The sequence below is a fragment of the Marmota flaviventris genome, chromosome 10 (assembly GCF_047511675.1).
Source record: "Marmota flaviventris isolate mMarFla1 chromosome 10, mMarFla1.hap1, whole genome shotgun sequence".
NCBI classification, from domain to species: domain Eukaryota; kingdom Metazoa; phylum Chordata; class Mammalia; order Rodentia; family Sciuridae; genus Marmota; species Marmota flaviventris.
Window position 1 is genome coordinate 62679847 of NC_092507.1, and position 71967 is coordinate 62751813.

The 71967-nt window shown below is 35.4% G+C and overlaps 1 protein-coding gene and 1 non-coding gene across 3 annotated transcripts; both read left to right on the forward strand.

Moving 5' to 3' along the window:
- Window positions 1-22432: 22432 nt before the first annotated feature.
- On the forward strand, window positions 22433-58552 carry Acadm (acyl-CoA dehydrogenase medium chain). Of its 2 annotated transcripts, XM_027935156.2 has the most exons (12): window positions 22434-22543; window positions 26226-26316; window positions 28931-29028; window positions 29151-29220; window positions 30273-30373; window positions 31000-31080; window positions 36594-36724; window positions 40865-40973; window positions 46195-46335; window positions 47179-47274; window positions 55829-56077; window positions 57577-58552. In XM_027935156.2, exons 1-12 carry the CDS (start codon window positions 22514-22516, stop codon window positions 57646-57648), a joined length of 1269 nt encoding a protein of 422 aa, XP_027790957.1. In that variant the 5' UTR covers window positions 22434-22513; the 3' UTR covers window positions 57649-58552. The 2 variants fall into 2 exon arrangements, with proteins under 2 accessions (XP_071474048.1, XP_027790957.1); XM_071617947.1 differs by lacking the exons at window positions 28931-29028; window positions 29151-29220 and having other exon boundaries at window positions 22433-22543.
- Window positions 41570-41649, forward strand: LOC114092704 (small nucleolar RNA SNORD74). Its single transcript, XR_003582784.2, has one exon. It is a non-coding gene; the product is annotated as a small nucleolar RNA SNORD74 (small nucleolar RNA).
- Window positions 58553-71967: the final 13415 nt, after the last annotated feature.

Sequence of the window (71967 nt, forward strand, 5' to 3'; positions counted from 1 at the left end):
AAGAAAAGGGGTTATGTAAGATGCAACTAGCAAAAACATAGGAATAGAGCTACACAAACCCTTTGGAGAAAACATCACAATGTCATGTAGCCCAGGACTGTTCAGCTAATCTACTACAAACCATTGTGCTACTGTTTGATTAATACATTACCTATAGCTTAATAAGTAGAGTTTCTGTTTAGATGATGAAAATGTTTCAGAAATTGGCATGATCAATTGTTATGTCACTGAATTATATACTTGAAATGTTTAAAATAGCAAAATGTTTATTATATGTATTTCTTTATATTAAAAATTAGAAAAATATTTTTTCTGCTAAACATATCTATTGTATAGGTAGCTCTACATTTCATTTTTACTGTTATATCGCATAAGTAAAACTGGGGCTAAGGAATTGTGGTCATTAAAGATATTACAGCCATTATTGTATAATAGTATTGAATCAAGAATATTAATTTTAGTATTACATATATACATATTGCCAATTGTGATGGTGAATTTTATATTCAATTTGACTGGGTCATGGGGTGACCAGACATTTAGTCAAATGTCATTCTGAGCGTCTGTGAGGATTTTCTGGGTAAGATTAACATTGGTAGATGAATAAAGCAGATTGCCCTAATTATGTGTGTGGACCTCATCCAATCAATTAAGAGCTGGGTAGAACCTTTAAAAATACTGTCCTCCCATGTGTAAAAGAAAATTCTTCCAAACTGTTTAAGTTGAAATGTAAGCCTTTGAACTCATTCAGACTCAGACTGGAGCTATAACAGTAGCTTTCCTGGGTCTTAAACTTGGTAATTACAAACTTAAAGATTCTGCAGTCTCCATAATGTTGTAAGTCAATTCCTTATAACGAATCTCTTATAGATAGATTCAACAAAACTGCTTTTAAAAAGGAGGGAAGGAGAAGAGAAAAAGGTAGTGTGGATGAGAGAAACTATGAGAAAGTGAAAAAAAACTGGTATTTTTATGGATTTTTCCTCCACTAAGGTAAGAAAATTGGGAAAGAAAACTTCTTTTATGGAGAGAGGGGAGCAGAGAATTTGGAAGGAAATAAAAGATCAATTGAAAATAGGGAATAGGATTTAACAGTCCATTAATATGCATTATATATTGAATTCCTAACAATTTTCTTGCAGATAAGTGAAAGATTAAAATTCATCTTACTTAGTCATTTTATTATCATATTGTGTTTCCTAATATGTAACTCCAAGCAGAAATGAGGCTATATAGGCCCCTAACCCTCTATTAGAATTATATTGTAAAAGAGATTTGTTCAGGAATCACACAAGAAAAATTACTTGATTTGACAAGCAGATTTGGGAATTCCACCTAACATTACATTTGAGTAATAATATCATATGATAATAATCATGGAAATCCAAGACACTGGACATACATACAGAGAGATCAGATGACAGACAACCATGGTGATATGAAAGAGCATGATATAGAAGAGAAATATGAGAAAGATGAAATGGAGAAATCACCTGGGGTTAAGATACAAAGGTTCTTTTCTTTTATGCAACAAAGTTTTAACATTTTCCTACAAATATAAATAAGCCAAAATAGGTATTAAAATTAGAGATATGATCTTGACTTTTCATTTCAGAGAGAGAAACAAGTAAGTATATAAGAGGAAAGGCTTAGAATATGTATTTGGTACTGTGGTACTCCATCAGATTCCCTCTTTAAGGCCCATGCACCTGTACACTAGCTGTTAGGAATTCTGGCTTCTGATGGATCTCAGTTATGCCCCTCATGTGAAATTGCCTTGGCTGCAGAAAACAGCCTCACCCAGTTGTTGATCTGTGGCCAATTATTCGCTGATGCAGATAAACAAATACCATTCTCTTGCTTCAATTCCAGCTCCAGAGCTTTCTGTAAAGCTGGATGAGGTCTCAGTTCCAAATGTATTGAGGGTCAGCTGCTTCTTCCCAACATTGTCTTCCCTTTTTCTTAAAGGTGTGACTCCCGAGGACTTTCCTCAATAAACAATCTGCATACAATTCCTCATTTCTAGAGAGCCCAATGTAAAACATGGTGTACATTACAATTCACCAATATTTAAAAGGCAACATAGAAATGAAGAAATGAAGGAAGGAGACTTGGGAAACATTAGTGTAGGAGAAGGTGGAGAATGAGTAAAGAATAATAATGTGAGAGCTAATGAAAAGATCAATTTGAAAAGAAAAGAATGGTTAGCAGTACTGAGTGCCATGGAGAAACTAAGATAAAGCCTTTTCAATCTGTCTCTTTATTTTTTCAATAGCCTTTCTATTTTCTTAGATCAATGATTTCCTTTTGTAGAGGAGTGGCATAGAAACATTAGACTGGCAAAAAAAAATTTACTAGAGATGTGTTAAACAAACAAAGATTTATTTCTCACAGTTATGGAGACTAGAATGTATAAGATTAGGGTGCCAGCATGGTTGGTTTCTGGTGTAAGTCCTCTTCCAAGTTGTACAGCTGACTTCTCCTGTCGGCTCACATGGTAAAAAGAGAATGAGTTTCCTCTTCTTATAAGGACACTGATCCATTCATGAGGATTTGTATCCCAAAGTCCCCACCTCTTAATACTCTCATTTAGATTAGGGTTTCAAACATGAATTTTTTTGGAGACACAAACACTCCCTTGCAATAAGCCTTGATTATTTTCCTCCCATAATTAAAACATAAACAAAACTTGCTTGTGTATTTGTCTACTACAAATCAGAAATTAAAATATATCATGAAAACAATAAAGGACTGATTTAATAACTCGAAAACAGGAATAATATTCAGGAAGCATAAGGCAAATTAATGGGTCCTTAGAGCAGTCCTTGGCATAGAATAAACACTGTGTATGTTAGCTATATTTAGATTTGACAAAAATTTAATGTGTTCATCTGAAAGCTTTTTCTACTTGACAAAATCAGTTGATGTTTCAAAACTGGAAAAATATGAGTAGAGAGATAAGGATTATCTATGGAAAAATACAGTGAATCATTGATTGATTCACTTGACATATATAGTGATTTTGAGAAATTACTCTGAAGTCATACTGCCTGAAGCTGAAATGCACTACTGCTATTCAATAACTGTATGACCGTGAACAAATTTTGTAATTGCTTTGAGTTTGATGACATTTACTTTGCAGAATTGTTGTGAAGAATACCTTATTTAAATGTAACAGAAGTTTTGAACAGTGCTTGTCACACAGTAAGAGTTCAATAAATACCTATTAGAATTATCATCCATGGGGTTGGGGATATGGGTCAGTGGTAGAACATTTATCTGGTATGCATAAGACCCTAGGTTCGATCACCAGTACTGAAAAAAAAAAAAGAATTATCATTAATAAAACAACTAAGCTTCAATTACATGCTATTTTGATTTATGGTATTGTCTGAAACTCTTAAGAGCAAACATTTCAAAAGACGTTTGAAGCATCATTTTAAACATCTGATGTAAGCAAACATCAGTACAGGTGTTGCACATATTTTCAGGTTGTATGTCCTGAATCCTGTCACTCTAAACTAAAGGTTTCAAGGAATCTGCATAGAGTTCAGGGGATCCTGAATTTTAATAGGAAAAAAATACATGCTTATTTTCATCAACATCTAATTAAAGTTTAATTAGAGAATTATAAGCAAGCAAATCAATCAATAAATAATACTTTAATATATTAGTATTACTTGTGACTTTATCTCAAATAGAAATTACATAGATATTTTATAACACATTATAATTATTGCAGAGGTTGAAATATTTTTTAGGCTTATGCTATTTTGAAATTACAATCATTATTATACTCCAAGTTGTAGCAAATGTGATTGAAGTCTTCTTGTCAACAGATGCTCCTGCAATGTAGCTGGAAAACTCTTGGATAACTCTACTACTATCATTTGTTCAGCATCAAAAGGGAGATATTGCATGTTTTCACAATGGTGACCCAGAAATCTCAATCTATAATTCCTTGTTGATTAAATGACAACATCAACTCTGTTGAGAGCCACAGCCGAAGGGGCCCCAGCAAACTTTCAGACTGCCAGCTGATGATTGGCTCACAGTAGCCCCAGCAACTTCTAGCTGATTGGCTCCTCTGCAGTGATGCTCATTGAGCTGTTTCCCCGCCCTTTCAGACTGCCAGCTGATGATTGGCTCACAGTGGCCCCAGCAACATCTAGCTGATTGGCTCCTCTTCAGTGATGCTCATTGGGCTGTTTCCCTGCCCTTTCAGACCACGGAGCTGCTCATTGGGGGACTTTTTTGGCTCTGCCCACGCGACCCAGCCAATCGGCCTCAAGAGCAGGAGGATTGTGGGAGGTGGAGAGGCTTGGGGTTAAGGGAGAGGCTTGTGGGAAGCCGGTGGTGGCAGTTGGGCTCTGAAGGTTTTCCTGAGGAGCTTTTTTGTTTGGCGTGTGTGGTTCTAAAAATAAAGTTTGTTTCTTTTGACAAGTGGCTCCTGAATCGTGCCCAGCCAGACTGCGGCATTTGGTGGGCCGCACGGGGAACGACTGAGGGTAAGTGATAAGGTAAACTGCTCGCCTCTGAGGGCAGGGGGAGAGGATGGGTAGCCATTTTAAGATTCTTCTTTTGTTATTTTGTTTCACTTTTGTTTTAAGTTGCCTGTCCCTGGAGATGTGTAAGGTGGAAGAAAAACCACTCACATCTGAGGAACAGATAGGGAGAAAGGACGAATGGACATTTCAGGAGGCTATTATAATGATTTTGTGTTGTTCCAATTTTGTTTCACTCTGTTTCAGTTTTGTTAGGCGTTATCTTGTTGGGTTGTATTATAGTAGAAATATGGGATCAGAAATTAGTAAAAAACAAACTGAAAGAGTGTTAAGTAAATTGTTAGAGGAAGGAGGCATCTCAGTAAAATCAAGAACAGTCAGGGCATACATTGATACAATACAAAAATGTAGCCCATGGCTTTTTAAGGAGGAGTTGTTAAATATATCACAATGGAACCATCATGGTGAAGATTTAAAAAGAATAGAAAAGAAAAGCCCAGGGACTCTGCCAGTTGGCACATTGCCATTGTGGACGTTGGTATCTTGTTTGCTTAGTCCAAAGCCTTCAGTTCAGACAAAGGTAGAGGAAGGAGAAGACATATTGATTCAAGTAAAAGAGAAGGTCTCTCAAGTTAGTCAGAAAGAGGAAAAAATTCAAGTAAAAGAGAAGGTCTCTCAAGCTAGTCAGACAGAGAAAGAAAGTGTAAAGCAGAAAAAGCCATCAGGGGGAAAGTTACAACAGGAGATTGCTACTAACACCTTTCTATCACCAGAGGGTGTAAGTGTCCAACCAACAGCACCACCTCTACAGGAGACTGCTACTAACACCTTTCTATCACCAGAGGACGTAAGTGTCCAACCAACAAGGCCACCTCCATATGCTGGGAGACTCCCAACCCCCGCAGTTGATAGTTGGGATCCTGAGACAAGATCTCAAATATTAACATGCCCTGTATTTGAGGCAGGAGGGCAGCAAATTCACTATGCTTTAAATTTCAAAATAGTGAAGCAGCTAAAAGAGGCTGTAACAACCTATGGTCCTCAAGCACCCTTCACTGTAAGCTTGGTCAAATCCATTAACAACTTGAACATGACACCAGCAGATTGGGCTAATATGTGTAAAGTTGTGCTAAATGGAGGACAATACCTATTATGGAAGGTTGCCAATGAGGAATTTTGCAAGGAGACGGCTAGGCGAAATGCAGCAGCTGGTTATCCTCAGAGAAATCTAGATATGTTGTTAGGAAAGGGACCTTATGAGGATCAGCAGCAACAAATTGCATATGATCCTGGTGTATATGCACAAATTGCTGTAGATGCAATTAAGGCATGGAAGACTTTACAAGGACATGAAGGTTTACAAGGTCAATTATCTAAGGTAATACAAGGAGCTAAAGAATCTTATGCTGAATTTGTAGATAGGCTTATTCAAACAGCTACCAGAGTTTTGGGGAATACAGGACAAGCAATGCCATTAATAAAACAACTGGCTTATGACCAAGCGAATCGTTGGTGCAGAGATATCATTAGACCATGGAAACATGAAGATTTAAACACATATATTAAATTATGTAGAGACATTAATGAACAAGAGCAAGTCGTGGAAGCTGCAGTAAAACAGGCTTTAGATGCCAGAGACATTAATGAACAAGGGCAAATTGTGGCAGCTGCAGTAAAACAGGCTTTAGATGCCAGGCCAAGAACATGCTACAATTGTGAACAAACAGGACATTTTAAAAGGAATTGCCCCATAGGAGGAGGGTTTAACAAAACTAGGTATCAAAGGAGTAGAATACCAGGTATTTACCCACGATGCCATAGAGGGAGACATTGGGCTAATGAATGCCATTCTCAAACCACCATAGAGGGTACTCCATTATCAAAAAACGAACAAGGACCAGGTGTTTATCCACAATATCGTGGAGAAAGGCATCGGGCTCCGTTGCCAAAAAATGGACAGGGGGGCCCAATGCTCTGGGGCCCAAAACCACAAATATACGGAGCACTGGAGGAACCCAGCAACCCCATCAGGGTGGTGCCCAGGACACATTGTCCATCAGATCCCTCATCAGACAAACCAGAGGGAGTGCAGGGTTGGACATCTGCACCTCTGCCAGAGCAGTACTAACTCCAGAAATGGGAGTTCAAATCATTCCCTCAGGGGTAAAAGGACCTCTTCCCAAAGGAACAGTAGGCTTATTATTGGGACGCAGCTCTTCTACTCTAAAAGGACTTATGATAAGTCCTTGGGTAATTGATCCCGACTATGAAGGTGAAATAAAAATTATAGCCAGTTCTCCAAAGGGTATATCAGTAATTTCACCAGGAGATAGAATAGTACAGTTACTAATAATACCCAGCCTACATGATAAATTTTCCAGTCGTGCTGTAGAAAGAGGTTCCAAGGGATTAGGCTCCACAGGTGTAGATTTGGCTATGCTTTCTTTAAATTTAGATTCTCGCCCCATGCTAAAACTAAATATTCAAGGACATGAATTTAATGGGCTACTGGATACAGGCGCAGACCTTAGTATCATCTCTTGTCAAGAATGGCCAAAACATTGGCCATTACAACAAGCCACTCAAACGCTTCGAGGCCTAGGAGTGGCGACTAATCCCCATAGAAGTGCAATGGTATTAGATTGGAAGGATCCTGAAGGATGTGAAGGAACTATACAGCCATATGTATTGGATCATCTTCCCGTAAATTTATGGGGATGAGATGTCCTATATCAATTAGGTTTGACATTAACAAATAACATCAACCAAAATGCACCCACTATTATGACTAGACAAGGTTTTAGGAAAGGAAAAAGATTAGAAAAACAAGAACAAGGTATAGCAGCACCAATACAAATAGATCAAGGAATGGACAGACATGGGTTGGATTTTCAGAAAGGGCCACTGAGACAATCAAAATTACTTGGAAATCAGAAAGACCAGTATGGGTTCCTCAGTGGCCCCTGACTAAAGAAAAGATACAAGCAGCACATGACCTGGTCAAACAACAATTAGCGGAAGGACATATACAACCTTCTGTATCTCCCCAAAATACTCCCATTTTTGTCATCAAAAAGAAATCTGGTAAATGGAGATTACTGCAAGATTTAAGAGCCATTAATAATGAAATGGTTATTATGGGACCTGCTCAATTGGGGATTCCTCAATTGTCTGCTTTGCCAAAAACCTGGTATGTTTTAGTTATAGATATTAAAGATTGGGGTTTTTTTCAATTCCAATTCATCCTGAGGATAGATTCCACGTTTTGCATTTACTATCCCTGCACTGAATCATGAAGGTCCTGATCAGAGATATGAATGGAAAGTACTCCCTCAAGGGATGGCTAACAGCCCAACTATGTGTCAAATTTATATTAACAAAGTAATCCAGCCACTTAGAAATCAAAATCCTGAACTACAAATATTTCACTATATGGATGATGTATTATTAGCACACAAAGCTAAAAACACATTGCTAGAATGTTATGCCACACTTACAAACTTATTAAAAAATTATAATCTAGAGATAGCAATAGATAAAGTACAATTAAATTTTCCAATTAATTATTTAGGAGTTCTATTATCCTCAACCATGGTCCGTCCACCAAAAATTCAAATACGAGTAGATCAACTCAAATCACTTAATTATTTTCAAAAGTTATTAGGAGACATAAATTGGATAAGGCCTTATCTAGGTATACCAACAGGAGAGTTGGGACCTTTATTTGATATCCTAAAAGGTCCATCAGATCCAAATTCACCCCAAATGTTAACGCCTGAAGCAAGAAAGGCATTAAAAATCATTGAAACATATATGGAAAATATGCATTTGGATAGAATTGATATAAGTTTGCCTTTATTATTTATTGTACTACCAACAAAAAATATTCCTACAGGAGTATTTTGGCAAGAAGGTCCATTATTATGGATACATTTATCTTATTCTCCTAACACTATTCTTACTAGGTATCCTGAGGCTGTAGGACAATTAATACTCAAAGGAATAAAAGCAGCAAAGGGAGTGTTTGGAATTTCTCCCAATAAAATTATTACTCCATATACTATGAATCAAATTGATGAGTTAGCTAATGAGTTAAATACTTGGGAAATAATCATGTGCAAATCTAATGTTTCATTTGATAACCACTTACCATCTAATCCTTTATTGTCTTTTTGGTCATCGCATCCTGTAATTTTTCCAAAAACGACAAGAAAAACACCTATCATGAATGCTCCAAATATATTCACTGATGGGTCAAATAATGGTACAGCAGCAATAGTTACAACTGATCAAACTTTTACATTTTTAGTACCCAAACAATCAGCTCAAAAGGTAGAGCTTAATGCAGTATTACAAGCTTTTGTGATGTTTAAAGATTCTGTATTTAATTTATTTTCCGATAGTCAGTATATAGTTAATGCTATAGTATCCCTTGAAGATGCTGGTAGGATTTCCCCTTCCTCTACTGTTTTCTCTTTGCTTTCCACTATACAAAGTCTAATCTGGGACAGAAAAGATCCATTCTTTATAGGACATATCAGGGCACATACAGGATTGCCTGGAGCCCTTAGTTTGGGCAATGATTTAGCAGATAAAACTACACATGACATACATATTTCCTTTACACTAGAAGAAGCTATAAATTTTCATAAAAAGTTCCATGTCAATGCTAGTACTTTACAAAAGCATTTTAAAATAACTAAGGAACAAGCTAGACAAATAATAAAACAATGTCAAAATTGTGTGACCTTTTTACCACAAGTTAATCTTGGAGTCAATCCTAGAGGATTGATACCTAACCATATTTGGCAGATGGACGTCACACACTTGCCAGAATTTGTAAAATTAAAATATTTGCATGTTACAGTTGATACTTCTTCTGGACTTTTGATGTGCTCCCTTCATGCCGGAGAAAAAACTAAAGATGTTATAGCTCATTGCTTACAAAATTTTGCCACTGTGGGTGTTCCAAAACAGTTAAAAACAGATAATGCCCCTGGTTATACTTCTACCTCTTTTAAACAATTTTGCTCAACATTTGGCATTACTCATATAACAGGAATCCCATACAATCCACAGGGACAAGGAATAGTTGAAAGAGTTCATCAAACTATTAAAATGTACTTATTAAAGCAAAAAGAAGGAATTGGGAAGGGGTATATATTCCCCAAAGATAAACTTAAAATAACCCTTTTTACTCTAAACTTTTTAAATTTGGATTCATCAGGACTAGTACTGTGGAAAGGCATATGTGTCCAAAAAATGTGCATAAGCCCAAGGTACTTTGGAAGGATATTCTAACAGGACAATGGAAAGGTCCTGACCCAGTAATTGTCTGGAGTCGGGGATCTGTTTGTGTGTTTCCACAGGGAGAACAGCAGCCGATTTGGATTCCAGAAAGATTAACTAAAGCGATTTCTACAGAGCAAAAAGAAGATGATTTGCCTCAAATCCATAACAACTGATATCCAAAACTCCAGTTTGGCTATTCTTACATCTGCGACAGAACCAGGATGCTTTTTTCAATATCTATTTTATTATTGCCCTTTGCCATATCATGAAGTTCTATTTTGTTTTTTGAGCTCATACAGACCTAGGTTAATGTTTTGCTGATCAGTTCTATTTTTTTGACTATAGAATTTTTAAACATTGAAATGGAGATTTCACCTGTAAAAAGTTATAAGGCCTTTACTATTATGTTATGTGTTGTATGTATTATATTATGTGTGCACACTTGTGTTTTGTGTTATATGTTTGAATGTACGTATGTCCATATATCATATATGATGAGCGCTCATGAAAAAATTGATCCAAATATTTTTTTTTCACGTGATTTAAATGGTTTAATTTAAATTGGGTAAACAGCTGTTGAGGATTGTTTTAATATATGAACAAAAAAGGAGGTTAACAGATCTGTTTGTTTACTTTCACCTTTCTTTTTCATTATATTTAATAATTCTGTTGAAGATAAGGTACATTGTTAAGAAAATTGTTTTTTTTAAAAAAAAAGGAAAAGAAAATTGTTTTCTTGCATTGTGAACTCACTTGTATGCATTGTGAACTATCTGTTGGTGCAGTGACTTGTGGTAGTGTTGGGGTATTTATGCTGATGGTGTCATCGGTGGTACAATTTTTCCAAAAGGAGCCATCACTGAATTGCTTGCAGAACTTGCCTGGACTATGTATCACTTGTATGCATTGTGAACTCACCTGTATGAATTGTGAACTATCTGTTGGTGCAGCGACTTGTGGTAGTGTTGGGGTATTTTTACTGATGATGTCATCGGTGGTGCAATTTTTCCAAAAGGAGCCGTCAATTGGCTTGGTGTATCTTCCTCCCTTCTGCTTGTCATGGTCGTTCAGCTAAAATTTGGGGGCGAACAGAGGTGAGGCAAAGAACCCCACCCCCCACCCCCCCCCCGCTGATACAAAGACCTATCCACAGGTGTGGCTGTATACTGGACCGGTAAGATCCAATTGCAATGGTACCAACCTAAGACAGGAGGCTGACGCCTTGAGGTCAGCTCATCCGTAACGGGTAAGGACCATATGTACTATTGGACAACCTAAGGCAGGCACGGTCCCTAAGCTACATGCTTGTTGTTTAAACAGAGAGGGGGAGATGTTGAGAGCCACAGCCGAAGGGGCCCCAGCAAACTTTCAGACTGCCAGCTGATGATTGGCTCACAGCGGCCCCAGCAACATCTAGCTGATTGGCTCCTCTTCAGTGATGCTCATTGGGCTGTTTCCCTGCCCTTTCAGACCACGGAGCTGCTCATTGGGGGACTTTTTTGGCTCTGCCCACGCGACCCAGCCAATCGGCCTCAAGAGCAGGAGGATTGTGGGAGGTGGAGAGGCTTGGGGTTAAGGGAGAGGCTTGTGGGAAGCCGGTGGTGGCAGTTGGGCTCTGAAGGTTTTCCTGAGGAGCTTTTTTGTTTGGCGTGTGTGGTTCTAAAAATAAAGTTTGTTTCTTTTGACAAGTGGCTCCTGAATCGTGCCCAGCCAGACTGCGGCAAACTCCACCATCCATTTTTTAACATTGGCAAGTCTGGACAGTTCAAATGAGAAATCTCATCTTACTCCATAAGGCAGCAGGACCTCTTAAAACACAAGTAGGTGTTCAGGCTACATGAATATGCCAGAAAAGCTCAAACACATCAGATAATAGAGGTAATTCTTTAACTATTATTTATATTTGCTATTTAGAATAAAATTTTATTATGGATAGATTGCAAAATAATAAAAGTCATGTATCTTGTTGAATTTTACGATTAGTAGAAAGATATTAAGGCAGGCAGTCTGCCTTCCATTCACTTCCTTCAAAAAGGGGAGGTGGAGATTGGATCTCTGCAGTTTAAATAGAATCAGGCTGTGTCAGGCACTCCTTGTTGGAGAATATCACATAACCTGTACAGTTGTTTTACATGGTTACATTAAGGAGACAATCAAAGTATGATTTCACAAGTCATAGTGTATATTGCTTTATACCAAGCATGTTGTTTTTCTTAGGCTTTTGATGCTTAAAGATGAAGGAAATAACAAAAAAATCTCACAAGGAACATACCCAATAGACGATATACATTAACCACATGATGAGTTACAAAATTTTTAGTCTAGTTGCTCAGTTAGGATGGAAGTAGGCCTTCATGAAAAATAGTCTAATTATAAAGTCTGAGGTGTACTTTCTAGAACTAGTTCTCAGAAGAAATGGCATCCAACACAACCTAGACCCTCAATGACAGGTAAGGCACTTTGCTACTTATGGGCCATGCTTATATTGGTGAGCAAGGCTTCCAAAGAGTAGCTCCAAGGCTAACAGGGTATGACCCCTTGGAAACCTGAGTTGTCAAGTCTTTAGAGAAGCAATTGATAGCATAGCCTGCCATAATCTATGCCTGCAAAGTGTTTGTCAAACAATTAGGTTTGTAAGTACAGTCATGACGACATAGCAAGACTTCTGTCAATGAGGGACACATTTATAATGGTGATTCCATAAAATTATAATAAAGCTGGAAAAATCCTATCACCTAGTGACACTATAGCTATTGTAATGTTGTAGCATGACACATTACTCAGATGTTGCTGGCAATGCTGATATAAACAAATCTACTGTGCTGCCAGTCATATAAAAGTATCGCACATACAATTATGAATAGTACACAATACTTGATAACAACAACTAATGACTATGTTACTGATTTACAGGGCCTTCTGCATGTTAGGCAAGTGCTCTACCACTAAGCTAACTTCTAGCCCTTAATTGTTATTTAGAAGCATATTCTTACTTATAAAAAGTATCTACTGTGAAAGAGTTTACCATGTTATGTCTTCAAAGACTCAGATATGTCATATTTGCTGTGTCTCTTGATTGCATCAAGGAGTCACATCAAGTGAATGACCTACACTATCTGTGTTTCTGTGAGTACACTCTACAATGTTAATGTAATGATTAAATCATGTAAGGTATTTGATCTGATAGGGGCTAATGTCCCATTCTTCACAGGAAAGGTGATCACACTATAAATTATCACCCCAAATATGTCATTTGCATAAAAAACTACATAAATGTTTGGAATCTCTTCAAAGCTATGTAATGACAGGTATAAAAGGTGAAGTTGCATAATCCAAACACCTTCTTTGACAAACCCCACAGACCTCATCTATTGTGAGGCAGAGATGCATGTCAGGAGCTAGAAAGACCCAGTGAGCCATATCCAATGCCACAGAATCTCTCTGCTTCTTCTGAACGTCTGCAACCTTGAAATTATTTAATAAAGTTTGATATTGATGGTGTTAGCCAATTTTCTTTAACAGGGACAAAAACACCTGACAAATTACAACAACTTAAAGGAATATTTATTTTGGCTCACGGTTTCAGATATTTCAATCCAAGCTGCTCACCTCATGGCATCCTGGAAGCACAAGAGAGGAAGGGGCTGGAGACATGATACGGTCCATGGGTACACCCCTATGAACTAACTTACTGCAGCTAGGTCCTATCTTCTACAGTTTCCACCAGCAGCCAACAATCCATTTAACTATGACTTTCTCAATAGATTAATCCACTGATGAAGTCAGCGCCCTCATAATCAAATCACTTCCCAAAAGCCCTACCACTGAACATTGCTGCATTTGGAGACCAAGCCTTCAACACATGAGCCTTTGGAGGACATTCTAGATCCAAACAATAACACTGTGTAAAACTCCAATTTGGGTAAATCTGATTTAACATTCAGCCCTGTATATTAGTTCAGCAGAAGAAGTTATTTATTTTATTTTGCTCTTTTTATTCTCTTTCTTTTTTTCACACTATATTATGAAGGAAAGGCATGCACATGCAATATGTTGTACAAATATGTTCATGGATGATTATTCATGAAACACTACAAATTTTAAATAACCTTGTGAAAAAGCAAATGATATCAGAAATAAGAATCCTTATTTCAGGAAATTATAGAATGCCATAAGACTACATATAGAAAACAACTGCCAAATTCTAGAAGTATATTTCAGTATAATTGATTTTCTTTGAAACTCAATGCATTTTTGTCTATGCATTAAAATACATTTTTGATATAAATGATGAAGCCTTCATCAAACTACCACAAGGGTCCATGAATCAAAAAAGTTGAGAATATCTGTTCTGAACCAAGACTAATTATTTCTTGTCTTTAGGCATGTATGCACTATACCCAAATCTTATTAAAATGACAACTCTTCTTTTGACTCTTTTCATATTGCTTTCACTAAATTCAGATTATAAATTCAAAATAATAAAATTGTTAAAATGTCCTTTATACCCAGCTATCATTCATGCCTCCCAAATGGTAACATAGCACTAAAATTTGTACTTTTGCCCTATAAAAGGAGGGATATTAAAATAATTCAATATGTTTTGTCAAATTTTAATTAGTTTAACCACTGTGAGTACTGAAAAAACATATGGTCCAGTAATTCTTCCTTGGGGGCAAGATATCAAAAAAGTATTTGGTGCCAAACATATGACTCTTGATTTTGAGGATTCCCAATCAATGCTAACACTATAGCTAAAAGTGTGGCTGTACTTTAGGGGTGCTGCTTCAAAACCCAAGAACTCATAATGAGCACATTGTCTACCTTTGAATTTCTCTTAACCCTGTAGCTGAGAATAATTTGCCTTGTGTACATGCTCTTGTGAGGCAAGTAGTTCAGTTGAAATCTCCACAACATCGTTCTAGATCAGCCTCTTACTCTGAGTCTTGTGGAGCAGAAAACTTTTCAACCCAAAACAGTACTCAATTCTTGGCCAGCCACATTATTGCTTATGAAATTATTTTATTGTCTGTTTTCCTTACAACTATCAAACTCCAGTCTAATCTAAATCCAGCAACCTTATTTCCACTCTTGATATAAGTAAATCCCATGACTAACAGTTACTCAAAAATCTAAGCATGCAATATCCTAACTCTACTGATGCTCCCCCATTTTGTTGATGGCTCATAACTTAGAAAGATATATGTTATACAGGATATGCTGGACCTTCTGAAAATTCTGTTATTGATACTTCTTTATAACATAGTTTATTTTACTCAGATGGCGAACTTGAAAGCTCCAACATGAATATGCCAATTTGTTAAAGTTTTCATAGTTAACATCAATGCTAGTAAATATACCTCCAAGATTTTTTTTATGATTTTGGTAGGAGTTTGACACAAAAATAGAAAATGAATTAATGACTTACCAAGAGTCACTCCAACATACAAAAGAAAATCTGTCAAATATAGTTGAAATCCAAACATAAGATAATTTTTTAAGATGAAGGATGTAATTACTCTGTAAAATCAACAACCTATACTGATTTAACTATTATTAGCACCTGCCCGGGTTTCTGTTCTCGGGACTAAAAGGCTCAGGGGTCACTCTAGTTAAACTGGGCTAACTGGGCTGCACGAAATAACCACACAAGAGACACAAATACCTTTTTCTTTGGGGTTGCTGTGACGGCTCCTCTGACCTTAAGGGTCCGCAGAAAGAGAGAGAGCACGCGCTAACCCCTTTTATGGAGGAGAAGCTATTCAAATGAGGCAAGGGGTCAGGTTTCAGGGGGCTGAGTCTATCTTCATGATGTCCACTGTCAGCAGGTTGACTGACACCTGGGTAGGCCACACCAAGGGCACAGTAAGAGGAGGGGACACACACAAGGCACTTCCATGGAAGATTCTATCCTAAACAGGGCAAGGGGTTATATTACAAAGGAACAGGTGAGCATAGCTTCACCCATGGGGCTGTAGCAAGACACACCCATTTCTGTGACTGAGCGCCTCAGCACCCAGCTGGGGAGTGTAACTCAGTTACCCGTAAGGTTGGCCTCCCACAAGCACCTAAAAGATAGTTATTCTATCTGATAATGAATTCAGAAAGACTTTTTCAGATATAACAAATATTCTGCCTCTATAGAAGAGAAAAAGATATTGTTATCTCAAAATTATCTCATGGATGGCAAAGTAGACTTCAGCATTTTGAAGAAAGCAACTTGGTGATGTCTAAATCAACCAGTAGAAACTTTTGTTCCCCCGCCATGTGAGAGCACTTACAATGGCAGGATGAATTGCACTAAATGTAACAAAAATATTAGTGAGAACATTTTACCTGACAGGCTCAACCAGTGACAAAATTCTGCCTTTTTAATAATTATAACCCAAGAAACAACTGTAAAGGTAGGATAAACCTCTGAACATCCTATGGACCATCTAAACATTTAGAAATGAACAGCATTTAGGTGCCTACATTTAAAGATTTTAAGGCCTATCATTTTCTGGATGGATTATATTTTCTCTTGCCAAAAGATAAGGCCTCTAATTGTTACAATAAAAATATTTTTGTGTTTTATTTTCCTCACAGAAGGAATACATTCAATACTCTTCAGTGATAGAGTAACTCACTTTACAAATGAAATACTTAAGAAATTATTTAAGATTTCCCCTTTAAAACAGGAAATTACTTGCTTGCCTAAATATTTTTTAAAAAGCTCTGGTTAAAAAAAAAAGATAAAACTAATGTCATTTTAAACTTAAACTATTAAAATTTTCAGAAGGGTTTAATGTCCCACATTATATTCTAAGTTGCAAAATATTGTCAAAATCCAATATTGTGTGTACAATCATATGCCAATGGATGCAAGCTGTATATCCCAAGAGGCACCCCCAAATACAGTCTTGCATGATATACAACCTGGAGGCTGGGTACAACAGAAACTAACATAAGTCAGCCTTAGAAACATTGGAAATGCTACTCTTTAAAATGGAGGGAGGGACTATACTAGAGGATTCATGGTTTGGTGTGCATAGGCTCAGAGTTCTATACACTGCCTCAAAATAAAATAAACAGGGCCAGCCAGGGATGTAGCTTGGTGGTAGTGTGCTTACCTATCTGTAAAAAAACAAAAAGACTAAGGATATAGCTCAGTTGTGAAGTGCCCCTGGGTTCAATTCTCAGTTACCACCCAGCCCCCTCAAAAAAAGTTGAAAATATTTTTTGTGATCTAGTGGTCACACTAGACACATATGTCTCAATTATATCCACAAGAAAATGAAAATTCATAGAATCGAAGACTCCTAAAGGTTAAAGAATTTGCTAAAGAACATGGTTAAAGGGTATAGAATCAGAATATCAATACCTGTTGGACCAACCCCAAAGCCTGTATACAAACTTAATTCAGAAAACAGAAAAGTCACAAGAATTAAGGTTGTAAAAAGTCAATTCTTTTAAGACATGACTTTGGAAATTGGTTTGGTAGAATTAGTCTAATCTAACTTCAAATGAGCATTTAACTTCCAGTGCTTCTTGTTGGGCATGGATCTGCGTTCATGTGCAGGAAGCAAATAAAATAGAGCAGCAGTTCTTAAAGATTATTTTGAGAATCTCCTCTAAGTCAAGGACCCAGTGACTAGAAAATGCATATATGTATACATAAATCACTTCCATATTTATGTGTATGTGTGTATATAAATAAATATATATATGCATAAATATATATATATATGGATGGATAGATAGATGGATAAATATACTCTAGGAAAATATAATAGGGCCTAATGACAATTTAAACTGGAAGGCAGGTTTTGGAAAAAATGAATCTAATGAGCTCTGTTTGAAGATGTAAGGTTCCCCCAACCCCTTTCTCCAGTAATTCTGTTTTTCTTCACTCATTTACTTTGTTTTCTTCTTTCTAGCTAGTGGCCTTCAGTACTCATAGCTTTTGTTCCTTTATAACTTTAGCTTGCACATGAGCAGTAGGGGCTCTGGGCTTTTAGTTGCCCATGAACCAATCAATACCTCTGCTTCGTTGACCCAATTTCCAAAACAGGTAATATGATTAGCTAAATTTATCTTTTTTTGTGCCAGGCCACTGGAAATTTTTAATCAGCTCATGAATTGATTTCCCTTAGATCAGACTATGCATCCATTGGCCCAAATAGCAGGGGCAAATTCCTACAGAAACTGGTGTGAGGACAGCAGCCTGTGCTTAATATCTCTATTAGACTAATTTCATGTTGAAATCAGGTTATGAACCAGGTGACCTACACATAACCCATGGGCCTCTTGTTGGTTAGCACTTTATATAGCCATGTTACTCTGACTTTTGGCCTGAATATGAATTGTATAACTGTTGTTGTTTGGTATGAGATAGTCTCAGTTTCTTTTAAAATCTTTCCAGGTGTAGTCCCTTCCTTCTTGTTCTAGTTTATGTTTTACTCCTTGTCTCCTGAAGGATCATTCCCCATGAAGGTAGTATTTACTAGGCAGGTTAAATAAGATTTCACCTTATAAGCATTTTCTTTACTCTTCCATCAGTTCCCAGAACCCAAGAGATCCTACTTTTGCCCCTTACTTGTTTCTCTGTTTTCCGGCTTAAGGAATTATACTAGACAATAAAGTCTGGTTTTATGCTTTGGTGAATCTCAGCTCCTTTGCCTATGTGGTTCAAACTAATATCTGAGTTTATACTATGATCTTATTCAGGAAAACTGATAATTTCAACTTTCTGAGGCTATAAAGTTAAAAAAAATCAATCTGTGGTTCTAGGATGATCATACATGAGTCCCATCTAAAACTGAATATATAGATTAATCTTTCACACATGTAAGAGAAAGAGGTCCCGCCCACAAACCCCCCACAGGTGCTGGGAATAGAACCAGAGCCTCATGCATGCTAGGCACACTCTCTTCCACCACTAAGCCAAGCCCCTAACCCCTAGAAGAATGCCACCCCCAAGTTGCCCAGTCTGACCTCCAACTTGCAGTCTTCCTGTCTAAGCCTCCTGAGTAGTTAGGATTATAGGCATGCACCCCTGTACCTGGTACAGGGTAAAAGATATCTTTAAGAGAAAAATATGTCAGTAAGGATTAATTCCTGGAATCTGAGCCAAAGAGCTAAATCTAGTTCTTAAAGTAGAATCAACAATTTTTAACTATGACTTTTACTTTATAAATAGAAGTGTCACTGAATGTGAACCTGATTTTTCATTGCCAAGGCTGACAGGGCCTTAAGCAATAGCAGAGACTTGGCCGGTGTGACTACCAACTCCTTTTCTATGAAACCATTTTTATAAGAACATAATTTACCAAGCATAATAATGTGCTTAGTAAATAATAACTCTATAACTATTGCTAGGGAACACAGAGTACTATTTGTAAAAGGACTGGGGTGGGGGAAGGGTACCAAAAGGACTAATGCTGCTGTTTTCCATCAAATACATCAGCTTTATAATTCTACAATTTTTCCCTTTTATCTGAGAGAGAAAAAAAGATATGGATGCTATAAAGACCTTTTCATTTAGTTCATAGTCACTTTCCTTCAAACTACTGACATCATTCTTCATTATTTTAATATCCATAATGATGACCCTTCCAATAATCTGGCCCCTCTGTTGTCTGACTTCCTTTCCTGCAATAATCTTGTTCTCTACTTCAACTACTAACTCGATGATAATAACCTAGACGTGGTCTAATTGTAACTACACTTCTCTACCTAATGACTACACTCTGCCTTTTAAGCTCATTTTTTCACCAATATTCTAATTCCATTAACTTTTCAAACACCTCAGACATGCCAAAGTATTGAACCTCACCCTCTAACACCCTCACTTCGAAAGTAGTGAGAATAGGAAATAGTTCATACTTAACACAAAATTTTATACTCTTTCTCCAAATTTACAGTATTTCCTTATTCTCTGCTAATAATTATATTTCCTAGGCAAAATCAGAAGAAAACTTTCAAGTACTTCCTTCATCATACCTACCAAACTCTTACTTTCCTACCATTGTGAGAATCTTCTCAGGAATTTATGCATACATATAAAATAGTGCATTTAACTCCAAAGTCATCTCAGTTCCACCTTAAGTTTATTCAGAGACACCAAGGTAAGAAGGCTAAACTAAAGAACTACAGGTGGCATGTTATTTATTCCCATGGGTTAGGTAGAGATGGCAAGTAAGAAAAGAACACTAGGATGTTTTAATTATTTCACCTAAAAAGGTAATAAAAGTTTTATGGAACAGTGCCCAATTATTGATATGGTATTTACTGAGAGATGATTTAATCTCTACCACTGGGAAAAATTTAAAAGAAAGATTGTTTGGCATGATGTCAAATGTCACCTTATAGGTTATTTTGCTTGCAAAGGGAAAAAAAATAAACCTTTACCACAGTAATAACTGTGTCACTACTTTAATACAAGGATCAAACTTATTATCAACAGTGGAAAAAAACTGACATTAAATGACCCTAATAGTGATGCAATATATGAATTGCACAGTATGATTTATGAAATATCGTTTCCAAATATGTTTAATCTGAAGCATTCAAGCCTCTAGTAACTTGCGGTTTAAAGGAAACACAAGATTTAGAGGCAAAAAAAAAATACAGACAACTCAAAATTAGGGCATTGTTCAGGACACCTGGCTTGTTCTCAATGAAAAAAAAATTAGTATTATTAAGAGGAAATTGATTAAATTAAATTTTTTAGATTTAAAAAGACCAAAGAAAGTTAAAATCTAATTGCAATGTGCAATCATTCATAGGATCATGATTCAAAACAAATACAAATGTCGAGAACAATTATTTTCATAGCAGTGATAAGGATCTTCACAGAAAAACTGCCAGTCCCGCTGCAGCAAAATAAGGGGGGGTGGGGTGGGGGGGTGACAAGCAACTTGTGTACATTGTAGGAGTGTGAGCCCTTTATTGTAGGACAGGAGGGGTATATATACATTCCACACAGCTTATCTTAATTAACATAAACTAGATACAGCAGTCAACCAATAAGGAATCTCCACACTTAATGGCTCCCTGGCTTTACTTCACAAACCACTCCCTCTGGCAAAATGCCAGGCACCATCTTGACTTGTTTATAGACCCTAACAAAAAACAACCTATAGGAGCTAATAACTAAAGTATTTTTACAGGTGGAGTGTTTTGTGTAAAACTTAAGAGTTCTGATTTTTAAAAAATCCACAAATGTGAAAAATAAAATAAATATGGTAATATATTTGAATCTAGGTGATGGGTATACAGATGATTTTGTACTTTTTTGTTCATCTTTTCTGAGATTAAAAATTTTTTAATAAGAAATTGGAAAAATAACTGTGCATCGCAAATTCCTACACATCTTTATGAGTACATTTTGTGTTTAATCCCTATAAAGTCTTTTTTGAAGGGATAGGGGTGATTTGGGGAATTGAACTCAGGCACTCTCTACCACTAAGCTACATCTTCAGTCTTCTTTATTATGAGACAGAGTCTAAGTTGCTGAGGACAGCCCGAATTTCTGATCCTCCTGCCTCAGCCTCTAAGTGGCTGGAATTATAGACACCACCACGCTTGGCTTAGAAAGACTTTTTGCTCATCCTAATATGGTGGCTTTTAGTAGACAAAAGAGAATGCTTAGCAAATTAGTAACAAGATTTACAGGCAAGGTGAGAAAAGCCTAAATTAGAATGAAAGCATTTAAAAATCCTGGGGAATAGTTGAAACATTTACAGTCCTGGCTTTCATTTGGGCTTCTGTTAGCTTTTTAGAGGTATCCAAACCCAGCTTTACAGTCCCCTGGCTTTATGACATTCTAGCTACCGTTTCAGACGCGGGGTACCAGTGGAGGACAAAGTGAACTTCACGTAGGATTCTTCAGAAAGACATTTACTTTCAACATCCATCAGCTGAGCCATAAGCTTTAGACAGGCTCCTCTTGCACCCTCATTTCCAAGGACACTCTTTCATAAGTGGGTAGAAAATCGTTTTGGAGGGGCTGGGGTTGTAGCTCAGCGGTAGAGCGCTCGCCTAGCTCATGTGAAGCCCTGGGTTCACATAAAAATAAATAAATACAAACAAAGGCATTAAAAATAATGATTTAAAAAAAAAAGAAAATCGCTTTGGAAATATTCAGAAAGGTCGAATTTATCCAAGCAATTAATTTCCACTGTTTAGAGTTTGCCAAACACAGAAAACCTTTCGCTTTGGTCCAGCCTTTGTGAGTGAGGTGTACTTTGAAGCTTAGGAACACTTCAGTCTGACAGGTCTTTCGAGATAAAGGTCACCGTCCACCACCGGGAGAGCTCTTCTTCAGAACCCCCGGGCGATCTCTGGCCTGGATTCTGGTCCAGCCCAGCGTCCAGCCCCCCCGGCTCCCTCGGCACCCTGCGGTCTGCCCTGGCGTCCTCCCCAGAAGACGCAACATTAGAAAACTCAAAGCACCAAACAGCAGTGCTGCGTTCCTGGTGACCACGTGAGAGCGAGGGCCAACCCTCTGCCGAGGTCGCAGGACCAGCTCTAGCGACGGTCGCCAAGCTCCACCCTTCCGTGCCCTCCACTCTCTCAGAGCCCTGCCCTGCGTTTCTCCGCCGCGACCTGCCCCCGGCCACGCCCCCTCGCGGGTGGGCGGGGCCAGATAGGCCCAGCGCGTGCCTGGAGTCTGACAGACTCTGAGTGGCGGCCGGGCGGCTCGAGTCCGAGGGTCCACAACGCGAGTCAACATGGCCGCAGCGTTTAGGAGAAGCTGCGGGGTGAGAGGGAGACCAGGGTAGTGGTGGGGCGCGGGAATGGATGGCGTCGTGTTTCGAAAGGGGGCCGAGAACAGATGCGGATCACAGGGGTAGGAAGCCGAGCTATGACAGGACCGCTTCTTAGCGCCAGGCCTGCTTACCCGAAGCTTGGACGCCTCCGCGGTTTCCGTGCCTGCAGGCCTGCCACTCCTCTCCCCGCCAGACGGGAAAGCATTATGGGTTTTCACTGTCGCTTAACCTCCTAGACCCTAATGAGGCCGTTCTGCCTTCGGACTCTTTCTTCAGCGCGGGAGCCCTCCAGATAATTCTAACTAGGAATCCCACCCTTTTCCCAAAGTGAACAGAGTTCACTTTTGCTCTGCTTTTTGCAGATCTAGTGTAATGTCTCTTCGAGAAAACTTTCCAAATCCGCCCATGCCCCCAGCCCAGGAAGGAACTCATCAAATACACGTCGTTCTGCAATTATATATACTAGAAGGTGTTAGAATACGAGTAGTCTTATCTTGGGTATCTACAAAATCATTGGAAAAGGAAAATGGAGTAGTTGCTCAAGTCACTAAATATGTAATATGTCGGTAGTTTTGTAATCTGGAGGGATGCCTTTCCAAGTTGCATACGTTAAAGAAAAAGTCAAAGAAAAAAACCTACCATAGAACTTTCCTTGAAGCTTAACTATTCTAGCATCGTGTCTTATAGATTCTAAATATGTTTCAGTTGCTAGATGCGTTTTAGTTTCGTAAATATTATTAATAATATTCATTGCAAGACTGCCATTTAAATGTTGCTTAAAGCTGTCTTTGACGAAAAAAAAAAAAACAAACAAACAGAAAAAGCCCCTCCAGTTTTAGAATTTACAATGATCCTATTGAATCATTGCCCAATTTTTGCCGTTGTTGTCTATACAAGTTATTGGGCTCTAAAGGCAGAAGTTGGAGTATTTTAAGAATTACTTTTAACTCTGACATCAGAAAAAAGATATCTCAATCTCTCCCAAGAAAGGATCTAGAAAAACAGAAAAAAAAAATTATAAAATGTATATTCCTTTATCTCTTTTTTGGCATCCCCATAAAACTAAGACACTTCATATTTCTTTTTTTTAATATATATTTATTTTTTAGTTGTACTTGGACACAATATCTTTATTTCACTTATTTATTTTTATGTGGTGCTGAGGATCAAACCCAGGGTCTCACCTGTGCCAGAGGAGCGCCCACCGCTGAACCATAACCCCAGCCCCTTATATTTCTAAGAAATGTCTGGAAATATTTAATTGTAGTGGTGCTTTAATTGCAAAATGGATAATTGAAGTTGCTATCTTTTGCCTATTTGGAATACCATTGTTCTCTGCAGACAGCCCTAAGCAATAAAACCAATATTTTATGACATGAGGCTTTCAAAACATTATATTATTTAAATCACCCCCAAATTATCCAGTGAGATTAACCCCCAGTTTTCTGGTATGAATAGAAGGTACAAGAAGTTTGTAACCTGTCCAAGGTCACAAAGATAGTCGTGCTATCTAGATTCAAATTCAGCAATTCTAACTTGAAATCTTGAACTGTTTCTTTTTTCTACTAGACCATTTCTCTAAATAAATGTTTAACATTGTTATGTAATTAATAGGTTAGGGGGTGGTGTTCTTGGCTGTAGAAACCTTTGCACTTATTTTATATAACAAGTCTTCTTGAAAACCCATGTAAACTGACTTCTTGTAAATTAAGTCCACAAATAATTCCTTAATGTCTCTCAGCAGACCATTTTACCTGTTTTGTGAAGAATGATTCTTGTGCAATGATGTTTAAACACATTATAGTAGAATGAGGTTATTTGGTCTGATTTTTGTGGGTGTTTTTCTTTGTTTTTCTAATGATCAGATAGGAAATTAATTGAAAGACCAGTATAACTAAAGCAAAATGGTTAATAGCATGGACTCTTAATAATAAATGTGAGAATTAGAATTCTGATCCCACTACCTAAGTGTAGAGTGATCTTGGCTAATTTTACTTGACCTTCCTGAACTTCAGTTTCTTCCTATACAAAATGATAATTAAAAAAAAAAAAACAGTTCCTTAATTCTAGGTTTGACCTGAGATTCAGTGAATTAATATGTGTAATGTGACTGTAAAGAATAGGTTTGGTCTGTGAAGACTATACAATGAGGACAAAAGAAATCATGTTTTACTTCCAAAACAAAGTTAATAAAAATTTTAAAGAAAATGTTTTCATACGGTGTATTTTTTTAAAGTCATAGTTGGAGGTATGTTAATTTTGAAAAGGCTATTTAAATTACTATATTTAGCAGTCATACTGTCAGCTTAAATGCAGGTGACACTTATCAGTTGAAATGATCCTTTATAAAGTGGTCAGTTTCTTTCTACATATTTTGAAAAACTTAGGTTCTAGAAACTTTAGTGTATTGTACAGCTTCTCTTTTCTCTCAGTATCTAGCTTATTAAAACTATGTAGGTATAGTTCCATCAAAATCTTTAAAGTATAAATTGCTTTCAGTTTATATGTTTTCTCTGAACTCAGACCTTTACTCAGTAGCACTTATATGGTTTCCAGTTTGATAACTTTAATACTAATGGTTACTTTTGTGTCCATTAAATTGTAGTGAATATAAAAATGGGTTCCAAAGGAATAGTATTTGTGTATCTTGATTGTATTTTTTCAATATATCCTTGAAGAAATATGAGTATATTTCAGATATTAAGACAAGTTGTATATTAATAGTTAGAACAGAGCTGGCAAACTTTTATAAAGGAACAAATAGTAACTATCTTTGGCTTTGTAGACCTATGGTGTCTGTTTCAATCATATAGCTTTACTGTGAAAGTAGCAATAGAGGTTATGGCGGGGCTATGTTCCAATAGGGCTTTACTTAAAAAACTGGTGACCAGCCAGAAGCAGTGGTGCATGCCTGTAATCCACGCAACTTTGGAAGATACCAAGTAGGAGGATTACTAAATTCAAGGTCAGCCTCAGTAATTTAGTGAGGCCCTAAGCAACTTAGCCAGACTCTGTCTCAAAATAAAAAATAAAAATTTCTGTAGATGTTGCTTAGTGGGTAAGCACCCCTGGGTTTGATCCCTAGTATTGACCCCTGCTTAAAAAAAAAAAAAAAAAAATTAACCAAGCAAAAAAACTGGTAGCTGCTGTATTTTGCTGGCTCCTGGCTTAGAACCGTGTATGAAGGCCTATAGACAACAGAATTAATTATAGAACATGGTTTTATTCTGATTTATTTTGTTAGATAGAGTGAGTCATCTTAGAAAATGGAATCCTCCATGGGAAGATTCCCAGAGGCATACCTGGGAGGATCACAGGGACTGGTTATCAGGTTATCAAATCCATATTACTATTCTCCCTTCATCAGCTTCCTCTTCACCAATGTCCTAGGAGTTTATTGATGAAATTTCCAGAATAGTGTCTTATCCCTGTTGTCTGTCCTGGAAATCCTCCACTTCAGTAGTGCAAATATCACTAATTAATTTTATTTGCATTAATTTTCTCTATAATAGATACTCATGTAGCTGATAATTGGTTTATTTAAATTATAATTAAAGACATTTAATAATGACTTTAAAAACTGTTGTACCCTTTGATAAAAATGGTCAGAATTCTCTTATTTGATTGATATGTAATTTATCAAATTTATTTTTAATAAGATTATCTTTTACAGGTCCTGAGAAGTATTATTTCTCATTTTGACTGGAGATCACAGCATACAAAAGCTCATCAAAAACGAGAACCAGGATTAGGATTTAGTTTTGGTATGTGTTATGTTCTGTCTTTTGATTTTAAAATGGACTTGTCTGGAATCTGTTTATAAACTTGATAATGTCTTGTCAATGAGTAGAACCCAGTCATCATTCATACATAGATGATTAAGTCAGTTACCCCCATTCTTCCTTACACATTTTTTTGTTCAGCATATTATTCTATACATTCGATCTATGGCCAGGGGCAGTGGTGCACAAATGTAATTCCAGGAGCTTGGGAGGGTGAGACAGGAGGATCACAAGTTCAAGGTCAGCCTCGAAAATTTAATGAGACCAAGTCTCAAAATAAAAACAAAAAAAGGGGTGGGGATGTAGTTCTGGGGCAAAGTACCCCTGAGTTAAATCCCTAGTACCAAATAAATAAACAAATACATTTGATTTGTGTTAGCAACATACATACAAATATTCTTTTCCTTTTTTCTAAGTATGTAGCCAAAAATAAACGGCAGATTTACTGATATTTATGAATAGTCCTTGACTTACAAATTTGAATTCAACAAATACTCATGAGTCTTAAAACACTTATTAGATATATAATGCTAGCTGTCTAATAATAAACTAAGCCCATTTTGGTCATCATTTAATCTGAATTGCAGTTTTGGTGCAATTAGATGAAATTGTCAGATACGGGAGATGGGAGTAATGTGATATTGGAGGGAAAAAGAATAGATTTTATTTCCCTTTTATGAAAGGAAAACCCCAGGCCAAAAAAAAAATTGTAATAATAATTCCTACCTTTGGCATTCTTTGCCTCCTAAAAGAACTTCTTGCTTCAAAGTTTTTACCTTTCCTCTAGTTAAAAAAACAAACAAACATTTTCTTAGTTAACTTAATCTCAAAAAATAATTACAAGGCACCTAAGATAATTAACTCACACTGAGGTGAAATTGACAGTCTTTAAGGTTATTGCTTTTGTTCAAAATTTTTCCCCCTTGATTATAAAATATTTTGCCAGAATGAAATGAAAAATTTTCAAGTGGTGTGAGGATAGTGGTTTGATTCAATGGGTCTTATTGAGACATCAGCATTGATTTGGTAATAATCACTATAGTAAGAAACTAGCAGAAGGCTGTGATGGGTTTTGGAGTGCCAGAGAATGAGATAGCTACAAATATTTGGGAGGGAGATAATGAAGCCAAAGAAAAGAATATAGAATAACACCTATGACCAGTTGATCTGATTTTTTATAAAATGAGATAATGAATATTACCAAGAATTTCTTTGAAGATTAAATTATATGCAGTATATAAAGTCCCTAACATATAGTGAATGACTGGATCAAAGTAGTTTCTCAATAAATAATACATGATAGATCCCTGTCTTGTCTACCTTTACCTACCTACAACCTTGATATGGACTGACCACTCCTAGAAAAGAAGTTAAGATGTAAAAACCCTGACTTGAACCACTTCTGCTAATTCATTATAAGACTATGGGTCTAATCATTTGTTGCCTCAGTGCTTTAATTTCCTTGTCTATAAAATGAGAGATTGCATCTTACATTCTTCAATTCAGTACCAAAATTCTGTTATCTTACATTTTCTCCCCCATGTTTCCAGACAAGTGATTACTAGAGTCTTCAAACATTCTTGTTCGTTCTTCTGTGTTTTTCTCATTTTTCTTGCCTAAAATACCCTATGTTTCTTGTAAATAATCTATGTTTTGATGTTGGATGCAACTACCTTAAGACACTAGATAACATAGATTTGTAAAAATATAGTTAGTGGTTGACTCTTTTTTTTTTTTTTTTTGGTACCCAGGGATTGATCCCAGGGGCACTTAACCACTGAGCCACATCCCCAGTCCGTATATATATATGATATATATTATTGGAGACAGGGTCTCCTTGAGTTGCTGAGGGCCTAATCTAAGTTGCTGAGGCTGGCTTTGAACTCGTGATTCTCCTGCCTCAGCCTCCCAAGTTGTTGGGATTACAGGGATTTGCCACTGCACCCAGCTAGTGGTTGGTTGACTCTTATCCTCAGTCCAGCCACTATTTTCATTTCATTCATTTTCTAATGACATTTTTATATAAATGAATTGTTGGACACCACTTACTAGCAATACAGCAGGAGTTTATGTTACTACTATCTTCTGAGAAAATATCCCATCACTTTTACTGGTTTCTTTGTGCTAATTTTTACACTTAAAATTTGTTTAAATTATTTTATATAATTCTTTGAAACAAATTTTGTTGTTTTATGTTCATGGAAAATGTTTCAATGCCTTAGACTTATTCTTGATATCAGGTAAATTAGTTTCACTCCAATATTAGGAAATACTTGATAAGTCTTATTATGTATTGGAAATAAGAAATTTCTTATCTCACCAATCAGATAAGAAAAACCCTTGAGCTCTACATATTTATATCTGTTATTTACTTGTAGAAACGAGAAATCTTATTTCCTTCAGCATTTGTATTGACATAGACTTGTTTATACTGTACAGTGAATTTGATTAGTCAGAAAATATAGTTTTTGTCTTTGTGGCTAATCAAAAATTACCTTCCCCATTATATATATAAATTTCCACATACCAATTTTATAAGGCTTTTTTCCTCAACTCATTGTCCCATTTTAATGTTTTCTAAATATCTTTCTCTTAGAGTTCACTGAACAACAGAAAGAATTTCAAGCTACTGCTCGTAAATTTGCCAGGGAGGAAATAATCCCGGTTGCTGCAGAATATGATAAAACTGGTGAAGTAGGTATACAAATATTAGGGAGAAAAAATTTTTACATTTTTTACAAGATTATATAATCAGATTAGGAAAGTTTTAAATGTATTATAACTGAGGTTTTTTTTTTTTTTTTTTTTTCTTTTAGTACCCTTTCCCCCTAATTAAAAGAGCCTGGGAACTTGGTTTAATCAATACACACATTCCCGAGAGTTGTGGTAAGCTTTCTTCACATTTTTAGTCCCAGAATACACTTGAACAAGAAAAATTATGAAAGTCTACCCATTGTTTTAAATATTTGTTGACATTAAGTGACTTTTTGCCTTTGTTTTCTGGTTCAGACTACAGTATTTGTCTGCTTTTAAAAGCCTTGTGCAAAACACAGGCATTTTTTTCCCTCTAATTGATCCTGAACTTTGGTATTTCTCTAAAGTTCTAGAGTTGGTTAGTTTGTTGCATTTTGTTTTTTTATTTTTCCCAAGAATTTCATGCGTTTTAATCCTACCTTGCATTTTAGATTTCATTGAGACTTTTTTTTGTATGTGAGATCATTACTCTTTTTTTTTTTTTTTTTGGTCGGTGCTAGGGATTGAACCCAGGGCCTTGTGTTAGCCAGGCAAGTGCTCTACCATTGAACCACATCCCCAGCCTCCAGAACATTACTCTTTTCAACAGATCAGTGGGTCAGAGTTTTTGCAGAGTTAAAGTGAGTTTTTACAAAATCAAGTTTAAACAGAAATGTAGATCCAGATTACAAATAGAGAATTTTTGAAGTATTTAAAATTTATTTTAGAAAAGTATGGAATTAAAAGTATGGCTTGTTATTATTGCCAGCCAAAACATTTACAGATATTATATTTGTATATTTGCTTTTAAAACAAAATTAGGCCATGAGGGGAGGGAAATCTCATTAAAATCAAAGGAAGATTAGTGGAGGAAAGAAACTACTGGATGTGGGGAGGGAGGGGAGAAGTGCAGGGGAATGACAATGGCCAAAATATATTATATTGTGTGCATGTACAAACATGTAACAACAAATCCTATCATTATGTACAACTGTAATGCACCAATAAAAAATGTGGGGGTAAAAAAAGAACTCAGAATACCATTAATATAGGAAACTGGAGAAAATGTAATTAATGTTTTTTAAAATGTGAATTAAAAAAATAAAAATTAAGCCAAATTGAAGTAAGTTAAAATAGTTCACCTACAGTTTTGTTGAGATGCATTACACATCAGAATGGGCTCTTAAAACATTTTGATGCCGTAGGAGGACTTGGACTTGGAACTTTTGATGCTTGTTTAATAACTGAAGAATTGGCTTACGGATGCACAGGGGTTCAGACTGCTATTGAAGCAAACTCTTTGGGGGTAAGTTACTTAAAAAATTAATTGCTAACTGAGCTGTTAATGAGACAGTTAACAGCTAAGTTAGATTAATATTAAAATAGTTTTGTGTTTTGTTTTTTCAAGAAGAAACACAAGTTTCAGCAGTGAAGCCCAGGGTATGATTCTAAGGCTTCCTTGCTCTGGTCTTTTGCCTCTAGTACTTGGAGTCCTAGTTGTCCTTGTGGGGAAAATGTATACTTTTGGCTACAGCTATAGTGGGAATTCTTAAGTAAGGGCAAGGCCTAGAGCCAGCCTTCAGGAACCAATCAGGTTGGCTTGCTGCCACTATTGGCACTGCTGAAATTTAGTGAGCAGTTCTTAGGAGGCCAGATCATATGTACTAAGTCATGCATTCTAAATTTAATCCTTTATTAGAGCATTTTACTAAAGTAATAAGTTGTACAAATAACTTATATGAAAATACTGACAGTAGCAGATGTATTACTTCATTGCTTTAGCTTTTTAACTTGAAGGCAGAATGAAAACCAGTTCTGTGAACTTACCTCTTGTGGAGGAAATAGTTCTTTTCTTGTTTTGAATTGTAATATCTCTGAATTTACATATTTAATAAAAATGTCTTGCTTTTTAATGTCTGTTTTCTTCATTAGCAAATGCCTATTATTATTGCTGGAAATGATCAACAAAAAAAGAAGTATTTGGGGAGGATGACTGAGGAGCCAATGATGTGTGTGAGTATGTATAGCTACTACTTTATTTTACATTTCACATTTACAAAGAGTTTTGAATCTATATGTATATACTATTCTATATGACATTAAGATAAAAGTAGTCAATATATTTAGGTAGAGTGATGTTCTAAGATGCCAATAAAGTGTCATAATAATCCCCTTTCTTATTTCTACAGGAGAAATATCTACTAAATAATGTTTTCAGGAGAACAGTATCTATTTAATGGAGCACTATCTACTTAATTCTGCAGTTCAAGAACTAAGTGGTTCTTCTGAAGAACCACTTCTGAGGAAGTTCAGATTGAATGTATAACAGTAGATGTTTGAATTAGTGAGAAACTAATATAAACCTGTGACTGAAGTGATTAACTTATTTTTTGAATGGCCAGTTGACTTGGGGAGTATATTTGTCATTTTATTTGAAAGCAATTCAACAAATTTTTAAAATGAATTAAAAAAAAACAGCAACAACGCACATACATATATACAAGGTTCTGTTTTGAAATTGTTCTTTATTGAAGGATTTTTACCTGTTGATTAGCCAAATATCCATCTAGGGTGTGTTTATAATAGTGAAATATAGTAGATTATTATGAATTTTAAACTAATTGAGAGAATTCATCTGAAAGAGTAGAAAGCAATATTTTAAAATAAATTATTTTATTCATTGCAGATACTTAAAAGTCAGGCAAACTACTTATAAAGACATTCATACATATTTATGAGGTAATTGGAAATTATAGAGTTTAGTGTAAATATTCTCAATATTGTCTAAAAACTGCATAAAATATCTAGATTCTCCTCTTGTAGCATATATATTGATAGACACGGGTTAATCAATTGAAGCATAGAAATGCTTAAGTGAACCTACCATAATACATTGATAAGAATATTTATACTAGTTATAAATAGGTATTTCTAAAATATTTGAGTCTTTAAATATAACCCAAATATTCAAACTTTTTTAAATAATACCTTCAATATATGTAAAAATACATTTACTATTCCCTCTTTTGATAACTTCTAAATTAATGAAGATTTTCTGTGCATTTTTCTCATTCTAGTGCTAAATAGCAGTAGTTGTACTTAAAATATGAAGCTGAGGGTAAAAATAGAAAGTATCAATAAGTTTTGATTAACTTAAATTGATTCAGTTCATTATTTAAATTTTAATACATTTTTTAAAATTGTAAATAGTAGAGAAAACTTAGAAATGTATCAAGAAAAACAAAAATATCTGTAATTCTTCAGATATGAAGCTAATTGGGATTGCTATTTTATATTTCCTACTAGATTTTTAAATATATAAATATTTTTCTATATTATAATATCATATTAGATATGCAATTTTATATCTTTATTTAATATCATGAGCACTTTCTTATGCTCTACTTATTTTTAAATGCTTTGGTATTTATTACTGCAATATGGTCTTTAATGTATACACTACACATTACTATTCTACACTGTTTAATATTGAAACTTCTTAGATTTTTGCTCTTAAAAAATGCCATGGAATAATTGATACATAAAAATTAACACAGATCTTTATATTTAACTTTACAGAACAGATATATTTATTATTATTTATTTATAACTTAACTGATCTTATAGTCACATATGCCCTACCTGAGGAGATAAATAAGGGCAAAACCATAACTTTTAATGCCATTTACTGCAAAAACATTTTGTAAAGTCAGAATTATTAGTTAATATTATATATATGATATTCTAAGAATTAAGAGCCATATTTTATTTTTTAAGCAGTATATACCTAAAATATATGTAGCACTAGATAATTTATTACTTCTTAACCTTTGGCTAAGATCAAGTGTAAACTGTTCAATAGCTTGTTATGGGGACATTCAGTAAAACTCATTTGTCTAAACATAGTCTTAGAATCCAGAAGTGTAAAACACCCCCTGGTAAATAAAACTCTTGTCGTAAAACCTTGTATTTTTCATGGAACTAAAAAATTGCTGGAATGTGCCTAACAGATCTAAACTTGGATTCTAAAGACTGGGCTTCAGGTCTTAACTCGTCATATAACAACAGGATAATCTTGTATATTCACTTAATCTTGAAGTCTTTACTAAACATTGAGTGTATAATGCTTTAAAGGGATATAGTAAAGAAAAACAAGATAACTTATGTTTCTATAGGACTATCTTCACTGAGTGTTGCAAAAATATATTAGCGAAATGCCTTTCATACCTAATGACTAAGAGAACTGCTTCTCTTATAACTGCTTTTCATGATATATGCCAGACTTCATTTATGGAAATGCATACTTGAAACTTATAACTAATACTGTTTTCTCTCTTTTGGTAAGTAGGAAAACTTGAGCCAATTTTTACTCTAGTAATTATTTGAACCTCAAAACATGTTGCTGTGTATTGTTTTTCTTTCTAGTTTTATTTCTTTCACCCTAATTTTTTTTGTTTTTAAATATATAAACTATCTAATTTCCTTTAAAATGCTTTAATACCACCCAGAAAATTTAAACAAAGAATAAATGCAATATTTCTTTGTGAATTATATAAATGTAAGGAGGTGGTATTATCATTAATAAAGAAAAGCATAATGTTATACTTATTCAAATATTTGAGTCGTAAGCCAGATAGACTGAGAATAGAATGTAAAGAAGACAGGGCTTCTCCTTATAAGGAGTTAGGAATCTGATAAACTTATATCTTTATACAGTGTCTACTTACTAATTATGAACAAAACAATGTACTGATTTGATTTCCTTGATCTTCTAGTTTGCAAATTCACATCTAATGTTGGAAATCAAACTAGTTAGAATAATGAAGATGAAAAATTTTAGGGACATCATTTATTAAACAGTATTATCAATCCTATCTTCAAGAGATTGTGATGTAGAATAAGAAAAACAATATGAGCAACCACATTTTTGTGTATAATGCTGTATCATACCAAATAGTGAGGTAAAGAAGGGAATAAGTTACAATGAAAAAAAAAAAGGGATTCTTCTTCTAAAAGAGGGTTAGAAAAAGTAAATTAATTACTAAACAATGGTCAAATAAGATTAAAAAACAATTCCAAAGAACCAGCAGTGACAAGCTATTTTGTATTCAAAGATAGACCCATATATTTTATAAGCTCTAAAAATTTTGCCTTATTAAGAAGAAACATGTCTAGTAGTATATTTTTTAAAATTATTAAAGATGGTTAACACAAAATTTTGGTACTTCAGAGGATCATCTTTTCTGGTCAGTTCATTTGTATAAAACCTTATTTTGTTAATGATGCTGAACACTTTATTGAATCTTCAAATAGAGTAATCTAGTTCACTTAACCTCTGTGACAAGTGAGTTTGTTCTACTGCATTCCTGTCCAAAAGCCATTATGCTCATGTTTTCATACCTTGAGTGCCTGGAGTCGAGGCTTTTTGAAGTAGCTCCCTTTGGGAGCATCTCTAACCAACATTACATGTACCAAGTGACAGTTTTTATCATTTCTGTTTATGAAATTTTACTATAATATCATTATAGGTATCCAATAAATACTTAATAACGTCATTATAGTTTCCTTCCACTAGTTCAAATTATCTCCCTTAGATGTAGAGCCCTTTTGATATTTGAGTATGGTTTGTTTGTGGGTTTTTTTTTTTAAAGAGAGAGAGAGAGAATTTTTTATATTTATTTTTTAGTTTTCGGTGGACACAACATCTTTTTATTTTATTTTTATGTGGTGCTGAGGATCGAACCCAGCGCCCCGTGCATGCTAGGCGAGCGCACTATCGCTTGAGCCACATCCCCAGCCCCAAGTATGGTTTTTATTCAAACAGCACCTGAAAGATGATTCTTGCTGTTATTATAATTCCTCTTTAAATCCATCCTTCAAACTTTCGTAATAGTAAACTTAAAAGCACATCCAAATATGTTTGCAAATGTGTTTACAAAGGCATTCAGTGGTTCTATATTATCAATTGCACTAGAACTTAAGGTATGTTTAAATTTGTGAATCCATTTCCAAATCTGACTTCCTCTAAAAAAAAAAATGTATGCACTATTCACTTTTGCACACTAGGGTGTTATCTATTCTGTTGAAGCCTATCTATTTGATTCCTTAAGATTCCATGGCATAATAGTAAGCAGTCATTTAACTATTCTGTTGAATGCATAAAAATATTTTCTCCTCAGTGTGACATATCATTTGGCCTCCATGAGCTCTTCCTTGCCTGCTTCACCAGCCTCTTTTTATGCCTTTAAGTTTCTCCTTACATTTTAGTACTGAACTGTTGGTAGTTTCCTCTACACATTTGCTCCTTCATTCTTCTGGAGCCTTAGATCTATTTACCTCACTCTTGTTATTTAAAACTTACCTTTTCCAAAAAGTTTTACTTCTTTTCAACCTCCATACCTCCCATCATCTCCCAACCCTCCTGTAACAAGTTAAGTAATTATTTTATACTTTGATTTTAAATTAAGATTTCTTTCTTCTTTAGACTCTTAAGTAACTTAAGAGCAATGAACCTGTGTCTTTAGATGGTATATATCCACTGTACCTTTTGCTCAATAAACTCAAATTAACTTGAACTAGTTAACTCTTGCCTCCCTAGATTCCCTTTATCCATTACTGGCTGTCTATTGTCATTCCTCTGTGGAAGAGCCTTAAGAAGCCATCCTGTTTCTAGTAGATACAATTTAAAATTTTTAGTTTGATATAATGGGTTCTTTGTCATCTGTTTTGTTCCTTTTATCCAGACTCATATCTTATCATTCCTTGCATGCACAGTATATAATATAATATATTCACATATTATAGAAGTCCAGTACTTCCAGCATTTCAAATACTAGATAACCCTATTTCTTTTCTTGGTGTCATATTCTGTATTGCTGCCTAGAAAACATCTATACCAAGATTACATGGTAACAATTCTTATTTCTCCTCCCAAAGAATTGCTTTTCCATTTGAGACTTAATTTAAGCATCATTTCTAGTAAGATAGTTTTTCAACTTCTTTGTGCATAATTTTTACATTTAGACATATAGTAACAATAAGGTTATTTATCTTTACTGTTACATTATAAAACTTTCTAGGACAAGATTTCATTTCCAGTTTCCCATCTCCTACTTTATAGTCTAGTATACTCAAATGTTCCAGGAAATGAATATATATTGAATTGAATTAAATGAATTTGTTTGAAGATACCTAGCATTTTAATTTTTTGTATTATTTATTAGTGTCCTACACCCAATTTTAATTTATACATTAAATAAATTTTTACATTTGAGACATTTATTTGATTTTCTAAAAATGTTTTAATTTTTGATATTTTAAAAATAATTGAACTACTTACTGGCTTTAAAAGAAAATATGGGGACTGTGGAGATATAGCTCAATAGTAGAGTGTTTGCCCATCATGTGCAAGACCCTGGATTCAGTCCCCCAAATTGCAGAAACAAGACAAAACAAAATTCTGTTTCTATACATTTATAACTTAGTACTTAGCCTTTAATTTTTTTTTTTTATTCCACATATTCAAGGCTTACTGTGTAACAGAACCAGGAGCAGGCTCTGATGTAGCTGGTATAAAGACCAGAGCAGAAAAGAAAGGAAATGAATATATTATTAATGGTCAGAAGATGTGGATAACCAACGGAGGAAAAGCTAATTGGTATGCTTTTTGAAAAATTTCTGTATATTTCTTCTTAATGACTTTTTATTCAGAATCTTCCCTTTCTTCCTCTTTTTATTTATTTATTTTAAAAAATTTTTAGTGGTACTGAGGATTGAACCTAGTGGTGCTTTGCCACTGAGCTATATTCTCAGCCCTTTTTATTTTTTATTTTGAGAGAGACTTGGTAAGTTTCCCAGGCTGGCCTTGAACTTGTGAACTTGCCTTAGACTTCTGAGTAGCTGGGATTATAGGCATGCACCACCACACCCAATTTTTCTCTTATTTTTAAACCACTATAATTAAAGTAAATCATGTTCATGAACTAGAAGGTCCATAAGAGATTATAAGCAGTTCCATGATTCAAGAACTATTTTGGGGCTGGGGTTGTGGCTTAGTGGTAGAGTGCTCGCCTAGCATGCACAAGACACTGGGTTCGATCCTCAGCACCACATAAATGTAAAATAAACATATTGTATCCACATAAAGCTTAAGAATAAACATTTTTAAAAAAGAACTATTTTGAAGCCCCTGAACTGCTTGTTTCAGATTAAGAAGTTTAATTTGTAAAATAAAATACCTACTCTGGTTAAATTTGATTACAAAGGCTAGTCTTCCATCTGTTTGACTTATTATCTCCACTTACCCATCTCCTATACCAGCACTTTCTTGGAACCTCTAAAAGTATAAGGGAATAGGACAATTATTGGTATAGAACATTTCTCTGATCTCATAAATAGGGAGAGACTTAGAGAATTCAGAATTTGACTTTAATAATATTTAGAAGGAGTTTGGGGATGTAGCTTAGTGATAGACTATTTGCTTAATATGTACAAGGCCCTGGGTTCAATTCCCAGTACTAGCAAAAAAAAATTTAAATTAAAAAAATTTATATGTATATTTATACACATATATGTGTATATACAAACATACACATATACTTATATAGGTCTAAAAATAATGAAATGAAGGTAAACCAAAGATTAAAATGTCCTTTGTTTAAATATAAAGTGTTAAAAAATACTTGGTTATTTGTTAAAAAAAAAGAAAGTAAAGTCTAATAAATAACTATAAATTTAATGGGATTAAACAATATATCAACCTTTACAAAACAAATATATGGCTGGGGGTATACTCAGTGGTTAGAGCACTTGCCTAGCATGTGTACAGCCCTGAGTTCCTTCCCTAGCACCAAGGGTAGAGGGGGAGCTAAGCTGAAGTAATAGAGATATAGCCAAACAAGAGTTAAAAAAGAAAGTTATAGGTAACACATTTTAAGACATATATTCAGAAGCAGGTAAGTGCCTTGTATTAGGAGGAAGCTATAAGACATGTTGTAAAAAGTAAATCACGTAGGTTTAGTTATTTTTGAATAATCTTGAAATTTTTGAAATAATATATAGAAAGACTAGTAGGCTTGTAAGTTTACTTTAGAAAGCCAGTTTAGAATTAATGGATGAGCCATATGTGGTGGTACATGCCTATAATCCCAACCTCTCAGGAGGTTGAGACAGGAAGATCACAAGTTTGAAGCCAGACTGGACAACTTAGTGATATCATGACTCAAAACAAAAAATAGAAAGGAGTAGGGATGTAGCTCAGTAGCAGAATGCCCCTGGGTTCAGCTCCCAGCACTGCAAAACTCAAACAAAAAAGAATTAATGAGTGAAAATCAGAAAAATGTAGAATTTACTCAATATAAGAACAAGCTTTTCAACAATGCTGTCCAATATGTGTTTGGTATATATTTGCCCATCACTGCAAGTATATAAATAGGGAATTCTTTGAAAGAATTTAGTGGGCAGAGTGTGACAGAATATACTTATAATCTCAATGATTCAGAAGACTGAGGCAGGAGGATTGCATGTTGGAAGCCAGCCCCAGCAACTTAGCAAGATCCTCAACAACTTAGTGAGACTCTGTCTCAAAAATAAAAAGGATTGAGGATATGGCTCAAGAGTAAAGCACCTCTTGATTCAATCCCCAGTACCAAAAAGAAAAAAAAAAAAAAAGAATTTAGTGATTGTGATAATGTACTGACTGACTGCTATCTATCTGAAACTACTACCTGAAAATAATTCTGATTCAATGTATTTGTGTGATATGTAGTACAAGTTTCTAGCAAGTAAAGAATTAAGCAAGTAAAGAATCTGAAGCTCAGTGGTGGTAAAGCACGTGCTTAGCATACGTAAGACCTTGAGTTCAATCCCCAGCACTTCTCAAAATAAATAAATAAAAATAATCATTCTTGGGAATGAAGTTATTGTTTATTTTAAATATATGTCAGTCCCTTTTAGTATCCTAAATATATCCATTGTGATAAAGTGCTATAACATTATAATTAAGCATCCCAATATCAGCAAGTCATAAAAAAGTAACTATTAGTTGGTGTAGTAGCGAATGCCTGTAATCCCAGCAACTCAGGAGGCTGAGGCAGGAGGCTGAGGCAAGTTGAGAGCCAGCCTCGGCAATTTAGCAAGATCCTGTCCTAAAAACAAAAAGCGGGCTGGGGATGTGATTCCATGCTTAGGTACTCTTGGGTTCAATTCCTGGTACCAAAAATTAAAAAGTAAGTATTAAAATTTAATAAGTTGAGAAATCTAACAACACAATTTGAAATATCCAATGTCAAGAACTAGAGTCTTCACATACAAATTAGGTACTACAAAAACTAAAAAAGCAATTTTCAATTTTTTTCTATAATTAAATAAAACCATAGAGTCAAGATAGTTTATTAGTTCAAAGCACAGGAAATAAATTTGTTATTTAAGGAGGAATATGTCCCCCCCCTTTTTTTTTTGATGCTGCCTGGGATTGAACCCAGGGTCTTCCACATGCCAACCATGCAGTCAACCACTAAACTATCCCCTGGCCTTTTTTTCCCATTTTATTATTTTCTTCCTTTTGAGACAGGGTCTGCTAAATTGCTGCAGCTTCCACAAACTTGCAGTCCTCCTGCCTCAGCCTCTAGGGTTGCTAGGATTATAGGTGTGCACCACCATACCTGATTCTTTTTAAAACATTTTTAGTAAAATTCTGTATATGCAACTTTTTGAATATTTTGCATTTCCCCCCTCATTCTTTATTTAAAAATCTTTCTGGGCAAAATCCTGGAGGTAGGAACCAGCAATATTCATAATTCAACTATAACAAATACACTAACTTTGCTGCATAAAAGTGACAGTAGTGCCATGCACAGTGGCATACACCTATAATCCCAGCAGCTCAGGAGGCTGAGGCAGGAGGAGCACATGTTCAAAGCCAGTTTCAGCAATGGTAAGGCACTAAGCAACTCAGTAAGACCTTGTCTCTAAATAAAATACAAAATAGGGCTGGGGATGTGGCTCAGTGGTTGAGTGTCCCTGACTTCAATCCCAGGTACCAAAAAAAAAGGGTGGGGCTGGGGGGCGGGGACAGTAGTTGTCAGAACATAGAACATAATAGTCAAGATTATTATTCCTTTTCATAGGCAACCCTCTTTGCCCTCCTTTTCTCTGAGAGCTTGTCCCTTAAAGAATAAAATTGATTTACAGTCTGGGTGTGATGGCACATGCCTGTATTCTTAAGAGACTCAGGAGCCTGAGGTAGGAAGATTGCAAGTTCAAAGCTAGCCTCAGCAATTTAGTGAGGCCATAGCAATTTAGCAAGACCATGTCTCAAAATAAAAAGGGCTGGGATGTATTTCAGTGATTAAGTGCCCCTGGGTTCAGTCCCCATTACCAAAATAAAAACACAAAACACACAGAAGTACTGGCAATGTAGTTCATTGGTTGAGTGCCTCTGGGTTTAATCTTTAATACTGCAAAAAACAAAAATTGATTTGCAGGAGGGAAAAAATGCCAACTCCACCCTATATATACTTTTCTTTTTCATATTACATTATCTTATACAAGGAATTTTAACTTATACTACAAAAAAATTAAATACTGTATAAGTCAAGAAGTAGACCTGGGTTGAAATGCTAATTCTGCCACATAGTAGAAATGTAACTTGTGCAGGTTTTGTAACCCATCTGATTCTTCATTTTCTGTGATAAGCTGTGAGTAATAATAATTGGGATTGTTTGGAGGATTGAGATAACATTCACCATGTGTTATTAATTAATATCATTATCACTATTAATGTGTGTATTTATTTTAGGTATTTTTTATTGGCACGTTCTGATCCAGATCCGAAAGCTCCTGCTAATAAAGCTTTTACTGGATTTATTGTGGAAGCAGATACCCCAGGAGTGCAGATTGGAAAAAAGGTAAAATGTATATTTATCAATGAATAAGATCTCAAATATTATTTTAACTATAATTATCAAAGTTACTATTTGTAACTTTGATGATAACATGAAATATTTTATATGTTGCTGAAGGCTTTAAATTGAGAAGAGTCATTTCACGTTATTTTGAAAGTCTGCCCATTCATAGTACCAAGCTATGAAGAATACTAATATTGTAAGGTGTAATGAAACAGAAATCACACTATCATTTATATTTCAAAGGACTTTCCCACTCTTTTTCCTTTTGGATTCTCCCCATAAGCTTTTGGTAAGATAAGTGACATTGTGCCCATTTCCTGTGTTAATTTGATATAAATGGACTACCCAAGATTATATAACATTAAGTCAACCATCTATGCCTGAAAGAATGTGGGATGGCAAAGCACTTAAAATGTGAAAAGAAAAAAAAATTATTTAAATAAGAAAAGGTAGTTCAACATATTTGAAAAAGGTTGTAATCTGAATGTGTGGAGATAATTTAGTACTTAAGAAAATTTAAAACTTGACAAATCAAAAGAAATATAGTCATTAAAGTAGTCCTAGTGGGAGCTCACAAAGCATGGTTTAAGAGTCTAATTCTGAGCCTATGACGAAGCCTGTGTTGGCAGGGACATTTGAGAGAGCTGATGAATGCCAATGCCTCTGATGGTGGCAGGGAAGGAAAAAAAAAAAACTATAACCATACAATGTACCTAAGGCAAAGGAGTATTTGTGGATGTTTATTATGAATTACTGGAGGTTATATGAACATATTTTCTTCTTCCCAGATGGGAAAAAGTATAGATTATCTGATCAGATATTAGAGTAGATCTACATAGCTTTAACTGGAGAAACTAATTTGAATTGATTGAGTTTAAAAAAATTTATAAACCAGTCTTATGAATGTGTAGAATCCTGTTTTCTTAAACTACATCAGAATCTCTATGTTGTGGTGCATGCCTGTAATTCCAGCTATTCAGGAGGCTGAAGCAGGAGTTGGAGACAAGCCTGGGCGATTTATGGAGACCCTGTTTCAAAATAAAATGGAAAGAGGTTGTAGCTCAATGGTAGAGCACCATGGGTCCAGTCCCTAGCACTGAAACAAAAAAGAATCTTTCCTGTTGTATCCAAACCTCCTTAAAATGGAAGTATGTAAACTTCTCTTTTAAGTTGTGAAATTTTAAAGGTGAAAGTTACCCTACGTGTTATTTATTTCAGTCTCTTCACTGATTATTGAATCTGAGAACCAAGTTAATGATTTACTTAAGGTCACAAACCTAAGAGGCTGAATTGAGATCAGTAATAAAGTTTTCTAGGAACTTGTCCACTGCAGTTTCTGACACTTTATTGTGCTATATTTTTTAAAAGAACGCATTAAAGGTAGACTACACCTAGTGATATTATTTATAAAACAAAATATAAGTACTAAGAATGTTGTGTTTCTTCAAATAAATTGAATTTTATTTGTGTAACATGTCATGTTTCCTGCTTAGGGATGGTTGCTAGCAAACTCAGGGCCAATTGTATGGCCCATCTGTAGAAATAAAGTATGAAAGACTTACTAACTTACATTTCTTTTTTCCATAGTAAATCCACTCCTGATTTTATCTTGCTATTTCTAATCTCATTGTCTTTTTATCCAGTTTTCTCACTTAAAGCATCTCTAATTCAATAAATATTATTATTGAGTGCAAGTAGGCACCATTCTAGGTATTAGGGATAGTGCATTTATTAAAACAGATAAAATCCCTTGTCTTTGGAGAACTCACTTTCTAGTGAAGGGGTACAGATAATTATATTGTATATATTTAAGCCTTCCCAAAACTTTTTGAAACAAATGTCCATTTGCAAAATTTGATGTTTTCAAAATGTTGTGTGTTTTAGAAATTATATAGTTTGAGTTGAATCAAGGAAGCATTTTGGTTTTAAATGTGGGGCTTGGAGGTGATTCTGGGAAACAGGTTAAACAGTGTTTTGTAAATAATGTTTTTTCATTATACCTGAATGGTAGTCTAAGGTACTAGAGTTTATTAATTTATAAAGGCAAAGTAAAGGGATGTTGGTTTTTCCTGAGTCAAACTATACATTGTCACTATTTGTTAAAACCTAGAAGAATATTATTAATATTTAAACAAGAAAATTAAAGGATAAGCTTATAGCTTTATGTTTCCATTGCCTGTTTCTCCTCTTGCTTATTAAAACAAGATTAAATTTTTTTTCCTTAAAGAGGAGAATCATTGTCTGCAACTTCTCTTAAATAATTCAGTATGATGCTAATAGTTGCATACATACACAGTGAAAGAAATAAAGTAATGTGTCAAAATGTCAACAATTGGTGAAATTAAGTAAAAGGTATATTAGTACTCATACTACTTCTACAACTCTTCTATTAATTTGAAAATTTTCAAAGCAAAGAGTTGAAGAAATATATAGTTTAGCAATTTCTTATAAATTTATAAGAAATTATAAACATACACCACATACCCAGTACTTCTAGGTATTTATGTGAGAGAAATGGAAACAAAATCCTATGCAGAAATATTTTGGCTAGTTTATTCCTGATTGCTAAAATTGGGAGGAAACAACATCAGAAAGGCTACATAGGACAAACTCAAAACCAGCATCATAATGAATAGGGAAAAACTGAAACCATTTCCTTAAAATCTGAAACAAGACAAGGATGTTAACTCTCACCACTCCTATTCAGTAGAGTAACCAGAAATTCTAGCCAGAGCAATTAGGCAAGAGAAGGAAATAAAAGTGATAAAAATAGAAAAGGAAGAAGTCAAATGATCACTGTTGCAGATGATATGTTGCAGATGATATCATTCTATACTTAGAAAGATCCAAAAAGCTCTACCAGAAGACTACTAGAGGTAATAAACAAATTCAGGCGGGGCGCAGTGGCACATGCCTGTAATCCCAGTGGCTCCAGAGGCTGAGGCATGAGGATCATGAGTTCAAAGCCAGCCTCAGAAATGGCGAGGCTCTAAACAACTCAGTGCCACCTTGTCTCTAAACAAAATACAAAATAGGGCTGGGGATGTGACTCAGTGGTTGAATGCCCCTGAGTTCAATCCCTGGTACCAAAAAAAAGAAAAGAAAAAAAAATTCAGCAAAGTAGCAGATTCTAGAATCAACATACAAAAATCAGCAGTTTTCCTATACACCAATATTGAATCTGTTAGAATGAAATCAGGAAAACAATCCCATTCACAATAATCTCAAAAAGAAAAATAAATTAAAAAACTGCCTAGAAATAATTCTAACCAAGGAGTTGAAAAACCTCTATGATGAAAGCTATAGAACATTGCAGAAAAAAACTGAAGAAAACACAGGAAGATGGAAAAATCTCCCAAATTCACAGATAGGCAGAAATAATATTGTCAAAGTGGCCAATGTTGTCAAAAGCAATATTCAGGTTTAATGCAGTCCCTCAATTCCCATCAAAATACCATTTTATCTTACTCCAGTCAGAATGACAGACATCAAGAATACAAACGGGGAGCTGAGGTTGTGGCTCAGTGGTAGAGTGCTCGCCTAGCGCAGGTGAGGCACTGGGTTCAATCCTCAGCACCACATAAAAAATAAATAAATAAAAATAAAGGCATTGAGTTCACTTACAACTAAAAACAAATATATTTTAAAAATAATACAAACAGAATTTTGTTGAGAATTTTTGCATCAATATTCATCAAGGATATTGGTCTGAAATTTTCTTTCCTTCATGTGTCTCTGCCTGGTTTTGGTATCAGGATGATACTAGCTTTGTAGAATGAGTTTGGAAGGGTTCCTTCATTTTCTATTTCATAGAATAATTTGAGAAGCTTTGGTATTAATTCTTCTTTGTAGGCCTTGTAGAACTCAGCTATGAAACCATCTGATCCTGGGCTTTTCTTGGTTGGTAGGCTTTTGATGGCTTCTTCTATTTCCTTGCTTGAAATTGATCTGTTGTGTCCTCTTGACTCAGTTTGGGTTGATTATATGCCTCTAGAAATTTGTTGGTGTCTTTAAGGTGTTCTATTTTACTGGAGTATAAATTTTCAAAATAGTTTCTAATTGTCTTCTGTATTTCAATAATGTCTGTCGTGATATTTCCTTTTCGTGATATTTCCTTTCCTTCTTTGTGTTAAGGTGGCTAAGGATTTTCAATTTTGTTTATTTTTTCAAAGAACCAGCTTTTTGTTTTGTCGATTTTTTGAATTGCTTCTTTTGTTTCAATTTCATTGATTTCTGCCCTGATTTTAATTATTTCCTGTCTTCTACAATTTTTGATGTTGGTTTGCTCTTCTTTTTCTAGGGCTTTGAGATGTGATGTTAAGTCATTATTTTACTGTGTCTAATTTATAAACTAAACTATTACATATATGTACATATGATATATATCATACATATATGTATAGATAATATATATGATCATATGATAAAATTTAATTTATAAATATACATATAAATAGTATTTGAAAGATTTGGTACAATTAACAGTTTCAGGCATCCACTGGGAATCCTGGAACATACTCCCTTCAGATAAGGGGAAACTACCTAAAATTTTTCTTTGTGTACATTTGACTTGAATAAACCTAATTTTTCTTTTCCTATACGGGGCACTGTACAACTGAGCTACATCCCCACTGCTTTTATTTTTTAACTTTGAGACAAGTTGCTGAGTCTGGACTTGAACTTACAATATTCTTGCCTAGGCTAAACCTAATTTTAAGAAAGAGGGGAAAGCAAAATCCAGTTTTTAATCAGTAAATTACATCACTAGCTCTGTTAGTTATGCTAAGATTAAAGACCCTAATCAAATTATGTTTACTAAATGCTTTTCCTGACACTCATGATAAAAAAGATACTTTTCAGACATATACAAAGATTAATCAATTTGTAGACCTTTAGACTAGTATTAATTTCAAAGTTTATGAAATATCATATTCGGCTTGGGGTTTGGCAAACACAAGGGTTTTCATAAAGGTCCAAGTTGTGGGCTCTGGGGTCTCTGTTGCAATTTATCAATTCTTCCATTGTAACAAGAAAGTAGCCATGGAAGATATATAAACAGACAGGTGTGTTTGTATTCCATTAAAGCTTTATTTACAAAAACAGGATTAAGGCCATAATGTGTTGCCCCTGCTTTAGATAATTGCAGAAAGGCGTCTAACAATGATTAAAGCTGAAACCGATGTGACTCAGAAATATTAAAATATGACAATTTTCCTATTAGGAGTTAAACATGGGCCAGCGATGTTCAGATACAAGAGGAATTGTCTTTGAAGATGTGAAAGTACCTAAAGAAAATGTTTTAATTGGTGAAGGAGCTGGTTTCAAAATTGCAATGGGAGCTTTTGATAGAACCAGACCAACAGTGAGTAATATGAGTTTATAGGATTCTTTATTACATTAAGTAAGTTTTTATTTTAACATTATATGCTTGGTGGGGTTGTTTTCCTTGTTGTTGTTTGAACCCAGGGGTGCTTAACCACTGAGCCACATCCCCAGCCCTTTTTTGTGTTTTATTTGGAGACAGGGTCTTGCTGAGTTGCTTAGGGACTTTTTAAGTTGCTGAGGCTGGCTTTAAACTTGTGATTCTCCTGCTTCAGCATCCCAAGCTTCAAGGATTATAGGCACACACTACTGTGCCTAATGTGTTTTTTAATGTCTTTATTTTAGTAAGGATGGAGGGGAAATGTTACTTTTATCTTTTATAATTCTTCAGCTTTTTTTTGCTGCTCATAGAAATTATTTTAGCAAATGCAAAATTAATGTAGTTTCTGTAGATTTACAGAGAGGCAGTCCACACACTTGATCATTTTTGTTGATTATGTATTTCTTATTCCTTTACCTATTAAGAGTATTTCCCCTCTGAGGCTTTCCCTTTTCAAACAGAGAATGTCTGTCTTCTAGGTTATCCTGTGCTTTACAAATGACTACCATTACCTTTTTTAGGGAGGGTTGGTACTAGGGATCAAACCCAGGACCTCTTGCATGCTAAGTGCATGTTCTACCACTAAGGTACATCCCCAGCCCCACCACTACCTTTAATTCATAAATAATTGCCTTGATTCTTCTCACCCCCCATACTCCAACTGCCTTAAACTACAGGTCATTTTCTCTTGCATAATCCTTAACATAGATCTTAGGCAGGTAGCCATATATTGTGTTTTAAAGACAACATTAACTATTTCTTTATGAACTATTAAAATACTAGGTAGCAGCTGGTGCTGTTGGATTAGGACAAAGAGCTTTGGATGAAGCTACCAAGTATGCCCTGGAGAGGAAAACTTTTGGAAAGCTGCTTGTAGAGGTAATTTAACACTGTGCTTGTTTTGTAAAATGTAAAGACACTTATTTTTATCGGAATATCTATTTCTTACTTTGGTAGCAAGAAGATAACCAGAGTATTATGAGGATGGTTTTTAACAATAAATTTTCTTTAGACAATGCCAGTAACCATTGGTTGCTCTGGGGATTATTTTAAGAAGAAAAGGAACAGCTAACATTTATTGGGTACTTCTTGTATACCTGGACACTAACTATACTATGTATTTAAATACATTTTCTAAATCTCCCAGTATCCCTTTTCTTCATGGTGCTTTAAATTTAATCTCTCTTAAAGATCTAGAAACTGAGCTTTAGGGATACTAAGTAGTTTTTCCAAGTCTATACAATTTAAAAACCACAAATCCAGGATTCTATTTTATGCTTTTAGTCCATGTTACTTTCTATATCTTCTTGTGTATCAGATTTTAGTACTGAAAAGTCAGGTCTTCCACTGTTGTAAATACTTTCCACACATGAGCATTTAATCCTCTCAGCAACCTACATTGCTCCCATTTGACCCATGAGGGAATTAAATCTCAAAAATATTTTACAATTCACTCCAGACCACAAAACTAACATGAAGCAGAACCAGTTTTTGCACCTGGCCTCTCTGATTCTAGCATATTACACTGTACCTTTATAAAATTTGTCAATCCTACCTCTTAAATATGTCTTTATTTATTTATTTATTAGTTGTAGTTGGACACAATACCTTTATTTATTTTTATGTGGTGCTGAGGATCAAACTCACGGCCTTGCATGTATGAGGCAAGTACTCTATCACTGAGCCATAACCCCCACCCCTGAAATATGTCTTGATTCCTTCCTGCATCCCCACATCACCACTGTTGTATCTTAATTATGCTGGTATCACTTCCCTTGTAACTGGCTTCTCAAATTCATCTTTCTCATTGTATTTTCTAAAATAGGCATCCAAAGTCATTGCTACTTGCTTTAAAATAATAAATATTCTCATTAACCAATTGAAAATACAAAGTCAAGTCTTCTATGAATTACCACAGAAATTCTTAACTCTTCAAACATTGATTTCCCCATTAACTATATTCTGTCATGTATAATCTACCATGTACAGTGAACCTATTTGTATCACCATATGTTAGTGATTCTCAAATCATCTTTGGTGAAAAATGAGTTTAATTTCCAATCAATGGTGGATCATTTTTTAATAAAATATAATATTATATTTTAATAAAATATAAAATTTAATAATACTCAACCTAAATTGAGTAACAGAGCTGACTCTGAAACAAAGAGTTTATTTGAAAATAGTAATGGATTATAATATAAATATGCATGCTAGGGCATATCATAGACACATCTGAGGGAGTTGAGACAATAGGAAACTCTTAAAGATAGAGGAAGTCCATATAAGTTGTTCTATAGCAAAGACCATTGGGGACTTGTTGCAGAAGTTGACATTAGCTCATTGGTATAGACAGCCATTTATAGGCAAGTGTTCATGTGCAAGCAAATTATCTGAAATTCTGCAGTTTTGTGGAATTCCTTGTGAACTTCCTGTCATAGACATACATATGTGAGGGACTTTCCTTTATGGCCTCAGTTCTGTTTCATTAAGACCTAAGTGACTTTATTTTGTTACTGGCAACTTTCACAAATGTCACAAAATGTTTAATTGCTATAAAAGTTTCTAAATGCTTGCTGTCACCTACCTTCTGTATCCTGAACCAGTAATAGGTTGTAGACTACCACTAAGGACAGACCAAATTTGGATTAGTATCTCTCTATTCTGTATTCTAAATGGTTTTCTCAGGTATAGTTTCTAATTTTCTAATCCTATTACATTTTTAATGACAAAATTTAATCTCCATAACATATATTTATATTAGGTTCTTTTCCATTTCTTCCCTTCTATTACGGTATTCTGGTTTTTTTAAACATAGTATCTCTTTTTCCTTTTATTTCCATAATCATGCAAAAATTCTTCATTCATAGTTTACTTCAGATTTTATTCTGTTATCTCTGGATTTCTTAGTGCCAATCTTTTAGTATATTGCATCAGGCAACTTCATTATGGCCAGTTATCTCCTGTTTTAATTTTTGCTTCTAAGCTTATCTGCAGGAGGTATTATTTTTCTTAGTACATTGTTGAAGCAGCCTAGAGCCTGACTTTGGTACCTTTTTTTCTATTTTTGTCAAGTACCACAAAGATTTACCATTCCATAAGCTGTTCTTTTACATTAATTTTTCTACTTGGAACTTCTGTACATTATAAGTACATTATATTAAATGTTAATTTAGCTTATTCAAAATAAGTAATATCTATATATACTATAAAATTAAGATCTGTCATCTTTCAGGTTCTTTTTTTAGAGAGAGAGAGAAAAAAAATTATTATTTATTTTTTTAGTTTTCAGTGGACACAACATCTTTATTTTATTTGTATGTGGTGCTGAGGATTGAACCCAGCGCTGCATGCCAGGCGAGTGCACTACCGCTTGAGCCACATCCCCAGCCCCTTTCAGGTTCTTCTTACCAGATTATCTGAAGATAACTCTTTTTTTGACTCTTCTTCAACTTAATATGGAATCTTCTCCTTTTATGTTCCCTTTCTTATAGGTTCTGAAGATTCTTATTCAGTATAGGAAAAGTCATATGAAGAATTCCTAGTTTTTGCTTACTATTTAATTTAAAATACAGTCTTAGATATTTATCATTTATTTCTACTGAAGATTTGCTTCCCTCTTAAGTACTCTATGAAATGTCTTCTTTGATATAATGAGAGCAACTAAGAACAGAGCAGGGAGGAAGAGCAGGAAGAAAAGATTAACATTAAACAGAGACATGAGGTGGGAGGGAAAGGGAGAGAAAAGGGAAATTGCATGGTAATGGAGGGAGACCCTCATTGTTATACAAAATTACATATAAGAGGTTGTGAGGGGAATGGGAAAATAAACAAGGAGAGAAATGAATTACAGTAGATGGGGTAGAGAGAGAAGATGGGAGGGGAGGGGAGGGGGGATAGTTGAGGATAGGAAAGGTAGCAGAATACAACAGTTACTAATAGGGCATTATGTAAAAATGTGGATGTGTAACCGATGTGATTCTGCAATCTGTATTTGGGGTAAAATTGGGAGTTCATAACCAACTTGAATCTAATGCATGAAATATGATATGTCAAGAGCTTTGTAATGTTTTCAACAACCAATAAAAAAAGAAATGCATTTTAATTAATAAGTATAGTGATGTGGTATCATAATTCCCTGTCACCCTTTTACCAGGTACCCCCAATCTGTGTGCTCTTTGCAGCTCCAATCTGCTAGTTTGTGTTCTCTGTATATAGTTAGTATTATGATTAAGAAGAGTCACTTCATACTTGAAATCCATGCTTAAATAATTGTTTAGGGGTTTCATGTCAGATATTAGGAAATATGTGATAAGATATAACCATATACTCCTCTGGTAACACATAGAAACTTGGAGCCAAGCAAAGTAAAAAACTTAAATCTTTTATGTTGAGTGTGTATTATAAACATGGCAGGAGGGAGGTAAAATGGTAAAAATTTAGTATGTTTTGTTAATTTTTAATAAAACTTAGGTTTTACCACCAATATTGTTTTTCTGTCCATATTATTCAGATTCATTTATGACCCTCTATGCAGTCTACTTTATTCTTCTGCTTATTTACATTGAAATATTAAATTAACACTATAGGACCTGTTCATTACTTTCTAAAAGGAAATGATATTTTATTGTACTTGCTGTTTCTTTTTCCAACTCAAACATAACCAGTCTTGGTATAGCTCTTAGTTATTCCTCATTCTATTTCTATCATTTCTCAGACTCTTTCTTTTTCTTTCTAAGGAACTGGTGTATATGTAGCTTGTGTCCATTAACTCCAAAAAGAAAGATTGGGATTATTCCACTTTTCGTTTTTGTTTTTGGTACTGCAGATGGAACCCCAGGGGCACTTTACCACTGAGCAACATGCCTTGCCCTTTTAATTTTTTTTTGAGACAGTTTCTCCCTAAGAGGCTTGCTTTGAATTTGCAATCCTCCTGCCTCCGTCTCCTGAGAAACTAGGATTATAGGCATGTGCTATTATACCCAGCTGACTTTTATTTTAATTTAATTTTATTTTATTGGAATATATAGAATGGTACTCTAATAAGAACTTTCTCATTCACTAGTATGTTTATTGTTGTTATTGCTTCTCTCTTTATGTGAATGCTGTGTCCGCTTCTTATCTTTATTTTGCTTAACCTGATGTGGCTGCCTGATAGTTGCTAAAAGTAAGAAGATGGTATTTTTTTCTTACCAATGATTAAAACCAGAAACATCAGTTATATATTATGAAGATAAAATCCCTTAATGGCAATAATTGTATATTCTTTTATCTAGTCAAAACTCTTTGAACTGGGTTTGGTGGTGTATATCTGTAATCCCAGCAACTCAAAGGACTGAGGCAGAAGGATCTCAAGTTCAAGGCCAGCCTCAGCAATTTAGTGAGGCCCTGAGCATCTTAGTTGAGAACCTGTCTCAAAGTTAAAAAAAAAAAAAAAATTTTTAAAAAGATTAGGGATGTTGCTCAGTGATATAGAGTGTCCCTGAGTTTAATCCCAGTAACCACCAAAAAAGAAAACAAACAAAAACACTTTGGGTGAAGTTGGTGCAGTCTAGTCTGGGATATTATGAAAGAATCTATTAAGAATAAACTCCCATTATATTGATTATTATTGTTAATTAGCAATAACTTTTCTCCTACAGTAACCATTTCTTGATAGGAAAGTGGATGAGGGTGAAAATGCTATGAAACTCAAAACTCAAATATGATTTACTTATCAAGAAAAAATATTTACATTTCTTTTTCCTTCCTTTATTTTTTCTGTTTTGCATTCTCCTCTATGAATGGTGGTCAGTGGCAGCCCAGTCAGGAAAAATGGAAAATAATTCATTCTGCCATTCAGAGTAATGAAACTTGGGGCTGCCAGTATTATTTTTCTCTTTGGAAAACAGTATGACTTAATAAAAAAGAGTCTGGACTGAAGGTCAGGACTAAATTTGAATCCTCCTTCAACAAAGGAGGATTTTGAGACCCTGAGCAATTTAATTAGCTTCTTTCCACCTCGATTTTGTCATCTGTTAAGTGGGAACTATGAAAACTCTTTCCCTGTGTGATCTTGTATTATTCTATGGCTTTTAAGACAAAATATGTGTCAGTTACTACAAATTATGTCTCTAGCCTTGATCTCTTCTCTGAGCTTCATGCTTGGATTTTCAGATGCCTCCTTAACTTCCCTACTTAATGTCCTGTAGGAATTTCAAAACTAAATTCACTTTTTGTTCCTTTCCTCTTCCTTAATTATGTTATGCTCAAAATTCTGCCAGTATCTTCTCATCGCATGAAGATTAAATTCTAAAGTCTTTCCACTGATCTTCTGTCAACCATTTTGTCTTTTTATTTTTACTTTTCCCCAAAATATGCTTAAGAATATTTTTTTTTCATTTCATTCACTTCCCGATTATTTCACTAACAGATCCGCTCTGTTCATTCTGTGTACAATAATACCTCCAACACTCTATATATTAATCCTGCCCATTTTTCTTCATACTCTTATTACTATCTAACATTATATCATATATATGTTTCTTTATTATAACCCCTTATACTCTCACTGGAATATAAGTGAGAAAGGATTTTCTGTTTTTAGAAACCTTTATGCTCTTATCATTTAGGATATATTTTTTACTGTTAACTTCTATTTAATTTAATAAATAGTAATTGAACACTTACTGTATTAGAATTATAATAATTAGATGCTATTTCTGTTTCAGGCACTATTCTAAGTGCTTTTCATGTATCAATTCATTTAATCCTCAGAATACTGGAGAGTAGGTACTGTTATTTTCATTTATCACATGTAAAAACATTAGGCCTACCCAACAAATGATGGATCCAAGACTTGAACCCAAGTAGTCACTTATTAAAAGAGCCTATCCTCCTTACATGCTACGTGTGGTATTCCAAGGGAGGGATAGAAAAGAAATTTAACAGTTTATTCCTTCAGGAACCTTTAGTGCTACTTCGGAGGTAAGATACTGTCATAAAACAAATATTCTAAAGTCTTAGAAATAAAATAGGGCAGTATAAAATTTAAGTCCTAATCTAATAACTACAAGGCAGAGTAACGAACCAAAAGTAGAGAGCTTGTTATGGGCTGAACAAAACCACAGGAGGTCTGAACTGGGTTTACCAACTGAATGAGACTCCCTGGGAGTGAGTACCACCCCAGATATTTTAAATCAAAATCTCCTGAGGCATATGGGCAGCTTAAAGAAATTTTCTGTTATGTATTAGCTTGCCAAAGCTGTGATAAAATAAATATTTGCCCATGTTGTCAATAGAAATATAAATTGGTGCAACTTTTATGAACCACATTTGGCAATATATCAAAAGAACTTAGACTTGGGCCCACATAATGTAATCCATAATCTATATTCCTTAAGATTTTTAACTTTCATTTCAGCACTGTGTAGATAAAAACAGAATGTTTATTGTCCATAGAATGGATGGAATACTTTGTAGCTATAAAAAATCAGGAAGTTCTTTATGCATTGATATAGAAAGCTCTCTGAGACAAGAAAAGCAGAATGAAAATCCATCAATGTAGTAGTATAGAAGATGTGTAAAAATGTGGAAGACTATAGATATGTTTGCTTCCATATGTGAGAATATCTATGAGAATTAAAAAAAAAAAAAAAAAAAACCTGAACATTGATTAACTCTTAGGAGGGGAATTAAGTGGAGTAGGTAGTGGGCAGGTATGGTAGAATAAGAAAGGAAACATTTTTACTATATATCTGTGTTAGCTTTGTGTTGCTATGACAAAATACCTATGATAATCAACTTAATCAGAAGACAGATTTATTTTGATTCATGGTTTCAAAGGTTTCAGTTCATGGTTACTAGGCACTGTCACTTTAGACCTGTGGCTAGGCAGAACATAATGGCTGGCAATATGTAGCAGAGCAGTTTCTCATCTCTTGGTGTCCAGGAAGCAGAGAGGAGAGGGGGAGGGGCCTGGGGTCCCAATATACCCTTAAAGGGCACGCCCTAGTGACCAATCCTCCACCGAGGCCCCTACCTCCTAAAATTTCTACCACTTCCCAATGCAACATCAGCTCTGGACCAAGCCTTCAGTATGAGAGCTTTAGGGGGACGTTTAAGATCTAAACAATAACAACATCCACTTACAGTTTTTGACTTTGAATTGATAGCTATTTTACTTATTCAAAAATAACAAAACGATTTTTAAAAAGCTAAAAGAATTATTGGATTAGAGGAAAGGAAACAATTCAGGCAAGTTTAAATAAGGGAGGATATTATCCTGCTTATTGCACACAGGAGTTATTCATACTGGTTAATTATGCCTCCTAGAAGACCTAAGTCAATCTCAAGTAACTTGTCACATTCCAAAACAGTGCAGCCAGGTTTCAGTTACTAAATATAGTGAGTATATGAAATTAAACAGTTCTGGTTTTTTTTTTTATGATGGTTGGTTTATATTAGTTTGTAGTTAGGTTAGAACATATGTGGTTTTCATAACATCTAAGTTTTCAAAGTCCAGTTTGATGTGCTTACTAAAGGAACAGGTTTCTAGTCCTCTTATTGTTTCTGAATGCCTATAGAGCTTCTTTTAATGTATATTATTTAAAAGCACATGTCATTTTATTGTAAAATATTTTGTATTATAACAATATAAGTTAAATTAAGTAATAAAATTCCATGATTCTATCATCTAGAGATAATTGCAGAGAATATTTCACTCTTTATTCTTTTTTCTATGAGTATATTTTTTCAAATTATACTATATATTTGAAAATTTCACATAATATATGGTAAACATATTATCTTGTAACACATCTTGACTATATAAATCATAGAGCACTTACCTATTATTGACAATATTTGTTTTATGTCTATATGCTTATGAATATCTAGGGGTTATGAAGCATGTTATCAGTATCTTACACCTTACCATGCTATTTTTCTCTATCTGTAGCAATTTTATTAATAAAAATATCCCAAAAGACACTAGAAGAATATATATATATTTTGTGGTATTTGTGCTCAAAGTACATACATAAGCTTATACCAGTTATGGGAAAGCATTAGATATACCCAAATTGAGGGACAATCTACAAAAAATGATCAATCAGTATTCTTCCAAAGGACAAAGTCATGAAAGACAAAGGCTGAGCAAACAGCCTGAGAGAACTTATGAAGAAATAACTAAATTCAGTGTGTGATCATGGAAAAGAAAGGATAGTGGAAAACCTGGCCAAATTTGAGTAAAGTCTGTAGTTTAGTTGATAATATACCAATTATGAATATCCTGTCCTTGCTCATTGTACTGTAGTTGTATAATACATTAGCATTAAGGGAAGGTAGGAATAGCTTTTCTGCAAGTCTAAAATTAATTTTTAAAGAAGTTCTAGGAGAAAAATTTTAAATTTTGTCAAGAGGTGTCTTTAAATTGCTTTCTTTTTAATTCTAGCACCAAGGAGTAGCATTTTTGCTGGCAGAAATGGCAATGAAAGTTGAACTAGCTAGATTAAGTTACCAGAGAGCAGCTTGGGAGGTTGATTCTGGTCGCCGAAATACCTATTATGCCTCTATTGCAAAGGCATTTGCTGGAGATATTGCAAATCAATTAGCCACGGATGCTGTGCAGATTTTTGGAGGCTATGGATTTAATACAGAATATCCTGTAGAAAAACTAATGAGGGATGCCAAGATCTATCAGGTAAGATTAAAAATGATTTTTTGTTGCTTATTGGGGGATAGAATATTCATAAATAATAGATTTTTTATTATTTAGAGATTTTATGCCACTAGTCATATAAAACTCACTATTATGGATGGCTGAACTACTTTTTAGAACCAACCTGCACAAAAAAGAATGTTATTTTTGATTAAGTATAGGACCTAGAAGGGACTAGGCTAACAAAGTAAATGATGAAGACATATATGTCTGGATCAGTGTTCTTTGAGTATTAACATCTTAACTAATTGTAGCCCACATTTTGCTCTCCCCAAAAGTATGCATGCCATTTAAAATTATGTTGAGTCTTGCCTGATTACTCTCAGATTCATTAGAACCATAGTTGTAGTCAGATGTCACCATGAGGCGACAGTGATATTTGATTTCTAAATTAAATTTGTGGTTAGAAAAACTTAGGTATAATTTAGCAAATAAGACAAAAATGGGCATCTTCTTCATTCATGGCTTAATTATAAGACATGCTCCTTAATATTCCTTCCCTTGCTGCCTCACCCCCACCAAATTGTTTGACAAATCCAGTCATTTGAAATCTTGAGTGGAATTAGAATGCTAGAAATGAAGCTGGGTGAAGTGGCACACTCCTGTAATCCCAGCAGCTCGGGAGGCTGAGGCAGGAGGATCGAGAGTTCAAAGCCAGCCTCAGCAAAAAGCTAGGCACTAAGCAATGCAGTGAGACCCTGTTTCTAAATAAAAAATACAAACTAGGGCTGAGGATGTGGCTCAGTGGTTCAGTGTCCCTAAGTTCAGCCCCTAGTACCTCTCCAATCACCCCCAAAAAAAGAATTCTAGAGATAATATGTTAGACATACTGCAGCCTCCCATTTAAACATGAAAAAAACTGAGGACCAGAATTTGTTCATATCCAAAATCAGAAGTTTATCTGGTAATAGTCTCCCTTTCCTGAGGCTTGTAATTATTATGTTATTATCAATTATTTAACTTTTCTCTACCATCTGAGAAAATGAACTAACAAATGGCTACCTAGGGTTAGAAACTTAGAATGGAAGTGAGTGCTTACTACTTGGAATATGTAAGTGACCAAAACCAAATCCTCCCAACATCCTTGTTTCTTTTAATATCTGTGCTTAAGAAGCAGGAGGGAAAGAATTAGGTTTAATATGAAGAATAGAAAATTCCTGAAAGTGACTAGATAAGAAAATTCAGAAAAGTTGGATAGGTATTTCAGCAATTTTAAACTTCAGTTTTCCCAAATTTTTTGAAACATAAATATCCTCTTCTTTGATATTTGAAGACTTTTTCCAAAGTTTGATAAAATGATTTTAAGCTATTCTTACAGGTTCACAAAATCAGGTTTCAGACCCTCTTTATGCTACAGACCCTATATATAGTTTGATTCAGTTTAGTATTAAAATGAAGCTTCTACTGTTGTCCACATATTGAATAAATGAAGTTATTTATGTACAAAAGATATTTAACCTACTTTTATATTTTTCTTACAGATTTATGAAGGTACTGCCCAAATTCAAAGGCTTATTATAGCTCGTGAACATGTTAGCAGGTATAAAAATTAAAAGAGACCTCTACAGAAACGTGGTTGATCGTTGAATAATTAGAATACAATCTACTGTTTATGTTTCAGAAAAGAGAAAAGGCTTTAAAATAAGTATTCTTATATAAATCTATACCATTGATTCTAATGTTAGTTTGCACTTTTGTTTAACAACTCTATGATTTCCCTTTTTTTCAGATAGATTTGGTTTCATTACAATTATGTGTTGTCATAATGTTGTGATGGTGCACACCTATAATTCAAGCTACTTAAGAGGCTGAGGCAAGAGGATCACAAGTTTGAGGCCAGCCTCGGCAACTTAGTGATTTAAATTAAAGAAAAAATTTTAAAAGGGTTGGGAATGTAGATTTTTTTCTTTCCTTGCCTACCATGTGTGAGGCCCTGGGTTCAGTCCCCAGTATTGTGGGTCCTTTAGTATTACTGTACTTGAATTATATTAGCCAAGAAAATTACATTTGTAATTTGATGCCTTAAAGAAGCAGAAATACCTTGGAATTTTATTATTTTCCATGATATAAAATTGAGCCTATGAATTCAAATATGCCAAAATTTACATTGAGAAAATATTATAGGATCTGGATAACATCAAACAACTTGCTAGCAACTTTGTAGATTTAATGGTATTATGTATTAAAAGTGTTTACAATTTGAAATGCACTTGCCTTCATTTCTGCACAATAATAGCCAAAATTTCAATATTCATATTTGCTCATTATACAACTATGAGAAATTTCTTGAAAATCTTTTTAATACTTGCCTTATTTAAATCAATAAAATTTGCCCTACATTATTTTTATATGACTGTTGAACTCTAGGTAACCTTTTGTTTATCATGTACAATCTTATTCATGTATATGCATTTTGAAGGGGAACTTAAATAAAATCATCTGTTTAGTGCTTAATAATGTATCATTGTGTATTCTTTCTAGAAGTTTTATTACTTCATGTAATATGTATACTTCCTAGCTTTACTATGAGATGCAGGTCGTGTTTTGATTTTAAATTGCAATGATGTTACCAACTATATATTTTTTAATCAGACTATTATTATGAAAGATCTCAGAAAATATAAATATAAAACAAGAACCAAAGATTGCAAATGTTTTATAATTCAAAATATATATTGCAAAAATGTTACACTAAATTGAGATGTTTTCTGATACTACTTCTGATTTTTCAATTTTTCTGTATCATATATCCTGTATTTCAGTTCTATTCTAGTATCACCCAAACTTACAAGTCTCTCAAGTCTGCCTTCACTTCAGAGGCCAATCATGTGTCTTCAGTCCTCAAGCTACCCTTACTTTGTCCAATATGAATACAAATTTAGGTATTCCCATGATGCCACCTCAAGTTTAATAATTTGCTAGAATGGCTCATAGAACTTAGAAAAACACTTTATTTACATTTACCTGTTTATAAATTACAAAGAATACAATTCAGGAACAGCCAATGGAAGAGAATACAGGGCATGGTTTGGGGGCTGGGCACTACATAGAGCTTCCCTGCCTTCTACCAGCACAGCAGGTTCCCAGCACCTCTATGTGTTCTCTAACCTGGAAGTTCTCTGAATCTCATTCAAGAGTGTTTATGGAGTTCAACCTCTAGTTCCTTTTGACCCCAGAGGAGAAGCTGAAAATCCCCACTTATGAGAGTCTGCTAGGGCTGCCCTAAAAAAAAAAAAAAAAAAAAAAAAAATCCCTGCAGACAGGATGGTGCAAATAGAAACTTATTTTCTCAGTTCTGGAGGCTAGAATTCAGGTTCAAGGTGCTCTTAGGGATGTTTTCTGGTGAATCCTCTCTTCCTGGCTTGTAGACTGCTACCTTCTTACCATATTCTTATGTCTTCTCTGTGCTTATACCAAGGGTTGGATTAGGAGGAGCTCTGGTTTTCTTTTTTTTCTTACAAGGACACCAGTTCTATAAGATTAAAGGCCCTATTTGTGATCTTAATTGACTCCTTAAATACTGTCACCAAATTCCTTCACACTGAGAGTTACAGTTTCAACTTCTCAACTTGGGAATTTATGGGCAGAGAGTCCTATGTACACTTGAGTCCATATCATTACACTCGAATTGGTCTTTCTGGTGATCAACACCCTTTTGAGGCTATATAGGGGTCCCACCCTAAATCACCTTATTAGCATAAATGCAGGTATTTTTGAAAATGGCTCATTATGAATGATAAATGATATGTTTATCAAAGTAAATTAGTTTTTCCAAACTTTTTGAAACATAAATATCCTCTTTGAAGATTTTTTCCCCAAACTTTGATAAAATGATTTTAAGTTATTCTCACAGATTTCACAAAATCAGATTTCAGATGCTCTATATGTTACAGACCCTGTATATAATTTGATTTTATGCCAGGAACTGTGGACAAAGACCAAATATGTATTATACCACATTTATTATACCACAAAAATCTAACTGGGGGGGTGGGGTACTGGGGATTAAACTCAGGGGCACTCAGCCACTGAGCTACATCCCTAGCCCTATTTTGTATTTTATTTAGAGACAAAGTCTCACTGAGTTGCTTAGTGCCTTGCTTTTGCTGAGGCTGGCTTTGAACTCCTTGTCCTCCTGCCTCAGCCTCCTGAGCTGCTGGGATTATAGGAATGTATGTACCACTGTGCTCAGCTTAATGTTTTCTTTTTTAAAGTTTAAATGACTTTTTTTCATGCTAATATTGAAATTGTATTTCAACGGCACAAGATTGGTAAGATTTAGAGATTTCTTAATTGAATATTACATAGAAATTATAAGCTAAATAGAGAATATGCATTTCAAATGCAGATTTGAATTTGCAATTTGCAGATCCAAAATTTTACCTACCAGTTTAAAACATATAGCTTATAGACATGATATAAATGTGCTCTTAAGGCCATATGAGAATACTGAAGTATGCTTTTTTAGCATTAAGCAATTATACAACTTATATGAATTATAACTTTTGAGTCACAACAAATTAAGCTACTTTAAGCAAAGAAGACAAACGTGTCTTAAATACACTGAAATGTCTCTTGGATCTGAAGAGCAGGAATGGAATCATTTACAAGAAGGGACTATAACCAGACAGTCTTGAGGAATCCATGAGACACAGTCTTTTCTTACTCCGAACACTTCTTATTCTCACATTTCATTCCTTCTTGTTTTATAGTTTGGCTTTCTCGGCTTTGATTCCACAATAGAATAAGACCTCTCTGTAGCATATTTGTAATATTAAATTGACCATCACATATAGACATTAACTGGCTAGGGCTGAGAGAGAAATTTGGGAATACAGAAAAAGAAAGATAGTAAACTGAGTCTCAATAGAGAAGTTCCCATGAAACTTGAAATGCAAAACAAACAACTTGTAAGCAATGCAGCCCACATCCTTATCCCACATCTCAGCCCAGATCCTTGGCTTTCATCTTTGCCTTCAAAAAGGTAAAACAATGCAGGAAATAGAAAAGAAAGGTAAGTGGGAAAGTGCCATTGATATGGATTCTAGAATTATAGTCACAAATTTTAAGACATTACTCCATGATTAAACAGAAGAAGAGGTCTTTGGAGATTAAAAACTATTCCGCAGGCAACAGTGTGTTTGGTTTATTTATTTATTTATTTTAACACATGTTTTATTCAGCTTTTTTGCTGCTGCAACTAAAAGACCCAACCAGAACGACTATAAAGGAGGAAAAATTTGAAGGCTCATGGTTTCAGAGGTCCATAGAAGACTGGCTTAATTCCTCAGGGCTTGAAGTGAAGCAGAACGTCATAGCAGATGAGTGTGGTACATGGAAGCAGCTCACATGTGATCAGAAAGCAGAGAGCTCTCCACTTGCCAGATACAAATATATGCCCCAAAGCCGCACCCCTAATCCCCACCTCCTCCGGCCACATTCTACCATTTCAGTTACCACTCAGTTAATCTCTATTAGGGGATTAATCACTGATTCGGTTAAGACTCTCACAACCCAGTCATTTCTCCTCTGAACTTCTTGCATTGTTTCACAGGTAAGCTTTTGGGAGACACCTCACATCCAAACCATAACAACATGACAGATTTTAACTCATAAAAACTGTTAAAAAAATTGAAGAGCAGCTGGTATGTGGTGCATGCCTGTAATAGCGACTTGGGAGTCTTCCGCAGGAGAATCACAAGTTTGAGTCCAATAGCAAGGCCTTAGGCAACCTAGTGAGACCCTGTCTCCAAAACAAACAAACAAACAAAAACACAATAAACAAACAAAAAAACAGGAACTGGGGATGTGGCTCAGTGGTTAAGTACTCCTGGGTTCTATGTCCCTAGTACTAAAAAAAAAAAAAAAAAAAAAAATTGAAGAGCAGACATATAGCAAATCAAAATTTGCTCACTGATTAGAAACTGATTAGTACCTGAAAAGGCAATAAAATGTAATGCAGCCATCTTTTTTACATAGTAGAAATAAGTTGTAGGTTATAGTTTATTTGTATTATTTTCTGTTTTCTACAATTTAATTTCTAAGAGAGTTGTGAAACAGTTTAGTTGCTATGGTTTGGATGAATATTTCCCAAAAGTCATATGTAAAGGTTTGGTCCCCAGGGTGGCTGGCTGTGTTGGGAGATGCTGTGGTGAGGTGAGGCCTAAGAGGTGAGGCCTAATGAGAGGTCCTTAGACCATTGGTGATGTGCCCTGGAAAAGATTGTGGGACTCTGATCCACTAGCTTTCTGCTGTGGTTGGAGACGCACTTTTTGCTTTGGCAAAATCATTGCCATCCATACCACAAAGTGATGCAGTTAAGTGGCAGCGCTTGCTAAACCTTTGGTATGCTTGCTAAACCTTTAAAACTTAAATAAAGCTTTTCTCTTTGTAAAGTTAACTGCCTCCAGTATTTCACTGTAGAAATGCAAAGTAAACTAATGTGATACCTGTGTTAGTCAGCTTTTCATCACTGGGACAAAATGCCTGAAAAAAAAAAAAAAAATCTTAGAAGAAGAAAAGATTATTCTGGCTCACAGTTACAGAGGTTTCAATACATGGTCAGCTGGTTCCATTGCTTTGGGCCTGAGGTGAGGCAGAACATCTTGGTAGGAGAATGTCGGGGAGAAAACCTGCTCACCTCATGGCGCCAGGAAGCAGAAAGAGGGAGGATGGACTGGGGACAAGATAATTCCCTTTCAGGGCACACATCCAGTGACTTAATGCCTCCAACTTAGGCCCCAACTACTATATTTTCTACCACCTTCCAATAATGCCTTCAAAGTACTAATCCATCCAAGGATTAGTCCATTACTATATTGATGTAGTCATAGCCTGCATGATCCAATTACTTCCCAAGAGCCCCCCCCTCTGAACATTTTATACTGGGGTCTAAGATTTCAACACATGAGTCTTTGGAGGTACACTTCATATCCAAACCATAACATGACCAACAGAAAGATAATCAAAGGTGCATATCCCTTCAGATAATACGCAAAAGATCCATTAAGTAATACTTAGCACTATACTAAAAGGACATCCGGTAATTCTGTTTTATCTAAGTCTTCTATGATATTTTTAAGAGTCTCTTCCTTACAATCATAAGTAATGGGTCAAGATTATTTTGATTACAAACAGAAAGGTTTTATTAGGTTTGGCCTGACCGTACCTAGGTTCAGCAAGAATGTTAATTAACCCTGTAGACCTCAAATTTGCTTTGCAAATACAGAGCCATGAAACACTGAACAATTACTAAGTATATAAGATTAATTTCTATCTGAAATTTTTCATAAAAATTTTAACATTAGACTTTTATTAAAAGGCTCTGTAACTTGCTATCCCAAGGATAGGGAACCAAACTCAAGAAATTATCCACTAGGTTTTGCCTGTAGTATCTAAGAATTTGGGTGAGCTTCTCTCCTGAGTGTCTTCAAACATTTGCTAGATTTCTGGGCCTGTCAAACAGTACCCTTCATTACCACCTGTAAGACTGGGATTGGCACTATTTCAATTTAATTGCAACAGTTTTGTAGGCATTGACACCACATATAAAGTCAATTTGCTTTGGATAGCACTTGTCATAACTGATCATGAGAGTTATTCTTGAAGAGAAAATTTTAGGTTAATACAATAAATTTATTCAATTATATCTAGGTAAAAAGGAGTACATATTTCTATTGAGTATTGCCATGAAATGCAAGGAGATTCCTTACAAGTAGTTTCTGTATTCTGAGGGCTTAAAATCATATGCCACTTTAAAATTTAAGTTTACAAAAACAGAGCCCACTAAATTGAACTCAAGATGCTGGAGGTAATATCAAGCTCTGTAACTTCAGCCTGGTTTGCAGGTCCATGACTGGACAAAAGTGGGACATGATCTGCGACACACTGGCATACTGAGCTCTAGAGCTCAAACAGTATGACAGCCCTGTGGTGAATGTCTAAAGCCTGGGTGTCCTCCTGTACCTCATGGTCACAGGGTGCCTCCTATTTAATGGGACCACTTTTGAGCAGCTGAGGAAGCAAGTTCTGCATGCAAGGTGCATCTTCTCCCACATGTCAGCCAAGGTGAAAAGCTTCATCAAATACTGACTGTGGTCCACACAAAAGCCCACAGTAGACCAAATCAAAGAGCACCAGTGGCTGGGCCAGGGTGAGGAATACTCACCACGTCACTCACTTCCCAGACACCTGGACCCCTCAATAATGATGAGCCCGGGTTAACCTGGGTTATGGCCTATTTGATACCTACGTTATCTCTGGTAACCAAAAAAATGTGATGAAGCAATGGTGATATAACTGATGCTCCAGCACCAGAAAAAACAGGGGGCAGACTGCACAGTCCAACTTAAGCCTGTACAGCTGGAGGTTTGGCATTGTCCATTCCCCTCAGTTCTTTCCAGCTTCACCCTTTACCCAAAGATGCCAGTGAGTCCGCTCTTCACTCCTTCCCCTTTGCTCCATGATCACCAGCTTCCAAGGGCAGCAAAAGAGCCAGACTGCGTAACTTCTCCCCTTGCAGCTTTCAGGTAAGCACATCCACTACCAGCGTAGCATCCCTTCCCCCCAGCATGTCGTTTCACCCCTTCATTCCAACTTCTGATCAGTTGAGCAGCAATATGTGGGAGGCAAAGTGCAGCAAGTATACTCAGGATGTGTCATCAGAAGAAAGCTCTGTCTCCACTGAGTAACCCCATGGTGGGGCCACAGGCTATACCTAGGGAGTGATACTTGCCAAATTATATTGCTATACTGTGTACTGTGTGCATGTACAAACATGTAACAAATCCCATCAGCATATACAATTATAATACACCAATAAAATATGTGGGGAAAAAAACAGTGGCTCCAGTAAAAGGAGAACAGACACAACCTGGACTCAGAACAAAAGTGGCTCCAATGAAAGTAGATAGCTGAGAAATAGGCAAAGTCAAGTAGACAGATCACACAAGATCTTACTTATGCAGAACAGCTGCTAGAGGAGAAGTGAAACCTGCCGTGGCCTCCTCTGCCACATGGAGACGAGTGGGCTCCTCTGCCCCCACCTGAAAGAGACATCAAAAATTTTTTCCTGGGACATTTTCCCCAGTCCTGTTCTTCTCTACCTTTTTTCCCATGTTTTGGGGTATAGCAGAGGTTCTTCTTAATAAATTTCAATTTCTCACTAATCTTATAATAAAATTGATGTTCCAAAGATGAAAAATAAATAGATCAAAAGATAGGTTAAGAAGAGTTAACCTCTTATACCTCTATACCTAATATACCTCTAAAATAGAACATTACAACTAAACAATATTCAAAAAGCAATGGTGATTAAATTTGCCTGTGTAATTATTATGGATCTTGCTTGGATCAGTGGACTACTTTCATGAAGTTATTTCCAAACTAAATAGAGTCCTACAAAGGCTCTTCTTCTTCTTTTAAGTATTTAACAGTAGGTCAAAGTGTTACAGTTCAAAGCACCTGGTAGTTTCCAAGATGCTCTGAGACTGTCCCTTCTTGAAGGCACAAAGTTTGACCTCTTGACTATATTACAGCCTTCAAGCAAATATCAAGGTATAACAGGCTGAATATCAGAAGGGAGGAGAGTAAAATTTCCTATTACATCATAGTATGTAATTATTTCTCAAGAATTTGATCATCGTTTACCCCAAGGGAAATAAGAGCACTGCAAAAATCCCTAGGACCTTCTCATAAAGTGTGTAATTTGAGATATATTTATATTAGTAAAATTTTACCTATATAAATTTGAGCCAAGAAAGGCTTTCATTTTTCTGACTTATTTGTCACTTTTCCTATGATGATCTTAGAATAGTGTTGCTAGGAAGTATGGAGCACCTGAAATAAAGAAATAAACCTAATTATTTTTGACATCTTTCTTTCTATAAGGTCAAAGAACAGATTTTTGTGATTTTCTAGGGGCTCTCCAGAAAATTTCAAAGAGATTTCTAGATATAAAATATATCATGAAATTTTTTATTTTTCTAAATTAAAGAGTTAGGTACTGGGGATATAGTTTAGCGGTAGAGTATGTGCCTAGCATGAGCAAGGTGTGGAATTCAACGCCAGTGTCCAAAATTAATTAATTAATTAAAGATTTAGCAATTGGAGTAGGGGCAGAGCAGAGCCGCCGCCCGCGCCCGCAAGGTAGGCAGACCTGCGACTGACCGGCGGAACAGGCCCAGCGGCCTGCTGTTGTGGCAGACACGTCACCCCAATTGGAGTAGGGGCAGAGCAGACCCGCCGCCCGCACCCGGAACAGGCCCAGTGACCTGCCGGGGTGGTACTCACGTCACCCCAATTGGAGTAGGGGCAGAGCAGAGCCGCCGCCTGCACCCGGAACAGGCCCAGTGACCCGCTGGTGTGGTAGTCACGTCACCCCAATTGGAGTAGGGGCAGAGCAGAGCCGCCGCCCGCACCCGCAAAGTAGGCAGACCTGCGACCGACCGGCAGAACAGGCCCAGCGGCCCGTCAGCGTGGTAGACAGATCACCCCAATTTGAAGAGGAGCACAGCTGCCGCCCACCCCTGCAAGGGAGACTTTTCAACTATACAAGAGCAATATAAATATATAGGGGGAAAATTTCAATAACACAACAGTTTCACCAAGCAGAAAGAAACGCGAGCAGTATGAAAAGACAAGGAAAGAAAGGACCACAAGCAATGCAGGTCAACTCAACTTTAGAAGAGGTAATAGCTGCAGCAGATGGAATGTCAGATAAAGAATTCAGGATATACATGCTTCAGATGATCTGGAGTCTCAAGGAAGACATTAGACAGCAAAATCAGACACTGAAAGATCACTTCGACAATGAATTACATAAACAAATCCAAGAAGCAAAAGATCAACTATACAGGGAGATAGAGGTATAAAAAAAACAAACAGAAATCCTAGAAATGCAGGAAGCAATAAACCAACTTAAAAACTCAATTGAGAATACTACCAGCAGAGTAGAACACTTAGAAGATAGAACATCAGACAATGAGGACAAAGTATTTCAACTTGAAAAGAACATAGACAGCTCAGCAAGACTGTTAAGAAAACATGAGCAGAACATCCAAGAAATATGGGATAACATAAAGAGACCAAACTTAAGAGTCATTGGGATACAGGAAGGTATAGAGGTCCAAACCAAAGGAATGAGCAATCTATTCAATGAAATAATACGAGAAAACTTCCCAGACTTGAAGAATGAGACAGAATCCCAAATCCTAGAAGCCTACAGGACGCCGAATGTGCAAAATCATAAGAGATCCACACCTACACACATTATAATGAAGATGCACAACATACAGAATAAGGAGAGAATTTTAAAAGCTACAAGAGAAAGGAAGCAGATCACATTTAGGGGTAAGCCAATCAGGATAACAGCTGATCTTTCAACACAGACTCTGGAAGCTAGAAGATCCTGGAATAACATATTTCAAACACTGAAAGAAAATGGGTTCCAACCAAGAATTGTGTGTCCAGCAAAATTAAGCTTCAGGATGGAAGATGAAATTAAAACCTTCCACGATAAACAAAAGTTTAAAGAATTCGCAGCTAGAAAACCATCTCTTCAAAACATCCTCGCCAAAACATTACAGGAAGAGGAAATGGAAAATAACAACGAAAACCAACAGTGGGAGGTAGGACAGTAAAGGGGGGAAAAATAATTAAAGAGGAAAACAAACCATGTTTAGTAACATAAATAAACAAATATGGCTGGAAGAACAACCCATATCTCAATAATAACCCTAAATGTTAATGGCTTAAACTCACCAATTAAGAGACACAGGCTAGTAGAATGGATCACAAAACAAGACCCAACAATATGCTGCCTACAGGAGACGCATTTGATAGGAAAAGACATACATAGGCTGAAGGTGAAAGGTTGGGAAAAATCATATCACTCATATGGACTTCGGAAACAAGGAGGAGTGTCCATACTCATATCAAATAAAATAGATTTCAAGCCAAAGTTAATCAAAAGGGATAAAGAGGGACACTACATACTGCTCAAGGGAACCATACACCAACAAGACATAACAATCATAAATACATATGCCCCAAACAATGGTGCAGCTATGTTCATCAAACAAACTCTTCTCAAGTTCAAGAGTCTAATAGACCACCATACAATAATCATGGGAGACTTCAACACACCTCTATCACCACTGGACAGATCTTCCAAACAAAAGTTGAATAAGGAAACTACAGAACTCAATAACACAATTAATAACCTAGACTTAATTGACATATATAGAATATACCACCCAACATCAAGCAGTTACACTTTTTTCTCAGCAGCACATGGATCCTTCTCAAAAATAGATCATATATTATATCACAGGGAAACTCTTAGACAATATAAAGGAGTAGAGATAATACCATGCATCCTATCTGATCATAATGGAATGGAACTGAAAATCAACGATAAAAGAAGGAAGGAAAAAGAATACATCACTTGGAGAATGAACAATAGGTTACTGAATGATCAATGGGTTATAGAAGACATCAAGGAGGAAATTAAAAAATTCTTAGAGATTAATGAAAACACAGACACAACATATCGGAATCTATGGGACACATTGAAAGCAGTTCTAAGAGGAAAATTCATTGCTTGGAGTTCATTCCTTAAAAAAAGAAAAAACCAACAAATAAATGATCTCATACTTCATCTCAAAATCCTAGAAAAAGAAGAGCAAAACAACAGCAAAAGAAGTAGAAGGCAAGAAATAATTAAAATCAGAGCTGAAATTAATGAAATCGAAACAAAAGAAACAATTGAAAAAATTGACAAAACTAAAAGTTGGTTCTTTGAAAAAATAAACAAAATCGACAGACCCTTAGCCATGCTAGCGAAGAGAAGAAGAGAGAGAACTCAAATCACTAACATACGGGATGAAAGAGGCAATATCACAACAGACACTTCAGAAATACAGAAGATCATCAAAAATTATTTTGAATCCTTATACTCCAATAAATTAGAAGATAGAGAAGGCATAGATAAATTTCTTAAGTCATATGATCTGCCCAGATTGAGTCAGGAGGATATAGACAACCTAAACAGACCAATATCAATTGAGGAAATAGAAGAAACCATCAAAAGACTACCAACTAAGAAAAGCCCAGGACCGGATGGGTATACAGCAGAGTTTTACAAAACCTTTAAAGAGGAACTAATACCAATACTTTTCAAGCTACTTCGGGAAATAGAAAAAGAGGGAGAACTTCCAAATTCATTCTACGAGGCCAACATCACCCTGATACCTAAACCAGACAAAGACACTTCAAAGAAAGAAAACTACAGACCAATATCTCTAATGAACCTAGATGCAAAAATCCTCAATAAAATTCTGGCGACTCGGATACAAAAACATATCAAAAAAATTGTGCACCATGATCAAGTAGGATTCATCCCTGGGATGCAAGGCTGGTTCAATATACGGAAATCAATAAATGTTATTCACCACATCAATAGACTTAAAAATAAGAACCATATGATCATCTCGATAGATGCGGAAAAAGCATTCGACAAAGTACAGCATCCCTTTATGTTCAAAACTCTAGAAAAACTAGGGATAACAGGAACATACCTCAATATTGTAAAAGCAATCTATGCTAAGCCTCAGGCTAGCATCATTCTGAATGGAGAAAAACTGAAGGCATTCCCTCTAAAATCTGGAACAAGACAGGGATGCCCTCTCTCACCACTTCTGTTCAACATAGTTCTAGAAACACTGGCCAGAGCAATTAGACAGACGAAAGAAATTAAAGGCATCAAAATAGGAAAAGAAGAACTTAAATTATCACTATTTGCAGATGACATGATTCTATACCTAGCAGACCCAAAAGGGTCTACAAAGAAACTATTAGAGCTAATAAATGAATTCAGCAAAGTGGCAGGATATAAAATCAACACGCATAAATCAAAGGCATTCCTGTATATCAGAGACAAATCCTCTGAAATGGAAATGAGGACAACCACTCCATTCACAATATCTTCAAAAAAAATAAAATACTTGGGAATCAACCTAACAAAAGAGGTGAAAGACTTATACAATGAAAACTACAGAACCCTAAAGAGAGAAATAGAAGAAGATCTTAGAAGATGGAAAAATATACCCTGTTCATGGATAGGCAGAACTAACATCATCAAAATGGCGATATTACCAAAAGTTCTCTATAGGTTTAATGCAATGCCAATCAAAATCCCAACGGCATTTCTTGTAGAAATAGAGAAAGCAATCATGAAATTCATATGGAAAAATAAAAGACCCAGAATAGCAAAAACAATGCTAAGCAGGAAGTGTGAATCAGGCGGTATAGCGATACCAGACTTCAAACTATACTACAGAGCAATAGTAACAAAAACAGCATGGTACTGGTACCAAAACAGGCGGGTGGACCAATGGTACAGAATAGAGGACACAGAAACCAATCCACAAAACTACAACTATCTTATATTTGATAAAGGGGCTAAAAGCATGCAATGGAGGAAAGATAGCATCTTCAACAAATGGTGCTGGGAAAACTGGAAATCCATATGCAACAAAATGAAACTGAATCCCTTTCTCTCGCCATGCACAAAAGTTAATTCAAAATGGATCAAGGAGCTTGATATCAAATCAGAGACACACCGTCTGATAGAAGAAAAAGTTGGATACGATCTACATACTGTGGGGTCGGGCTCCAAATTCCTCAATAGGACACCCATAGCACAAGAGTTAATAACTAGAATCAACAAATGGGACTTACTCAAACTAAAAAGTTTTTTCTCAGCAAGAGAAACAATAAGAGAGGTAAATAGGGAGCCTACATCCTGGGTACAAATCTTTACTCCTCACACTTCAGATAGAGCCCTAATATCCAGAGTATACAAAGAACTCAAAAAATTAGACAATAAAATAACAAACAACCCAATCAACAAATGGGCCAAGGACCTGAACAGACACTTCTCAGAGGAGGACATACAATCAATCAACAAGTACATGAAAAAATGCTCACCATCTCTAGCAGTCAGAGAAATGCAAATCAAAACCACCCTAAGATACCATCTCACTGCAGTTAGATTGGCAGCCATTATGAAGTCAAACAACAACAAGTGCTGGCGAGGATGTGGGGAAAAGGGTACACTTGTACATTGCTGGTGGGACTGCAAATTGGTGCAGCCAATCTGGAAAGCAGTATGGAGATTTCTTGGAAAGCTGGGAATGGAGCCACCATTTGACCCAGCTATTCCCCTTCTCGGTCTATTCCCTAAAGACCTAAAAAGAGCATGCTACAGGGACACTGCTACATCGATGTTCATAGCAGCACAATTCACAATAGCTAGACTGTGGAACCAACCTAGATGCCCTTCAATGGATGAATGGATAAAAAAAAATGTGGCATTTATACACAATGGAGTATTACTCTGCATTAAAAAATGACAAAATCATAGAATTTACAGGGAAATGGATGGCATTAGAGCAGATTATGCTAAGTGAAGCTAGCCAATCCCTAAAAAACAAATGCCAAATGTCTTCTTTGATATAAGGAGAGTAACTAAGAACAGAGTAGGGTCGAAGAGCATGAGAAGAAGATTAACATTAAACAGGGATGAGAGGTGGGAGGGAAAGGGAGAGAGAAGGGAAAATGCATGGAAATGGAAGGAGACCCTCAGAGTTATACAAAAGTACATACAAGAGGAAGTGAGGGGAAGGGGAAAAATAATACAAGGGGGACAAACGAATGTCAGTAGAGGGGGCAGAGAGAGAAGAGGGGAGGGGAGGGGAGGGGAGGGGGGATAGTAGAGGATAGGAAAGGCAGCAGAATACAACAGACACTAGTATGGCAATATGTAAATTAATGGATGTGTAACTGATGTGATTCTGCAATCTGTATATGGG

What these genes read in the sequence shown, in the direction of transcription:
- Acadm (XM_027935156.2), top strand. Translation starts at nt 22,514, where the DNA reads ATGGCCGCAGCGTTTAGGAGAAGCTGCGGG. An exon ending in AATATGATAAAACTGGTGAA is followed by an intron (nt 29,029 to 29,150) that starts GTAGGTATACAA and finishes TTTTTCTTTTAG; the next exon opens with TACCCTTTCCCCCTAATTAA. An exon ending in CTGAGGAGCCAATGATGTGT is followed by an intron (nt 31,081 to 36,593) that starts GTGAGTATGTAT and finishes CACATATTCAAG; the next exon opens with GCTTACTGTGTAACAGAACC.